Consider the following 72,089-nt stretch of genomic DNA (forward strand, 5'->3'; position numbering starts at 1 on the left):
TTGACTTACCACCAGCAAGGAGTCGCAGTTGGCTTCGATGATTTTTGCTCCCAAATTTCTAGCTAGCTCGAGGCCTGCAATCATGGCTTCGTACTCGGCTTCGTTGTTAGTCAACCTGATAGTTTTAATAGATTGTCTAATAATGCCACCCGTGGGTGGTTTCAAAACTATGCCCAGCCTGGACCCCTTTACGTTTGAAGCCCTATCCGTAAAAAGGATCCATACCCCCGATGATGTATCTGATTTCAACAGTTCTTTTTCGGCTTTGGGTACGAGGGCTGGTGTGAAATCGGCCACGAAGTCTACTAGGACTTGAGACTTGATGGCCGTGCGGGGTCGATATTCAATATCGTACCCACTGAGTTTGATGGCCCATTTGGCTAGTCGACCTGATAACTCGGGTTTGTGCAAAATATTACGAAGTGGGTAAGTAGACAATACGCATATGGGGTGACATTGGAAGTATGGCCTTAACTTCCTTGAGGCGCTTATCAGTGCGAGCGCCAACCTTTCTAGGAGGGGATATCTAGTTTCCGCCTCTCCCAGGGTTCGACTTGTATAATAAACTGGCAATTGCGTACCTTGCTCTTCTCGAACTAGGACACCGCTTACGGCGACTTCCGATACTGCCAAGTACAAACAAAGTTTCTCATCGATTTTTGGAGTGTGGAGCAGGGGTGCGCTTGATAGATATCGTTTTAGCTCTTCTAATGCTTGTTGGCACTCCGGGGTCCAAGAAAAATCGTTCTTCTTTTTGAGTAGAGAAAAAAATTTATGACTTCGATCAGATGATCTCGATATGAATCGGCTTAGGGCGGTAATCCGACCCGTTAGTCTTTGTACGGCCTTCACGTTGTCTACGATGGTGATGTCTTCGACGACCCTGATTTTATCGGGGTTAATCTCTATTCCCCGATGTGATACCATGAAGCCGAGGAACTTGCCCGAACTGACCCCGAAGGCATATTTTTCAGGGTTGAGCTTCATTTTGTATTTTCTCAGAATCTCGAACGTTTCCTGCAAATGAATTAAATGGTCCTCTGCGCGTAGGTATTTGACTAACATGTCATCAATATAAACCTCCATTGATTTTCCTATTTGTTCTTCGAACATTTTATTCACTAGGCGTTGGTAAGTGGCCCTTGCGTTTTTTAGCCCGAAGGGCATCACATTATAACAATACGTTCCATATTTGGTGACAAATGAGGTTTTTTCCCGATCCTCTAGGTTCATCTGTATTTGATTATACCCGGAGTAGGCATCGAGAAAAGTGAGGACCTCGTGGCCGACCGTGGCATCGATCATGCGATCGATGTTGGGCAACGAAAAAGAATCTTTGGGGCATGCTTTGTTCAAATCCTTATAGTCCACGCACATTCTAAGTTTGTCTCCTTTTTTAGGGACTACAACTACGTTGGCCAACCATTCAGGATATTTTACCTCCCGAATGGACCCTATTTTGAGAAGTTTGGTTACCTCGTCTTTTATGAAGGCGTTCTTTCTATCGGACTGGGGTCTTCTTTTTTGCTTCACTGGTCTGAACCTATGATCCAAACTTAGCTGATGCATCGTTATGTCCGGCGGGATCCCTGTTATATCTAAATGGGACCAGGAGAAACAATCGATGTTATTGATAAGAAATTGAATGAGTTTTTTCCTGAGTTCAGGGCTCAACCCCATTCCCAAGTATACCTTTTGCTCGGGCCGGCGCTCGATTAATATGACTTGCTCTAGCTCCTCGATCATCGATTTTGTGGCATCGGAATCATCGGGAATTATGAAAGATCGAGGGACCCTTTGGTCCCCACCCTCTTCGACTTTCTGGTTGTCGGTTGAAGTCGCTATCTGTGATTGCTATTTGGTGTCCCGTTCTCCTTTCGGGCCCGATCCTTTTATCGGCAAAAGTGAGGATATTGGTTTGGCTTCATCGACGGCGAACATTTCTTTTGCAGTTGGTTGCTCTCCGTATACCGTTTTGACATCTCCCGATGCCGAAAATTTGAGGACCTAGTGTAGGGTCGAAGGCACGGCTCTCATGTTGTGGATCCATGGTCTTCTGAAAAGAGCGTTATACCTCATATCGCCTTCGATCACGTGAAACTTTATTTCCTGGACAGTTCCGGCCACGTTTATTGGTAAGGCTATCTCCCTTTTGGTGATTTCGCATGCCATATTGAACCCGTTTAGGACCAGAGTTGCAAGTACGATCCGATCCTGCAGGCCGAGCTGCTCTACTACCTTCAATTGGATGATATTTGCCGAGCTACCTGGATCGATCAACACACGCTTAATTTTAGTTTTATTTACGAGTATGGATATTACCAGTGCGTCGTTCTGAGGTTGGATAACCCCCTCTGCGTCTTCATCACCGAAGGACAAAGTCCCCATGGGTGCGTAGTCTTGAGTCCGAGAACGCTTTTCCCTTACCATCGACGTTCTAGTGTGCTTAAGCATTGGTCCCCGGGGGGTATCGGTGCCGCCGATGATCATGTGGATAACGTGTTGTGGTTCTTCTTGCTCGTTCTGCTTGCTGAAATCCCTACTTCTAAAATGGCTTTTTGCCCTATCACTTAGAAACTCCCGAAGATGCCCTTTGTTAAATAGGCGAGCTATTTTCTCACTTAGTTGCTTGCAATCTTCCGTTCTGTGGCCATGGGTACCATGATATTCGCACGTTTGATTGGGATTTCTATGGGCAGGATTGGTTTGCATTGGTCGAGGCCATTTAGTGTCTTCGATGCGTCCGATGGCCGACACGAGAGCGGATGCGCCCATGCTGAAGTTATATTACGATAATCGAGGTGCTTCTATAGGCTCGGCATATTTGTCAAAGCCGCTCTTACTCATAAGCCCCCGAGAGTTTTGTCCCCTATCAATTCTTTGACTGTTCCGAACTGTGCTGCGTGTTGAACCATTGTTTACTCGATCGGTGACGTACAGTCGATATCGGTCTCTATTTGACCTTTGCTCTCTGTCGATATGCTTTTGATTAATTACTGTCTTGTTCTGATGAACAGGTCTGTACGGGGTCCCCAACTGATCATCCTCGACCCTAATTTTTGATTGATATCGGTTGTGCACATCTGCCCAAGTTACCGCCGGATACTCGATCAAATTTTGCTTCAGCCAATGTGATGCTATTAAACTTAGCTCGTTCAACCCTTGGTGAAAGCTTGTACGGCCCAGTCGTCGGTGACCGGGGGTAATTCCATGCGTTCCATTTGAAATCGAGATACGAATTCCCTCAGCATCTCTCCCTGCCTTTGCTTTACTTTGAAGAGGTCTGATTTTCTCGTTGCAACCTTTAAGGTTCCAGCATGCGCTTTTATGAACGAATCTGCTAACATGGCAAAAGAATCGATGGATTTGGTGGTAAATTGTGGTACCAAATCATAGCTCCTTTCGAGAGGGTCTCCCCGAACTTTTTCAATTGCACGGATTCGATCTCATCATCTTCCAAATCGTTACCTTTTATGGCACACGTGTAAGAGGTGACATGTTCGTTAGGACCGGTCGTACCATTATATTTGGGAATTTCGGGCATACTGAACTTTTTGGGGATTGGCTTCGGTGCCGCACTTGATGGAAAAGGCTTTTGTATGAATTTCTTTGAATCAAGCCCTTTTGCCATTGGTCAAGCCCCCGGGATTTGATCGACCCTGGCATTATACGTTTCCACCCTCTTGTCGTTTGCTTCGACTCGTTTTGTGAGTTCCTCGAGCAATTTAGTAATTCCGGGAGTAGTCCCCGATTCCTTGGCATACGGAACTTTTTGGGGATTGGCTTCGGTGCCGCACTTGATGGAAAAGGCTTTTGTATGAATTTCTTTGAATCAAGCCCTTTTACCATTGGTGGAGCCCCCGGGATTTGATCGACCCTGGCGTTATACGTTTCCACCCTCTTGTCTTTTGCTTTGACTCGTTTTGTGAGTTCCTCGAGCAATTTAGTAATTTCGGGAGTAGTCCCCAATTCCTGCTCGTTAGATTTTACTATGGCAGGCTCTGTTCTGGGGGTGACCTCTCAAAGTAACCCCTGCCAGACCTCTCGAAGTGGATTGGAAACCGGCCTGCTTTGTGCTTGAGTTTGGCTCTGTAACCGAGCTATCATTAATTGCTAGGCTTGCAACATCTCGAAGATCATGCGTAAGCTGGCCCCGATCTCCTCTGGGTTTTGGGTGTCTTGGGCTACGGATCGAGCACCGCCCTGATTGCTTCTTTCCGGTTCGGAACGCTGGTTTGCTTCCAAAGCAATTTATGAATTGACATCTAGTGGTATTTCGGCTCGAATCTCGGGTAGTGCCAAGTTGTTGGTTTCATCTTGAAGGCCAGCTTCGTAATCGGTCGGTGGCTATTCATAGCCGAACCTGAATTGAAGGTGTTTTCGGAAATAAGTGACCACTGTTATCCTCGGCCCCACGGTGGGCGCCAAACTATTTACCCGACAAATGGATATAGTTGAATTTATACGCAGTTCCGAAGATATGTGGTACAACTTAACACAGAATGCTAGGATAAATAAAGGGATGAATATGGGTTAGAGAAAACGTAATCTAGGCGAATCAATTATGAATAGTGAAATTAGGATTTAACAAAATAGAAATCAATCTAAGAAACTAGAAAGATCACTTTTCTTTCTAGAGGAAATAATACAGTTTTTGATAGATCTGAGTCTCCCAAAAGATCTCTGCTCAGAATGATAAACAAGCCCTTTTATAGTGAAGGGGTTTGGCTCCAAGTATAATAAAATAAACATTCAGTGGGAGACCCATGATAAATTAACTTTTTCATAATTTCTGCCAAGATTCCTAATAGTGGGTTCACAACGGCTTTTGTCTGCGAGCTCGATCTTGCTTAGAATCCTCGATTTTGGTTCGAGCTTGACTTCGGCTCGAACTCGCGATCTTGGCTTCGAACCCATGCCATGGTTCGATTCTTGTTCGAGTTTGATTATGATATCGATCTCAACACGGACCGGCCTCCCCGGGCCTTAGGTTAGTTCGTTCCCCCCTTCGGGATCTTACTTCGATACACCACCCTTCGAACCGTACCGGACATGCCAATGATGAGATTCATTTCGACTGTATATAAAAGTGAACCGAATTAGAGTATAATTAATGGCCAAAATATGTAATTATAGCGTACCATCGCAAAGCATTGAGCTGAAGTTGTTTGGAAATATCGTCACACATTCCCCATATTCGACGAAAGAAGGTAGGTGTTCTCTTCTTTTCAGTTCTGACCGGAAGTATTTTCGTGTTTTTCTAAATTTTCGTTGCTTTCCAGTACAGTAGAATATGTTTGCTGCTAAATTTTAGTCTCTTTTTTTTTTGGAAATCATGCTATAAGGTTTTCTTGTTCGTATGAAGAGGTCATGTCTTTTGGGTAATGGTTCAACAACTTGTATATAGTAATAGATATCATTTAAAAAGCATCAAATTAAAGTGTCGTTGATCTAGTACTTGAAATAAAAATTTTGCAATTGTAATAATTTGGGTTGATTATTCTATAAAACATAAAAACATTTTAAGGTTTATTATTACTAACATGTCAAGGAACCTAACAATAAACCGAAAAATATAAAATTTAAGATATTATGATCAACTATCTGGCTTATGGCCTTTTCGTTTTATATTTGTGTACGGTCAAAATCGAGTCCAAAATCGAGTCTGCCCTTTGTATGACTAATTGAGATTGGAACATGATGGTCCAAGGTTTGTTATTGTAATATCGATCCATGATACGAAGTTAGGTTATCAAGTTCGAGCCCCAGAGACCGATCAATATCGAGATCGAGTCAAGATCGAGCTCGAGACCCAAAGATCGATCAATACCGAGACCGGCTAAGATCGAGGTCGAGTCAAAGTCGAGCTCGAGACCCAAAGACCGGTCAAGATTGAGATCGGCCAAGATCGAGATCGAGCCAAGAAATAAAAAAGGCGTTATAGCCGTATTTGGAGAGAGAATCTCGGCGAAAATCACAGCTTGAATCAAGGAAAAACTAATTAATTAATCTATCATGGGATCCCCACTATATATTTTTAATTATATCTAAAATGGGATTCCCTCACTATCTTAAGAGTGGTTATTATTTGTAATAGGGGACATTTATTCATTCACACATTCATTCTCAGATATATAGAAAAGAGAGCAAATATTATCTTTTTTGGCTTTTGATATCTAGTCATATGGTTTTTTCTACCAATCGTTCTTCACTCAATTTAGAGGTGATAAAACTTTAAGGCTTAAGTTAACTAGTTCATTCGGTTTGCATTCATTTCTTTTATAACTAATTTCGATATTCATTTACATATTTTTTTTCCGATTTGTATCAATTTATATCACGTATCCTTAGAACTACGTGTAAATTCAACTCTATCCGTTTTTCGGGTAAACAGTTTGGCGCCCACTGTTGGGCTAAAGATAATAGTGGTTATTTGGTACGAATCTCTCTAAAATGCACTATTCTACACTTTCTCTTAGAAGTATATTTGATTTCAGGTTAAAAACGATAAATTCTCAATTAGTGGCCCTATCTATCGATAACGAAGTTGGCCTTCAAGATGAGAATAACAACCTGACGCCAGGGGATGAAAAGCCACTCGTTGACCCCGTTGGAACTCGGGTCGTAGATCCAATTGACGTTAATTCACATGTGGCCATTTAGGCGAACCAACATTCCGAACCCGAAAACAACATTCATGATGGAACTCGATCTGCAGTTCGACATACCCAAAATGTTGGAGAAGACGGGATCAGCCTGCGTATGATTTTTGAAATATTGCAAGCTCAACAGGTAGCGCTAGCTCAGTTGTAGAGCCAAACCCAGGCACCGAGCAGGCCCGAGCCCGGTCCACCCCGAGAAGTCACTCATAGAATGGGGCCAGCTATAGTAAGGTTAAATGAACAAGAGTCGGGGACTAACCCCGAAATTATAAAGATGCTCGAGGAATTGACAAAACGGATAGAGTCCATAGAAAAGAGGATTGAAGAAAACGACAAAAAAGTAGAAACTTATAACTCCAGGGTTGATCAGATCCCGGGGGCACCACCAATATTGAAGGGTTTGAATTCCAAAAGGTTCGTACAAAAGCCCTTCCCCCCCGAGCGCAGCTCCCAAACTGTTCCCCAAGAAGTTCTGCATGCCCGAAATTCCTAAATATAATGGAACGACCGACCCCAACGAACATGTGACCTCTTACACATGTTCCATTAAAGGGAATGATCTAGAGGACGACGAGATCGAATCTGTATTATTAAAGAAATTCGGGGAAACCCTGTCAAAGGGAGCAATGATATGGTATCATAATTTACCACCTATCTCTATCGATTTTTTCTCCATGCTTGCAGATTCTTTTGTAAAAGCACATGACGGAGCCATAAAGGTCGAGACAGGAAGTCAGACCTTTTCAAGGTAAGGCAAAAAGATAATGAGATGCTAAGAGAGTTCGTATCTCATTTTCAAATAGAACGAATGGATCTACCACCGGTTATGGACGATTGGGCCGTTCAATCTTTCACCCAATGACTGAACGAACGAAGCTCAATGGTTTCACGGCAATTGAAACAGAACTTGATTGAGTACCCGGCTGTTACCTGGGCCGATGTACACAATATATATCAATCAAAGATTAGAGTCGAAGACGACCAATTGGGTTATGGGTCCGTTATTAAAAGGGACATCGACCGAGAACCGAGGTCGAACAGGGACTGATACCAGCCGTATAACAGAGATCGTAGGGGTAGCGAACCAGAACGCAACTCCGTACGAGGCGAAAGGAGAAGTGATCGAGGCCAAGGTTCTCGAGGGCTGATGAACAAGAATGGTTTCGACAGGCATACCAGACCTAAGGAAGCACTGCGGTTATTAGAGTATAACTTCAACATTGATGCATCGACCATCGTGTCGGCTATCGGATGCATCAAAGATACTAAATGGCCTCGACCTCTGCAGTCCGATCCAGCCCAGAGAAATACCAATCAAATGTGCAAGTATCATGGCACCCGTGGCCATAGAACGGAAGATTACAGGCAATTGAGAGAGGAGGTAGCTCGGTTATTAAATAAAGGGCACCTTAGAGAGTTTTTAAGTGATCGGGCCAAGAATCATTTCAAAAACAGAGAGTTCAATAGACAAAACGAACAAGAAGATCCACAACACATTATCCACATGATCATCGAAGGGATCGATGTCCCCCAGGGGCCAGTGCTTAAACGCACTAAGATGTCGATTGTAAGAGAGATTCGATCTCGAGCTCAGGATTACATACCTAAAGGAACCTTGACGCAAAAGGAATCATGCAGCCTCATAATGATGCACTGGTAATATCTGTACTTATGAATAAAACTCAAGTTAAGCGTGTGGTAATTGATCCAGGTAGTTTGGACAACATCATTCGATCGAGGGTCGTAGAGCAACTCGGTCTACAGGATCAGGTCATGCCCGCAACCCTGGTACTAAACGGATTCAATATGGCATGTGAAACAACTAAGGGCGAGATAATTCTACCAGTAAACGTGGCCGGGACCATCCAAGAAACAAAGTTCCATGCGATCGAGGGCGACATGAGGTATAACGCCCTGTTCGGGAGGCCGTGGATCCACAACATGAGAGCAGTACCCTCGACCCTTCACCAGGTTCTAAAATTCCCAACACCAGAGGGAATCAAGACAATCTACGGAGAGCAACCAGCCGCAAAGGAAATGTTTGTCGATGATGAAGTAATTCCTATATCATCACTCTCATCGACAAAAGGATCAAATTTGAAGGAAAAATGGAATACCAAATTGCAATAATAAACGTCGGTTTCGACCCAACTAGAGAAGCAGAAGACTGACAAAGATGATGATTATGGGATCCCACGATCCTTCGAGGTCCCTGATGATTCCGACGCTACCAAATCAACGGTCGAAGAACTGGAGCAAATCACATTAATCAAACATCTTCCCGAATGAAAGGTACACCTGGGCATGGGGTTAAGTCTCGAGCTCAGGAAAAAGCTTATTCAATTTCTTATAGCTAACATGGAGTGTTTCGCCTGGTCCCATCTTGACATGACAGGGATCCCACCGGAAATCACCACTCATAGACTAAGCTTGGATCCGAAATTCAATCCCGTGAAGTAAAAAAGAAGTCCCCAATCCGAAGTCAAACATGCCTTCATCAAGGACGAGGTAACCAAACTTCTCAAAATAGGATCCATTCGAGGAGTAAAGTACCCCGAATGGTTAGCAAACGTGGTGGTAGTCCCTAAGAAGGGAAACAAACTTAGAATGTGTAGAGATTATAAAGACCTGAAAAAAGCATGCCCCAAAGACTCTTTTTCTTTGCTTAATATCGATCGTATGATCGATGCCACGGCCGGCCACTAGACTCTCAGTTTTCTCGATGCCTACTCCTGGTACAACCAGATACAGATGAACCGGAGAATCAGGAAAAGACCTCGTTTATCACTAAGTACGGTACCTACTGTTATAACATAATGCCATTCGATCTAAAAAATGCTGGTGCAACTTATCAACGCCTAGTAAACCGAATGTTCGAAGAAAAAATAGGAAAATTAATGGAAGTTTATATTGATGACATGTTAGTTAAGTCCCTGCGAGCAAAGGACCATTTAAAGCATTTGCAGGAAACTTTTGATATACTGAGGGAGTACAATATAAAGCTCAACCCCGAAAAGTGTGCATTCGGGGTTGGCTCAGGCAAGTTTCTTGGTTTCATGGTGTCCAATCGGGGAATCGAGATCAACCCTGATAAAATCAAAGCTATCAAAGATATCACGGTAGTGGATAATGTAAAGGCCGTGTAGAGGCTAACGGGATGAATAGCCGCCCTAGGACGATTCATTTCGAGATCCTCGGATAGGAGCCACCAATTTTTCTCACTACTTAAGAAGAAGAGCAACTTTGCATGGACTCCAGAATGCCAATAGACCTTGGAGGAACTAAAGCGGCATTTATCGAGCCCGCCGCTGCTTCATACCCCGAAAGTGGACGAACAACTTTACCTATACTTAGCTGTCTTGGAGATAGCGGTAAGTGGAGTCCTGGTTCGAGAAGAACAAGATACACAATTCCCTATTTATTATGTCAGTCGGACCTTAGGCGACGACGAAACTAGATATCCATACTTAGAAAAATTAGCGCTTGCTTTAATAAGCGCCTCTAGGAAACTAAAACCATATTTTCAATGTCATCCGATATGTGTTGTAACAACTTATCCTCGTCGAAATATTTTACAAAAACCCGAGCTTTCGGGTCGATTGTCTAAATGGTCCATAGAAATCAGTAGGTACGATATTGAGTATCGACCCCGAACCGCTATTAAATCTCAAATCTTGGCAAACTTCGTGGCTGACTTTACGCCGGCCTTCATACCCTACATTGAAAAAGAACTACTGATAAAATCGGGTACATCTTTGGGAGTCTGGACCCTCTTTACGGACGGCGCTTCAAACGCGAAGGGGTCCGGACTAGGCATCGTACTAAAATCACCCATAGGTAATGTAGTTAGACAGTCTATCAGAACTACAAAATTGACTAACAATGAGGCCGAGTATGAGTCCATGATTGCAGGTCTCGAACTAGCTAGAAGCTTGGGAGCGGAAGTCGTAGAGGCTAAGTGTAATTCCCTTCTCGTGGTAAACTAAGTTAACAGGACTTTTGAAGTCTGAGAAGATCGAATGCAGAGGTACTTGGATAAACTACAAGTGACTTAGACCTTGCAACATGTACCCCCAGAACAGAACAACGAGGCCGATGCTCTTGCAAACTTAGGTTCATCAGTCGAAGATGACGAACTCAACTCGGGGACTGTCGTACAACTCATGAGATCGGTAATCGAAGAAAGTCACGCCGAGATAAACTACACAAGTTTAACATGGTATTGGAGAAACAAATACATAGAGTACTTAAAGAACAGAAAGCTTCCATCAGATCCAAAGGAATTGAGAGCTCTGCGCATAAAGGCAGCACGGTTCACCTTGTCCGAAGATGGAACGCTGTTTAGAAGGACGTTCGATGGATCATTAGCAATATGTTTGGGACAGGGAGATACCGACTACATCCTACGGGAAATTCACGAGGGCACTTATGAAAATCATTCCGGTCCCAATTCGCTGGTCCACAAAGTAATCAGAGCAGGGTATTATTGGAACGATATGGGCAAAGATGCAAGGAAGTTCGTTCGAAAATGCGACAAATGCCAAAGGCATGCACCCATGATTCATCAACCCGGGGAACTACTCCACTCGGTCCTATCCCCATGGCTCTTCATGAAATGGGGAATGGACATCGTTAGCCCCCTCCCATCGTCCCCAGGTAAGGCTCAATTTATTTTTTTTATGACTGATTATATCTCTAAATGGGTTGAAGCACAGGCTTTCGAGAAAGTCAGAGAAAAAGAAGTCATAGACTTCATTTGGGACCACATCATATGTCGATTCGGGATGCCATCTGAGATTGTATGTGATAATGGAAAATAATTCATCGGCAATAAAGTAACTAAATTTCTCGAGGATTACAAGATCAAAAGGATCCTATCAACACCTTATCATCCCAGCAGGAACGGACAAGCCAAATCGACCAATAAAATCATCATCCAAAATCTTAAGAAGAGATTGACCGACGCCAAAGGAAAATGGAGAGAAATACTACCCGAGGACCTATGGGCATACCGCACAACATCAAAATCCAGTACCGGAGAAACACCATTTTCGTTGGTTTATGGCACCGAAGCTCTGATCCCGGTCGAGGTCGGAGAACCTAGCATCAGGTTTTGATATGAAACAGAGAAGTCGAATAAAGAGACCATGAATACGAGCCTAGAATTGTTGGACGAAAGACGAGAAGCCGCTCTCGTCCAATTGGCCGCCCAAAAATAGTAGATCGAAAGGTACTACAATCGTAGAACCAATCTTCAACATTTTAACATCGGGGACTTGGTGCTAAGAATAGTCACCCTCAACACCCGAAATCCGAATAAAGGAAAACTGGGTCCGAACTGGGAAGGATCGTATCAGGTTCTCGAAATCATCAAAAAAGGATCCTACAAGCTCGGCATGATAAACGGCAAACAACTACCGAGCAATTGAAATGTATCGCACCTAAAACGATACTACTGCTAAGGTACGACCCCTCCCATTTTTATTTATATTTCAAAACTAACCCTTGCAGGTGTTCGACCAGAAGCAGTGATGGATTCTTCAACACGAAGACTTTAGGTCTGAAAGCACGTGTTGCACTCTTTTTCCCTTGGACCGGTTTTGTCCCAAATGGGTTTTCCGGTGAGGTTTTTAATGAGGCAACCATTGATCGTGCTAACTTAGAACAATATCAACAGTATCTGAGGCCTCTTTACAATCAACCTCGAATACTGGGGGGCATTACCCTCGAATATCAAGTTTGATGCGAGGAAGTTACTTCATGGCAGCAGGGTCTCGATAGGAAAAATTTATAAGGGCCAAATGGTCAAACGAACCATGCCCGCGTAGTTTGCTTGAGCCCTGGCACAAAACATGTACGCGTGTATAATGAATTATAAAGAGAAGTATTCTTCTTTGCTGATATCTTGTACCTTAGAAAAGATTTTCTACTTCATATTCTCGATATATTATGTAAACAGGCCTAAGGGCCAACCATGACCGGAGTTCGGATGATTATCCCCACAATCGGGGACTTCCATCAAAAAAATAAATGAGATCGAATTATATAAACTCCAAAAATCATAAGACCTCTTAGGCAACCCTCGATTTTTATAGGCCACGGCCACCCCACTCGAGGACTCATACTTCGGGCAAGCTCGAAGTAAAACGGGAAAAAAAGCCCAAGAGGCAAATCCCGAACTAAAGAGGCTACGACCGAATTAACACGGATGAGAGACGTCCGAATTTTGTCACAAAACATGCCTTTGAAATCTTTCATAAACCAGTTAAAAAGGCTACCCCCGGTAAAATCATAAAAGGCTTCGATAATATCAAAGCCTCAAAAACTCTAATGAGTACAAAATTGTTCGAACTCTCGAACAATTCCTTATTTCATGCCAAGGCATTACAAGTTTCGCAAATACAAATGATAAGAAACTCTTTCAAGTCGAAAAGGGGACAAAACCATAAACAATCTTTTTATAAAAGCCTAAGGGCTGTTTTTTGTCTTGAGTTCGAGAGACCGTCCTCGGTCAAATAAAAAACCTAAGGATTACCTTACTTCGAGTTCGAGCAAGCACTCACTCGACCATAAAGTCTAAGGGCTATACTAATTCAGTTCCAATCAAATTGTTTAAACCTCGGATCTTAAAATACAACTTCATAATTTTATAAGGCGGAAAGGAAGAAAGTTTTATATATATGTGTCAAAAATCATTTACAAGGGCAGCATGGCCCGATCAAGTTTCTCTACAAAAGACCAAAACGGTCTTAAAAAAACACAAAAAATACTAAAGGACTTGGTCCTCTCCAGGAGCAGCATCTTCGCCTTCGAGGCCTCATTTGCTTTCAGATCCGCTCATACTCCCGATATCATCATCATCAGGAAAGGCCAACACTCTGCTTCGGTTTCAAGCTCCTTAGCATTCTCGATCTCGGCTGTAAGATAGAAGCCACGAGCATGGATCTCCTCGAGAGTCTCCCTCCGAGACTGGAATTTAGCATGCTCGGCAACCCAGTTTGCTCGAGCTTGAGCAGCCTCGGCAACCTCCTTTGCTCAAACCTGAGCAGCTTCAGCATTGGACCGGTAGACGGCCACCATTGCATCTGTCACGACCCGAAATTTTCCACCGACGGGACCGTGATGGCGCCTAACATTTCACTTGCCAGGCAAGCCAACGTTAGAGAATCAATAAACAAATTCCTTATTTTCATTTAGTAAATAACAATAATTAACTAAGATGGAATATAATAAGTGCGGAATATCATAAAACTGTATTAATTACTACATCCCGGATCTGGAGTCACAATTCACGAGCATTCTAAAATTTGCTACAAGTAATAGTCAGAAAGAAATACAACAGTCTGAATGAAAGAAACAGTAGAACAAAAAGATAGACGGGGACTTCAAGGTCTGTGAACGCCGACAGATCTACCTTGAGTCTCCGGACAACGGACCAATAGCAAAATCTCGATCAACCCGAGCAGGTATCAAAATCTGCACAGAAAGTACAGAGTGCAGTATCAGTACAACCGATCCCATGTACTAGTAAGTGTCGAGCCTAACCTCGACGAAGTAGAGACAAGGCTAAGGCAAGGCACCTACAATTCAACCTGTATAATTTAACAGTGTATATGCAAATAACAGAAATGAAGAACTAAACAGGAAATGTCGGGAGGGGAACATACTGAGGGGAATACAAGATAAAGAACTACAACAGAATGATCACCGAAGCAGTCAATATACCATGAATCAGCTGGAATAGTGAATACAGTAAGGAAAAATGCACGGCATCACCCTTCATACTTTTACTCTCAATCTCACCATAAAATTAATAGAAACGGCACGGCATCACCCTTCGTGCATTAACTCTCATATCATGGCACGACATCACCCTTCGTGCATTAACACTCACAATATGGCACGGCATCAACCTTCGTGCATTAACACTCTCCCTTACCATAATGCAATGCATAAATAACAACAGGGAGATAGAATAACAAGTACAAACCTTACTTCAACATTTGGTTTCATAATATCAATCTCAACTTTGAAATAAAAACTCAACTATCACCAGAAAATTCGTAAACATGATAAGAACGATAAATTGAACAACAGTAGTATAACACGTAGCAATTTGGCATAGGAATGAGACAATATAAGAAAAATAGAGAAACATGGAAAACAGGTAAATTGGCGGCGCATAAGTACTCATCACCTCACATATACGTCGCTCACATGAATTTCACTTAGCAAGTAATCTAAGGTTCCTAATTCCCTCAAGTCAGGGTTAGACACAACACTTACCTCGCTCCGAAGGCCACTTAATTCTCAATCACAACTTTTTCTTTGGAATTCACCTCCAAACCACTCGTATCTATTCAAAAATGACTCGATAATATCAAATATTGCTAAAGGAATCAATTATATTGCATAAATTAAATTTCCCAAAATTTCCTCCAAAAAGTCAAAAACATGACCCCGGGCCCGCTTGGTCAAAACCCAAGGTTCGGACCAAAATCCTTTTACCCATTCACCCCCGAGCCGGAATATGTAATTAGTTTTGGAATCCGACCTCAAATTGAGGTCTAAATCCCGAAATTCCTAATTTCTACCTTAACCCCTAATTCTACCACGAAAACTCTAGATTTTAGGTTGAAAATTTAAGAAATGTAATGGGTAATTGAAATAAAATTGTTTAGAATCACTTACCAGCAATTTGGGGAAGTAATGACTCTTAAAAAATTGCCCCTCACCGTTTGGTTTTTAAGAAAAATGAGTTTTTTGGCAAAAATCCCGTTTTGGATTCTGTTAAGTGCTGGGCGACAGTGTTCATCGCATTCGCGAGAGCACTGTCGCGTTCGCGAAGGGTACTGGCTGCCAATCCTTCGCGTTTGCGGGGCCCAGCTCGCGTTCACGATGATCACTACCCTCTGGACTTCGCGTTCGCGAGGAATGTCTCGCGTTCGCACTGAAGGAACGACCAACCCTCCCCCCCAGGTCCCCACATGCTTCGCGTTCGCATTGAGCCGGTCGCGTTCGCGAAGGGTAAATCCCCCATCACTTCGCGTTTGCGACCAGGCCTTCGCGTTCGCGAAGAAGAAGTCTCAGCCTCATTAGATTACTCTTCGTGTTCACGAGAGGACCTTCGCGAACGCGAAGAAGGATATGACAGACACCAGAATCTGCAAAAACTAGATTTTTTCCAAGTCCAAAACATCCCGTGGCCTATCCGAAACTCACCCGAGCCCTCGGGGCTCCAAACCAAACATGCACACAAGTCTAAAAATATTATACGAACTTGCTCGCGTGATCAAATCGCCAAAATAAAACCTAAAACTCTAAATTTAGCACCAAATCAAATGAAATTCTCAAGAACACTTTAAAACTTCTAATTTCTCAACTGGACATCCGAATCACGCCAAATCAACTCCATTTCTCACCAAATTTCACAGACATGTCTTAAATGTCATAATGAACCTATACCGGGCTCTGTAACCGAAATATGGATCCGGTACTAACAATGCCAAACATCAATCAATTCATAAAAATAATTAATTTTCAGACTTTTAATTTTCATCAAAAATTCATAACTTGAGCTAGGGACCTCCGAATTCGATTCCGGGCATATGCCTAGGTCCCATAATTTGATACGGACCTACCGGGACTGTTAAACCACAGATCCGGGCTCTTTACCAAAAATGTTGACTGAAGTCAACTAAAATCAAATTTTAAGGCAAAAATTCTTATTTTCATCAGTTTTCAACATAAAAGCTTTCCGGAAACCTGCACGGACTACGCACGCAAATCGAGGAGGGTAAAAATGAGATTTTTAAGGCTTAAGAGCGCATATTCGAGTTCTAAAACATAAGATGGGTCATCACATTCTCCACCTCTAAAATAACCGTTCGTCCTCGAACAGACATAGAAAAATACCTGGGCTGGTGAAAAGGTGGGGATATCTACTCCGCATATGGGACTCGGACTCCCAAGTAGCTGCCTCAATAGGCTGACCTCTCCACTGTACTCGAACTGAAGGGTAACTCTTTGACCTCAACTGACGAACCTGCCGATCTAGAATAGCCACCGGCTCCTCCTCGTAAGTCAAATCCTTGTCCAACTGGACAGAGCTGAAATCTAACACGTGGGACGGGTCACCATGATATTTCCGGAGCATAGACACATGGAATACCGGATGAACTAAGGATAACCCTGGAGGCAACGCAAGTCTATAAGCTACCTCCCCCACTCTCTCGAGGATCTCAAATGGCCCGATATACCTAGGGCTCAACTTGCCCTTCTTCCCAAATTTCATAACACCCTTCATGGGCGATACTCGAAGCAATATTCTTTCTCCAACCATGAATGCAATATCATGAACTTTACGGTCAGCATAACTCTTTTGCCTGGACTGAGCTGTGCGAAGTCGATCCTGAATAATCTTGACCTTATCCAAGGCATCTTGTACCAAATCGGTACCCAATAACTGAGCCTCTCCCGGTTCGAACAAGCTAACTGGCTAACGGCATCGCCTTCCGTATAATGCCTCATATGGAGCCATCTGAATGCTTGACCGGTAGCTGTTATTGTAGGCAAACTCCGCTAACGGAAAGAACGGATCTCAAGAACCTCCAAAGTCAATAACACAGGAGCGGAGCATATACTCCAAGATATGAATAGTACGCTCGAACTGCCCGTCCGGCTGAGGATGGAATGTTGTGCTCAACTCAATCTGCGTACCCAACTCACGCTGTATTGCCCTCTAAAAGTGTGAGGTAAACTGCATACCTCGATCTGAAATAATAGACACGGGCATCCCGTGAAGGCGGACAATCTCATGAATGAAAATTTCAGCTAACCTTTCTGAAGAATAGGTAGCTGCCACTGGTATAAAATGTGCTGACTTGGTCAACTTGTCCACAATAACCCCAAACTGCATCAAATTTTCTCTGAGTCCGTGGGAGTCCAACAACAAAATCCATAGTGATACACTCCCATTTCCATTTAGGAATTTCTAACTTCTGAAGCAACCTACCAGGTCTCTGATGCTCGTACTTAACTTGCTGACAATTCAGACACAGAGCTACATATGCAACTATATCCTTTTTCATTCTCCTCCACCAATAATGTTGCCGCAAATCTTGATACATTTTGGCGATACCTGGATGAATAGATTACCTGGAACTGTGTGCCTCTTCAAGAATTAATTCACGAAGCCCATCCACATTAGGCACAGAAATACGACCCTGCATTCACAGAACTCCATCTTCTCCCACAACAACCTCTTTGGCATCACCGTGCCGCACCGTGTCCTTAAGGACAAGTAAACGAGGATCATCATACTGCCTCTCTCTAATGCGCTCATATAAAGAAGACCGAGTCACTGTGCAAGCTAGATCTCGACTGGGTTCTGAAACATCTAACCTCACGAATTGGTTAGCCAAAGTCTGAACATATGCAGCTAATGGCCTCTCACCAACCGGAATATACGCAAGACTGCTCATACTCACAGCCTTTCTACTTAAAGCATCGGCCACCACATTGGCCTTTCCGGGGTGATACAAAATGGTGATATCATAGTCTTTCAATAACTCCAACCATCTTCTCTGCCTCAAATTAATATCTTTTTGTTTGAACAGGTACTGAAGGCAACGATGATCAATAAATACCTCACACGAGACACCGTAGAGGTAATGCCTCCAAATCTTCAGCGCATGAACAATGGCTACCAGTTCTAAGTCATGAACAAGATAATTCTTCTCGTGAACTTTCAATTGCCGCGACGCATATGAAATTACCTTACCATCTTGCATTAATACTGCACCAAGCCCAATGTGAGAGGCGTCACAATATACTGTATACGATCCTGAACCTGTGGGTAATACCAACACTAGCGTTGTAGTCAAAGCGGTCTTGAGCTTCTGAAAGCTCAACTCACACTCGTCTGGCCATCTAAATGGGGCACCCTTCTGGGTCAATCTGGTCTTAATAGTTGTCCATAATCAATTACAGAATCATCAATTAACTTCATGTTAACAAAAATCTCATTTCAAACCTTCACAATACTAATAACAAGATGCGAGACATGAAGACCTCATAATTATTTACCCGAATTAACGAGTCGCATTTAACGCCACCTGGGTGGGCACCTACCTCGTAGGTTACAACTCAATATTACAACACGAATTTGGCAAGTATGCATAGAGAATTTCATACAAATATTTTTAAATAAGCCTAGCAGGCATGACTCCCAATTAGTACTATCGTACAAATTAAATTTCACAAGGGAGAATTTAAACACAAGAATTGTTTTTTTCACAAGGATCTCATCCTTATATAACTTCCACCGCAGCTCATAGCCCGGTTTAAACATATCAATTTATTTTAAAATATGAGGACCTCGGCCTCCATTCTGAATCACAAGTAATATGCACATCTTGCCAATCGAAACTTTCCATTTTCTCCTTTTAAATAACTTTCGTTAAACAAAATCACAACACACAATGACCCCCACACCGGTAGGGCATATAATTCATAATTTATAAATAAATTATCCGGAAATACATCAAAACATACCGAAATAAGTACTAGAAAGGCACCTTTAGCCTCACAGATCTTATTAGAGTCCATCATGGAATGATAGGTGTAGTTATCTCCATAAAACCTCCCAATAGAAGTAAACACATAAGTAGATTATAGAATTACGAAGCTCACTCGTAAGTGGAGCACAATAGGAGGACTCGTCTTGATTCTCAGTACCGAATCAAGTTAAGGAAATTATTCCTTTATTTTAAATCGAGGTCGTACCTATAACGACACCATCTGATGTAACGACCTCCACCATACCATAAAACAAATATAACAACGGCTAGGTCTCCACTTCTAGGACGCCTTCTACCCGCTTGTCCTCCACCCTTAACTGATCGTGTGGGTGGTGTAGTAACTGCAATGGGGCACGTAGCCTGAGTGCTTTGATGAAATATGCCTCTCCTAAGTTTGGGACAATTTTCTTATGATGTGCCTGGTATCGTCGTATTCATAACAACCCATCTGCAGGTTTGGCTGCTCATACTGAGTCTGTACCAGATAACTAGAATAACCATTGTAGGACACTTATGTCAGTGGTGCATTAAAAGAACTTACTGGAGCACCTCGATTAATCCGATGTGCGAACTGGGCTGGCCGACTACCCGATCCCCCGCCATAATGATTTATACTCGCAGAGTAGAATCCATTGAATCCCCTAGAACCTCGAGACGTCTTGGTCTCCTTAGTTTCCTTTTTCCTCACCCCGAACACGTTCTAATATCTTGGCAATTTCTACCACTAGTGGAAATGAAGTATCAACCTGTAGCTCCCGAGTTATACAAAATTTTACGATCATAATAAGTCCTTTAATGAGTCCGTGGACTCGCTCTCTGGCTGTAGGAAGCAAAGTAGGAATATGACAAGCTAACTTATTAAACCTGATGGCATATTATGACACCGTCATGGTGACCTGACGTAATCGTTCAAACCCTATGCACCATACATTACGGAGAGTCCGGAAAACAAACTCTTTCAAAAGCATTTTTGAGAACCGAGCCAAGTGGGTGGTGTTGTATTGCCTGGTCTGCCCTCTTCATAAGCTTGCTTCAGACACCTGTGGAGAATTATCTCTCCCAAGGCCAATTTATTCTTTTATTATGCTGTCTCGACACTGTTGAGCTGGCCCATTTCTTAACATACTCTTCGATTCTTCTCAGAGGTAACCCTACCCCTATTTATACAAAACGATCACAAAAATAGAGCTCCATACAGATAAATCTTGGCACAAACCACATAGTCCAGAATCTCGTCAACCACTGTACTTCCTCTGAAGCATCCCAAAATCCGCAACCATGACGTCTACGCTGAGCAGATCTTTTGTAAATTTAAAGTTGTTTCTCTAACTCCTTTGGTATTGAAGTATAGGATTATTATGGAGGTGGACATACCGCAAGTCCCAACCTTATCCTCTACAAAATCTCAGGCCTTAAACACATATAAATTTTTGGGAGAACCTTTCAGTACCACATATATACATTCTAGGCCAAAACTGATATAACACATGACTCGCAATCCATTCATTGATAGTGGACTCCCCCACTCGGCACGAAGTCATAGTTCACCACATCCGATGGTCCACAATATTAACCTTCACAACTCATATAAATCAACCAGATGCCAAGGTACGTTGCACCCCCTCCCACACATACACATTATTTACTGGGTGATCTCTTTATACGTCTGCATCTTCAGTCGGAATCACATGTTGAGGCAATGTTTGCGCATCTCTTGCTCCCTCGTAGTTCATCTACGGCATCACGAACTGTCGACGCATAACTGATACCGAGTGCGCAATGTCATACACGAGTAGATACAAAGGAATGTGAGATATAGGTTTCAAGCAAAATCAATGCCACGATAAGGAATGAAAGATGTGATATTGTTCCTAAACTTCATAACCTCTAAGATATAAGTACAGACATCTCTGCACCGATCCTTCAGACTCTACTAAGTTTGCTCGTGACTCGTGAGACCTATGTAACCTAGTGCTCTGATACCAACTTTCACGACCCGAAATTTCCCACTGACGGGACCGTGATGGCGTCTAACATTTCACTTGCCAGGCAAGCCAACGTTAGAGAATCATTAAACCAATTCCTTATTTTCATTCAGTAAATAACAATAATTAACTAAGATGAAATATAATAAGCGCGAAATATCATAAAACTGTATTAATTACTACCATCCGGATCTAGAGTCACAATTCACGAGCATTCTAGAATTTGCTACAAGTAATAGTCAGAAAGAAATACAACTGTCTAAATGAAGAAACAGTAGAACAAAAAAGATAGTCGGGGACTTCAAGGTCTGTGAACGCCGACAGATCTACCTTGAGTCTCCGGATAACAGACTAATAGCAAAATCTCGATCAACCCGAGCAGGTATCAAAATCTGCACAGAAAGTGCAGAGTGCAGTATCAGTACAACTGACCCCATGTACTGGTAAGTGTCGAGCCTAACCTCGACGAAGTAGTGACGAGGCTAAGGCAAGGTACCTACAATTCAACCTGTATAATTTAACAGTGTATATGCAAATAACATAAATGAAGAACTAAACAGGAAATGTCGGGAGGGGAACATACTGAGGGGAATACAAGATAAAGAACTACAACAGAATGATCATCGGAGCAGTCAATATACCATGAATCAACAGGAATAGTGAATACAGTAAGGAAAAATACACGACATCACCCTTCGTGCATTAACTCTCATATCATGGCACGGCATCACCCTTCGTGCATTAACACTCACAATATGGCACGGCATCACCCTTCATGCATTAACACTTACAATATGGCACGGCATCACCCTTCGTGCATTAACACTCTCCCTTACCATAATGCAATGCATAAATAATAACATGGAGATAGAATAACAAGTACAAACCTTACTTCAACATTTGGTTTCATAATATCAATATCAACTTTGAAATAAAAACTCAACTATCACCAAAAAATTCGTAAACATGATAAGAACGATAAATTGAACAACAATAGTATAACACGTAGCAATTTGGCATAGGAGTGAGACAATATAAGAAAAACAGAGAAACATGGAAAATAGGTAAATTGGCGGTGCATAAGTACTCGTCACCTCACATATACGCCGCTCACATGAATTTCACTTAGCAAGTAATCTAAGGTTCCTAATTCCCTCAAGTCAGGGTTAGACACAACACTTACCTCGCTCCGAAGGCCACTTAATTCTCAATCACAGCTTTTTCTTTGGAATTCACCTCCAAACCACTTGTATCTATTCAAAAATGACTCAATAATATCAAATATTGCTAAAGAAATCAATTATATTGCATAAATTAAATTTCCCAAATTTTCCTCCAAAAAGTCAAAAAAATCGACCCCGGGCCCGCTTGGTCAAAACCCGAGGTTTGAATCAAAATTCTTTTATCCATTCACCCCCGAGCCCAAATATGTAATTAGTTTTAGAATATGACCTCAAATTGAGGTCTAAATCCCCAAATTCTCGAAATCCCTATTTTCTACCCTAACCCCTAATTCTACCACGAAAATTCTAAATTTTAGGTTGAAAATTCAAGAAATGTAATGGGTAATTGAAAGAAAAAGGTTTAGAATCACTTACCAACAATTTGGGGAAGGAATGACTCTTGAAAAATCGCCCCTCACCGTTTGGTTTTATAGAAAAATGAGTTTTTTTGGCAAAAATCCCGTTTTGGATTCTGTTAAGTGCTGGGCGACAGTGTTCATCGCGTTCGCGAGAGCACTGTCGCGTTCGCGAAGGGTACTGGCTTCCAAGCCTTCACGTTCATGAGGCCCAGCTCTCGTTCGCGATGATCACTCCCCTCTGGTCTTCGCGTTCACGAGAAATGTCTCGCGTTCCCGCTGAAGGAACGACCAACCCCCCCTCCAGGTCCCCACATGCTTCGCGTTCGCGTTCGCGAAGGGTAAATCCCCCATCACTTCGCGTTCGCGACCAGGCCTTCGCGTTCGCGAAAAAGAAGTCTCAGCCTCATCAGATTACTCTTCGCGTTCGCGAAGCCAGAATCTGCAGAAACTAGATTTTTCCCAAGTGCAAAACATCCCGTGGCCTATCCGAAACTCACCCGAGCCCTCGGGGGTCCAAACCAAACATGCACACAAGTCCAAAAATATCATACAAACTTGCTCGCGCGATCAAATCGCCAAAATAACACCTAGAACTCTAAATTTAGTACCAAATCAAATGAAATTCTCAAGAACACTTTAAAACTTTTAATTTCTCAACTGGACGTCCGAATCACGTCAAATCAACTCCATTTCTCACCAAATTTCACAGACATGTCTTAAATATCATAATGAACCTGTACCGGGCTCCGGAACCAAAATACGGATCCGGTACTAACAATACCAAACATCAATCAATTCTTAAAAATAATTAATTTTCAGACTTTTAATTTTCATCAAAAATTCATAACTTGAGCTAAGGACCTCTGAATTCGATTTCGGGCAGATGCCCAGGTCCTATAATTCGATACGGACCTACCGAGACTGTCAAAGCACAGATCCGGGTCCGTTTACCAAAACTATTGATCGAAAGAAACTAAAATCAACTTTTAAGGCAAAAATTCTTATTTTCATTAGTTTTCAACATAAAAGCTTTTCCGAAAACCTGCCCGGATTGCGCACGCAAATTGAGAAGTGTAAAAATGAGATTTTTAAGGCTTAAGAGCGCAGATTCGAGTTCTAAAACATAAGATGTCCTTTTGGGTCATCACGAAGCATTAGCTATGACTATTTTGACCATTGATTTGACCGCTGCAAGTTCTGTGGCCAGTCTCTCTCGATCAGAAGTTGTTGAGCCCAACCAAGATTGGAACTCCTCGATTTCCATGGCTTGCACCAAGGCCTTCTCTTTCAAGCTTTGGAGTTGGGTCTCAGCCGAGGCCAGTTGAGCTCGAGCAACCTCCTTTTCTGAGGCAAGGCGGTCCATGTTCTTTTTCCACTCCTCGACCTCCGCTTTCACTGCGTCTACTTCAACACGAAGCTGCCTGATCACATCAAGCTTTTGCTGGACCTGTGGGATCGAACTATTAGCCATCATGCCCGAGTCAGTGTCGTTAACTTCAAAGATTCTTTTTACCTGCTCGGACAAATCGTCTTGTTATTTCCGAGCTGCTTCTAGCTCATCCCGAAGTCCTTTTGCTTCTCCTTCTCTCTGCTCACTGAGAAGCTTGGAGGCATCTCTCTCCTCGGTAAGCCCTCGGATTTCGGCTTCGTACCGGATCAGCTCCCCTCGGGATCGGATAAACACCTCGCGATGAAGCACAAAGGCCTACAAAAATAGAAAAAAGGAATTATAGAAGGAAAGAAAAATACAAGTATGAAAATTGAAAAAGAGAAAATGAACTTACCCGATTTAGGGCCTGTTGAGCTTCGTTGAAATGACAAGAAACTCCCATCTCGCTCGAGCTCTTCTTCGGAGCCTCCAAGTCACTCAGACCGGTTACATCTTCTACCCCAATAAAATAACCACGGAAAGGATCTTACTCTCCATGGGCTCCCTCCCCGTGACAAGTCTCCACAGCCTGAGCATCACATATCATCGACTGGAAAAATGAAGGAAACGAGGGGGAATCCCCGATCTCTATTGCCCCAAGTAGGTTTTTTTGGGCGCCGCCTCCGTCTTGACGAGCCTCAAGCCCAATTTCTGCATCGGCATCCACCGCATCTTCAACGGCCCTTTCATCCCGAGGTAAAGCATCTTCAATTCTCCTCCGGCCCGGGAACTCTCCTCCTCGACCTCATCGAGCCTAGACGGAGCAGTATCATCCCCCACCGGTCCCGAAGTTTTCTGAATATCGGTGCCAGCTCGTGTACGGGCTACCAACCCAAAACCACCTTCTTCTTCTTCTTCTTCTTCTTCTTCTTCTTCTTCGTCTTCTTCTTTTTCTTCTTCATCCCTTAGTCTTTGGTTTGACTCCATAGTCAGTAGGATTGTGTTCCCCTTCGGTTTAACGGCGCTCTTTTCTTGGGTTTTTGACCCTCGGAGTTCGAGGCCCTTTTTCTCTTAATCACCATCGCCGATTTTGAGATAGGCGGTAAAGCTTCTTCATCACCGGACAAGGGTCTCATAGCCGCATCCTTTCCGAGACCTACAAAAGAAGAAAGTAAATAAACTCATAATTGAGAAAAAATACTTGAACGATAGGCAAATCGGTAAGCCAAGAAGAAGGCTTACCATGAGTACGAGCCTCCCACCGGCCATTTGACAAATTGCGCCACACGCGCTTGGCGTATGTTGACGTTGAAACCAGGCTCCTGACCCAGTTCTCGAGGTGGGGGAACCGCACCCGGCATCCAAGAAATGGCTGCGTCGAGAAAAACACTGATAAGAAAAGATGAAGAAGTAAAAATAACAAAAACTAAAAACGGGATCATACTTACGTTTCATATTTCATTTCTCAGGAAATGGCATACTCTCAGCCGGGATTAGGTCCGAGGTCTTCACCCGAACAAACCGGCCCATCCAGCCCCGATCTTTGTCTTCATCTATACTTGAGGTGAATGCCTTGGTGGCCCGACATTGAAGCTTTATCATCCCACCTCGGTAGAGTCGAGGGCTATATAATCTTACGAGGTGGTCGAGAGTGAAGGGAAGCCCGTCGATTTTGCTCACAAAGAAACGGAGCAGTATCACGATCCTCCAGAAAGAAGGGTGAATTTGGCCGAGGGTCACCTGGTATTTCTTGCAAAAATTGATGATGACCGGATCGAGGGGACCCAGCATGAAAGGATAAGTGTAAACACTCAGGTATCCTTCCACGTGGTTAGTGATCACTTCCTCTGATGTCGGTATCACGACCTCTTTGTTTTCCCAATTGCAATCTTTTTTTACCAAATCAAGAAGACTTTTGGGTATCGAGCATATATATCTTGATGGCGGCTCGCATCGACCAGCAACCGATATGGTTTCTCGACCTTAAAGTCAAAATCAGTAACACATACCCCGGGAATAAGTTCTTCAAGGCGTGGCTCCACCACTGGTTTCTCGTCGGCCGGCCGAGATGAGGAAGCAGCCTCTTTCTGCGGAATGATTTTAGATGTTTTTGCCATTTAGTTCTTGTAAACAAATGAGAATGGAGATTGAAGTATTTGGTATTTTAAGAAAAACAAGCAAAGAAATTTGAAAACCTGGAAATAGAGAGCTTTGGAGAAGGCAAAAAACTATGAAGACAGGAATGAAAATGATTTGAAAGTAAAAGTTTGGAATGATGAAGAAAGGAGCTATTTATTGGTTTCACAACGACAATTCAAAATTGATAGTGGCCGACCATTGACTGACGCGCATTTAATACCTTAGTAATTGGACCAACAGGACGTTTGTCGCATACGTCACAATCGGGCTCATCGCTGACATCATCATCCACCAAGTCGAAATTCGAAAATTCAAATCGTTTCTCGTCATCTTCTTTCCGAGAAACAAGGGGACTATCTGTATACGGTCAAAATCGAGTCTGCCCTTCGTATGACTAATCGAGATTGGAACATGATGGTCCAAGGTTCGTCATTGTAATATCGAGCCATGATACAAAGTTAAGTTGTCAAGCTCGAGCCCAGAGACCGATCAATATCGAGATCGAGTCAAGATCGAGCTCGAGACCCAGAGACCGATCAATACCGAGACCGGCCAAGATCGAGGTCGAGCTTGAGACCCAGAGACCGGTCAAGATTGAGATCGGCCAAGATAGAGATCGAGCCAAAAAACAAAAAAACCGTTATAGCCGCATTTGGGTAGAGAATCTCGGCAAAAATCACGGCTTGAATCAAGGAAAAGATAATTAATTAATCTATCATGTGATCCCCACTATGTATTTTTAATTATATCCAAAATGAGATTCCCCCACTATATTAAGAGTGATTATCATTTGTAATAGGGGACATTCATTCATTCACACATTCATTCTAAGATATATAGAAAAGAGAGCAAATATTATCTTCTTTGGCTTTTGATATCTAGTCATATTATTTTTTCTATCAATCGTTATTCATTTAATTTGAAGGTGATAAAACTTTAAGGCTTAAGCTAACTAGTTCATTCGGTTTGCATTCATTTCTTTTATAACTAATTTTGATATTCATTTACATATTTTTCTCGATTTGTAACAATTTATATCACGTATCCTTAGAACTACGTGTAAGTTCAGCTCTATCCGTTTTTTCGGGTAAACGATGTTTAAACTTCATCGAAATGTAGTTGTTGACTGCACAATCAACTTATTCTCCACCTTCTTGTTATGGATATCGTCAAATCCAAACAAATATTCAAAGTCTTATAATTTAACAACAACATGAATGATGAGTAGTCATTGAAAAAGGTCATGTGTTAACACATTACTTTTAAGGCTTTAGGCTGTAGTCAGCTGCCCTATGATTATTATTTATTCCTATAGGCATTCACTTGTTATTTGACTAATTAAACCTCTCTTCTCAATCCTTTCTCCAACAAAAAGCATGACATTATTAATTCACGTCTAAACCTTCGCTTTTATTACTCATTTACTTGGTTCTTGTTCATACTGTACTTTATAGAATAATGTTTGGCTAACAACGAATCTTAAAGTATTATATATATATAAATGCATAATATTGGTCTTAAGTGAATTCAAATGAAGAATCATGGCTTGTAAAAGTTTATAATTGAAAATTAGTTTGATAGAAACATTACACGATTCAAATGAAAATTTTAACGACGTAAAATTATTGAAAAGTTGTAAAATTATGTAAAATAAGATGATTAAAGAAAGAGTTACTATATAAATATTGTAGTATTTTTAAGGCAAAGCAAACGCTTTTTTACTCAAAATTCCAAAATAAGCCTCTTTCTGTTCACACGACAGCTATGGGAAAATAATTAGCAAAATATTTACTCGGCAGCCACTACAGCCAACCTGTCTTCCCACATTCCCCCACCCCACCCCCACCCCCACCACCACCACCACTACCCGCCAATCCTCCTCCTTTCTCCGCCACATCCCACGTCGGCGATCTGAAGCCATCGCCACCGCACAAACATCTCCGGTTTCCAGCTGAAATCTCGGCAATATCTCTCTCTTTCTCAATTTCTCTTCTAGGTGTATTTCTGTACGTATTCGGATATTTCCTCTGTATTTTTCTCGTATATGTTTCTATTTAGCTCAGTTTTGAACTTTCATTTACCGTAGCTCCAGAGTTTGTTCAAATTAGGTTCCTAGTACATTGATATTTGTTGTTTACCTCAATTGCCGTGTTTGTTCTATGTAATAGCTTAATTTTCTGTAGGTTATGTATAATGAGTTATAGTTGAACATTTGAGTGTGTTTAGAATCTTTAATTTTACTTAATTTGCCTTTTTATTTGTGTTTGTTAAAACTACGGTCCTAGTCAATTGATCTTTGCGTTTTTTTACCTCAATTAGCGGTGTTTGTTCGATGTAATAACCAAATTTTCTTTATGTTATGTATAATGAGTTAAATTTGAACATATTTGAGTGTGCTTGGAAGCTTTAGTTTTACTGAATTTGTCTTTTTTTGTTTGTGTTTATGAAATTTAGGTGCTTATTAATTGGCTGTCGGCTGTGTGGATATATATTGGGAAAGCGAGGGGGGTGGTGGAGGTGGCCAAGGTGGGTGGAGGCTACAATGAGATTGTTAAGGTCAAGCTCAAGTTCATCAAAGGAGCAGTACAATGGAGAGAAAACTCGGGCTTTGTTGTATCTTAATGTATATGATCTCACACCTGTAAACAACTATCTCTATTGGTTCGGCCTCGGAGTGTTTCATTCTGGTATAGAAGGTACTAAAGCTTTCTGATTCTCCTTTTACTGTGTATTGTTATCAATATTGCTGTTACATCTAATTTTTTGGATGAAAATAAAGCAGAGTCTAGGGTGTGTATAGTTTGATCTCAATCGGTAAAGGTAGTTATTTTGACATGGTATGTAATTCTTTGTTTTATTTTGGGTATTACTCACACAGAAAGAGATCTTTTCTCAATGAACGAAAAGAGATTATAATGTTGCAATTCTCCATGGCATTATCGGCCTAACTTGAAATGGTAAAACAATGAGAAGTAATTCAAGGTTTAGAGGGGGGCATCAGTCGTTTAGAAGTAGTTGCGCCGGTATCCAGAGATATAGTGACATTGGAATGTTTGTCGGACACACTAGCATTGCGGGACATCAACAGGAAGAAGAAAAGAAGAAAAATTGGCCGGACGGGGCCCCACATTGGCCAGCACTACCTGCTGATAGTGGAAGCTATTTGAGTCTCTACCAAGATTGTAGAGGCTCTGATACCATGTGTAGATGGAAAAAAGCTCTCATTGACTTGATTAAATAACAATCTAGACATGTATTGATCTTGACACATATTCACTTGATATTCTAACACTTTCTTCCGTCATAATTAGTTGTAGTTTCAAGCGCCTTCAATTCTTACCTCCTGCTATATTAACTCACATTCAGGTCCTTGTGATAAAGGTAACTTCCTTCTCAACTTTTTTTTAGTTTTCCGTTCCTTCTGAAATATTGTTAGGAGATCCCTTGTCACCTCAAACCCCTCATATGACACATCAAAAACTCTATCAAAGGCATTAGTTTTTTTCGCCACCATATTGAATCTTTCACTGAATCTTCCACCTTTTCATCAGGGCTATTATCGTCTGGTACAAAAGGTTCAATTGCCAGTATAGGGAGTTGGTGAAGAAGGTGTCAGCTTAAAAGTAGTTGACTTTCGGAACCTACTGGTCTTGTAGCCTATCGAGTAAATGTGCTTACCGGCATGGATAATGGAACTAGCTCATAGATGGTTAAGATAAATTATTTCTTAAAAAGAAGTTGACATGGTAATACACTGTCAGTTGATGAATTTAGAGATATGATTTCTGCAACTACTGCTGACCGAGCTGGTGGAAAAGAGGAAAGATGGTTTGCAAAGACTATGAAGAGTTCAATAGTCATATCTTAGAAACTGAAATTACTTATTAACTTTTCTTGTTTTCTTCTGGATATATATTGGATGATAGAATGAATACCACCGTGAAGCTTGTCATGTGAAGCATAATCAGAGCCCAACGTGTCTTCTAATTGCTTGTTCATCTACATTATCAAAATTCTTTTTGCTTCTTTACCTATAGTATCAAGAAATCACAAGGACAAGATGCTTTGTCAAATCATTTCTAATTCCTGTCACCTTTGTGTACGTTTAGTCTTGAGAGGATCATGTATGTGTTAAACCTGATAAAATTAGAAAAATGATAACCCAAAGAATGCCAGGGGAGGGGAAAAAGTGAAACAGTGGAATTATGGCCTTTGTCTAGATAAGTTACATCAACCTCTCTCCCCATAATCTACCCACCCTTGTTGGAGATTAGACAATTCCATTTATAGCAAATTGGTTATTTGATAGGACTATTAGTTTGCCTCTAAGATTGCAATTTAAGGCCTGAACTCATGCTTTATATGCAAAATAAATGACTCCTTAGGGTTCTGAATTCTTCTGATCAAGCTCCCCACATGTGATGTTATGTTGTTTTGAGAATTGGTGCTTGTGGTGAGATCGAGAACCTTGGCATGTAACCATCCATGATGTTTTATCTTTCTCAAAGCTGTCTGGTCTGCTCTAGTTATGAAGAACCAAAGCAGGATGTATGAATAAGGGCCCTTAGCTTTATTCTTCTAGTTTAATCGTTACGGTTTTATGAACAGTTTTTTTGGTTGCCTTCTTTGGTGCTTCCTGTCCTTTTTTCTCAGTGTATCTTCTTGTTGTGTGTGAGTATCTCTTGAATTTGCTTCTCAACTAGATGGCTACCATCAACATATCACCTGCAGCTACATTCTGGGCATGAACACTCTGCTATACCAATTTTATCCCGGAATGGGTGCTGCAGTTAACAGTTATAGTTTGTAAACCTTTTGAAGAAGCTGTGCGTTCTATTGTTAAAAGATTTTGGGTTTTAGCATAACTTGTGTTCCTTTCTTTTATTGTTATTCTTGTTTCGATGCAGTACATGGTCTAGAGTATGGGTATGGAGCCCACGACTATCCAACTAGTGGGGTTTTTGAGGTGGAGCCACGTAGTTGTCCTGGTTTTGTGTTTAGACGGGCAGTACTCCTGGGCAGCACAGACATGTCTCGATCAGAAATTCGGTCATTTATGGAACATATTTCAGAAAAATATCATGGGGACAGTTATCATTTGATTGCCAAGAACTGCAACCATTTTGCCGATGAAGTCTGTTCACGTCTCACGGGAAAGCCAATTCCTGGATGGGTGAATCGACTGGCCCGAGTAGGTAAGTATGAACCAATGTCCATCTGGATCTATTGTGGGGCAACTTTCAAGTGTGAACCAGTGTCCATCTGCATCTATTTGCTCTTGTTCCTATCTGCATTACTTTATAATATGGTTTTAAGTTGTGGCAAAAACAAATAGCTGTATAAATCCTGCTTTTCTGGGCTATTCTTGGTAAAACTTCTAGCTTGTTTCACACAATTATCTTTGAAGTTTCAGGCTCATTTTGCAATTGCATTTTACCAGAAGCTATTCAAGTTACAAGAATCAGTCATCTTCCTGATCATCAAGCATTTTCAGGTTGGCGTGGACACTGTCTCTCTTCACCTTTTCTTTTTCAATGGGTGGTAAAAAAGCAGGGTGAGAGTACTTCAGCTACCACATGCTTACTCCGATTAATGGAATATGAATTTTCGGGAATAAAGAGCAAATTAGGACTCGTCTGATTTCCTGCATGTGAAAAAATAATCTCGGCATGAAACTCTAGATTTCTATTACTCCCTTCGTCCTATTTATGTGAAGGTGTTTGTCTCGGTATGGAGTTTTAAGAAGTTAAGGACGGTTTTTGACATGCAAGCCAAACGTATGCAAAGTACCAAATGATCCTTTTTAATGGTAAAATAGGGACAGTTAGGGTAATAGTTTCTAAAAAGAGAAAGGTGTCATTCTTTTTGTGACAGACTAAAAAGAAAAGTTTCATGTGAAATGGGACAGAGGGAGTACAATGTTTATTTTTTAGCCTAAAAATCTGTATTACTAATACGACTATCGGTAGCAGAGCTGGTAAAATCTGCAGATATGCGTCTGAAATTGTTACTCGACAATTAATTATATATCTTTTGTTTCAGAACTTTTATATATCGGTTTATCTAGTTATTTGGGAACGTGAAGCTCCATTTTGATGGTAGTCACATCTGACATGACATATATTTGATGTATATGAGAAGACATGTAAACCATGTAATTGTCTTGAGTATATATTTACATAAAAATTGTTATGTATTTAGTTAAGAAAACTACTTTGGTGGACCACCCTTTGAATGCTCCTCTCTTTATAGAACTGCTCGTGATTACACATAATGATTAGCTAATGGTTCCAACTTATTAAGATGAGTGGATGTGGCTAAAGAAGCATCACACTGAGAAAGAAAAAGAAAAGAGAGAACTTTTGCGGCTGTGAATACCATAATCTTTCAACAATGTATTCTCTAGAGATTTAAGTATGTCATCAGGAATTCTTCTATTGATTGTAATAGTATCACGATAGGGTGGTCGTAGTTTTGGGCCCTTTAGTTGAACTTGATATCGTGTGTCCCATCTTTCAAAGGGAGTTTGAATGCTCATCTTTTGTTGATTGTGGGCTTAACTCAATCACAAAAATTTGCTTAAGTAGTGAGGATTGTCCACGACCAGTTAAGGAAACTATACCACCCTACGCAGTTAACTAATGAGGGATTCTAGCACACTCGCGCTCTCCCAGGGCGAGCCATTTGGAGCTTGCAGTAACATAACATGGCTGTCCCAACATCAGGGATGAGTCTGCCTGCCTCTGATATCATGTTGAGAAAATGGAGCAAGGCGCCTAACTGAACCCTGAAAGTTAGGTCCAGTGGTGAAGATTGTCCAGCAGTATAGAGAGGGCAACCTACACACTTAACAGATGTTAAGTGAGATTCTAACAGAGTGACCATACCTGAAAACCACCAAAGTTAAAGCCCTCGCAATGTACTTAAAAATTCAGGACTATTTATATGCTTACGACTGGATATGTTATTATGTCGAGCAAATTTCTCACTCAAATCTTTTAGTGCATTTTGTGTGTCTGTATGGATGCATGTAGCTGCACATATTAAGTACATTAGTCTTATTTTTAGCAGATGTACAATAACCTAAGGATGAAGGAATGATCATACATGTTATGTTGATGTAGGCTTTTGTTCTTAACTAACCGAAATGCATTGCAATTGTAGAAGATGGGACAGATTCTGGTGGGTCATCTGTATCTGCGGACAGCGAGGAGGAAGGCTCTGATCATCAGTTATTAACTGTAGCAAATAGTGATGTGGCGTTTCTGAATGAAAAACCAGTGAGATTAGCAAAAGAGCTTCTTTGATTGACACTCACTTTCTTTCTTTCTTTCTTTCTTTCTTCCTCACCTTTTTTTTAATAAAAAAAAAAACGTTCCTCTTACCACCAATTCATCTAAGCTCCTGGTTGGAGTCATGTTGTTTGTATTAGTGTATGTGTGTGTTCTCAAGTGTATCTAGTTAACCTGTCCTCGAAATACATTATTGTATTGTTCAATATATATTGAGCTGTGTATTCAGGTGTGTATTTACATATAACAGTCTGACTTAAGGATTCCATTGAATTGCTTTCCCCTGCTGATTTCCCCAATTTGTGTTTAGCTTGACATGGACGGTCCTGTGTAATTGATTCGAAACTCTGAAATGCAATGTTCAGACCTCGGCAATTAAAGAAAGCGTTTTCCAGATATATCGACTACTTTCTCTTTTTGAATTTGGAACTTTGTGTTTAGAATGGAAAAAAGAGCAACCAGTATTGAGTGTTCATATGTCAGAGGAGTGAAAGAGAAGATAATTGACATTTGTATTTCACTATTTCTCCTACCCATCTTGATTTGGAAGGATTAATCTATTTTGTCAATTGAACCTACAAATGAATGAGCCGGGCTAAAATCCACCCAACCACGCTTCAACAAGAAGAGAACCGTTTTGGATGTATTTGAGGAAAAATAATATAAGTACCTAGAAAGTTGAACAAGTCAAATTCGTCTTTACTTAATCACCCTCCAAAGACCAAAGTCTAATGCAGTAATAATGCATTGACTATTACGTGGAACAAACGTAAAGACTTAAAAGTCGCCCCATTCGCCATCAACACTTTATTGGCTGAAGGCCGCCATGCTTATAGTTTAATTTTTATGCACTAGTAACGTATACAATTTATAGCTTGGAAATAGTGTAATTAACATATTATTACACATAAAATTGCAAGGTTAGTGCAAAAATTATTTATACTATCAGTATATAAAATTTTTTTTGATAAAAGTGGGTTGCTCTGGTGGTAATCACCCTCCACTTCCAACTAGGTTGTGAGTTCGAGTCACTCCAAGAGCAAGGTGGGGAGATCTTGGAGAAAGGCAGCCGAGTGTCTATCGGATACAACCTCTCTACCTCAGGGTAGGGGTAAGGTGTTGTTGTTGTTGATGTTGTAGTATATAAAAATTAAATCCGTTTACTAATATTAAGGTGATAGTAGCTGGAAGGTCACCTTGATACTTTGCCCGTCTACCACTTCAGGTCTCCGGTCCACAGTCTTTACCCCTTTCCCTACTCTTCACAACCCTTTTCTTGAAAGAGAAGTTAAGAATCTGTAAAATCCTAGTATTTCATTTGGGTGTTTGTTTAGCCTCCTAATATATGGATACTCTGATCTTCATTTCCCTCTTCATTCTTATTCTACACGTAAAAGCACAGGCAAATACAAACACAAATAGTTGCTCACCAATTAACTGTGCAAATAACTCTGATCTCAACATTCAGTTTCCTTTCAGACTGCAGGAATTTCAGCCTCAACACTGTGGTCTCCCTGGTTTTGAGCTAAACTGTAAGCAAAACAGTACCATAGTCAATTTCCCACCTTATGGGGATTTAGTCATTAAATCCATTTCTTATGATCTAAAAAAGCTTGACTTGCTCGACCCCAAAAACTGTGTTCATGAAGTTTTCTTGAATCTGAATCTTTCTTACACCCCATTTAGTTATTACTATATCTTGAAGGAGTATCAGTATCTGAATTGTTCAGCTCAACTTTCAGCTTCTTTTTTACAAGTTCCCTGTCTAAGTAGCTTTGCACATCATGTTTATGTTGTGGAAACATCATTTGTCCTGCCAGATTTTTGTAGCCATGTTAAAACTGTAGGAATCCCATTTTCATATAGTCCTTTCCTTTCTGATAACACTTTTGGCCTTGGTTTAACATGGCACTTGCAAAATGCTCAAGACAGTATAGCAACAAAATTTACAACTTCAGTTCAACAAGAAGCAGGACAGTTTAAAGGACTCAGTGACATAGCAAATGATAAAGGTAAGTTATTAATCAACTCAGTGTCATAGCAATTATATTACTGTTGTTATTGCCTTTATTTTTACCATTCGTTACGTAGAGGGTCTATCGGAAACAGCCTTTTTGCCTTTATAGGGTAGGGTTTAAAGCTGCGGACACACTATACTCCTCAGACCCCACGTATTAGATTAAGCTAGGTTTATTGTTGTTGTTCTATTCTTGGGGTCGACTATACAGTCAAACTTATCTATAACAGCCTCTTTTATTTCGATTTTTTCTGGTTGTTATAGCGAAGTGTTGTTATATAGAATATATATTATAACATAAAATAGAAATTGGTTCCAGAAAGAGTTCACCTTTTATAGAAATATTGTTATAGAGAGGTCTGACCTTACCACCTTCCTCCTTTATCATTGGAACTTTGGACAAACTAAATTTTGGTGTTTGATTGACCAATTATATGAGTGTTGAAATTTAACAATATACTTTAATTAGGCTCTCTTCTTTCTAATTTGCAGCCTTGGCATGTATTATCCTGTTCATATTTATAGTGGTGATGTTGTTAAGCATAAAGAAGTTATCTCATTCTACAAAGAGAGTGGAGGTGGAGAAGGTGAGAGAGAATCAGAAGGAACTTCATGCTGCCATTTTAGGGGACTATGAAGCTTTGATGCCCAAAAGAGAATTCATGGCCAATGCTAAGGTGTTGATGTTGAACGATCTAATATAGGAACAAAATTGTGACAAAAACATTCAGAGTCAAAAATGCTTTCTAATTGTTTTAAAATGATTGAGAAAAGCTCATAAATGTCGAAATCTATGTGGAAACTTTTGGTGAGCTATTGAATACCAAAGTTCATGCAAACGAGTAATATGAAGAAATTGGATGTTCTTTCATATGTTATGCTTAAGTGGGTCATGTTGCTTTATTATAATAATAATAATAATAATAATAATAATAATAATAATAATAATTATTATTATTATTATTATTATTATTATTATTATTATTGATAAACTTGTACGCACTTCGATTAGTCCACGAGTATCTTTTATCTTCTACTAATATATAAGTATTGAGTAATTCTACCCGCTATAGTTTAGGCAAATTAGTAGAAATCATAGTCTTTTTCTGTTGGGATTTGAAATTTGATTTTTCGGGATCTTTTCTCATTTTATTGATCACTAGAATACACCATTGATGTGTTATACTTTTTTTTTAAAAATCTTTTACTAAAAATAGGGACACATTCAATATCTGCCACTACTTTTACTCTTCTATCTGCGTTTATCTATAAAAAAAAAAGATTTTGTGCATTCATGTATGTGAAGTTGGACCAGTAAAGAGACAAACTCATGTTGACTGTTGTTCTCTTTTTTTGGAGGGTTTCAAATTTATATTGGTTTTGGTTTTATTTTTGAAAAAAGTTTTAATAATATTTTTGAGAAAAAAGCGGCAGTGAACAAAATTGTCGAAAAGCAAGAAAGCATATAAGTCACATTATGAAGTAGGTAGTAAGAAAAATAACCACGATTTGGTTTCAGTGTCGTACCAATGTCAAGAGCAATTGAGAGAACAAAAAAGAAAATTAGAAATGAAAGAAAGTTTGATTGTATTAATGAAAGTTATTACAGAAAAGCAACACAATGTCGAGGGGGAGAGACACCAGTACAAAGGATTGTTTGCTTGCTAGAAAGTTTGATTGATTGATCCCCTAATAATACTTAAAAAAAATTAAACCAAAGTTACATGACTTGACCTAACTAAGCTAGAGAGACATAATGGAAATACATGAAATAAAACTACTCTATATTACAATGAAAAGGACTTAGATTCGTACGAAGTAGAAGCAGGTCCGTTGGCAGCAACCTTGTCTTTAGCGTCAGCGCGCGCGGCGCTGTTGGCATCTGCCTGCGGTTGGGCGCTGGCAAACGCTATCGGCGGGTTGACATAGACACAGGCACGCTTGTCGCTTGACGCGGCCAAGATCACGGGGTCGTCCATGGCGCTAGGCGTTTGGAGGCTTGCCAGGATGCCATAGAGCGCGTCCAAGGGGTCATGGGGCATGGATGGAAAGCCGCCCATGACATACTCGTGTAAGTTACTCCTACATGTTATGCGAGATTGAATGTCTATTAAGAATACGTGTATAATAATATATATGGATAAAATTATTTAATATAAAAATAACTAGTATTAGTACCCGCGCGATGCGCGGATACAAATCATGTAAAATTGTGATGTATTTTTTTTTGAATCATGTGCAAATAATCTTAAAATATAAACCTCTCAGATAAAAATTATATAAACATTAGATATTAATTAATAAGCATGATATGAATTTATTGTTTAAATTTCGTAGTGGACAACCTATTTTTTTCTATATCTGTAACAACCTAACCCCTTGATTTTAGTACTTGTAATTCGTTTCGCTATCAATATTAAAGAATACTACATGTCACATTGTGACCTGTCTTGTTTGAACACATTAGATTATATTATTTTAATAAAATTCTTACTATCACTTTGTTTTTATGTGAATATCAAATATGCCTTATTCATCACATCATTTTTACGCAAATTCTATTTTCTTTTTGCTCTTTACTTATAGTTATTGTATTATTTAATATTATTATACTATTATATAATCTTTTATTAGCTTAACAATTAACTTAATGTCATGCTTATTATTCTATTAATAGTTTTTAATAAATATAATTTTTTTATTCTTGAAATTTAATATATTTTTATGCTTATATTGTCACGACCCAATTTTTTCCTCTGTTTGGTATCGTGATGGCACCTAGTCTTAGGGACTAGATAAGCCTAACATTAATTGAAACAAAATTATTTAATTAACAACTAACAAAATAAATAGAAATCTCTTACAATTTTCAAAATCGGTAGTACAAGTCATAAGCTCTACAGAGTATTTGATAGAAAACTTCTAAATACAACTGTACAGAAATAAGAATAAACAGTGCAAAACGAAAACTTGAAGGTGACTCCGAAACCTGCGAATGCAGCTGTAATGACCCAACCGATCATTTTAACTTTTAGAACCCCGTTCCCTAAAATAAAACTTTCCGTAGGTGCTTGTAATGATTTATGACTTGCGGGGATGGTTGGTTCAGGATTTGGAAGTGTTTGGGGTGAAACCAGAACACTTGGTTCCTTAAGTTGGCCTTAAAGTGCTAAGTTTGACTTCGGTCAATATTTTGAGAAAATGACCCCGGAATAGAATTTTGATGATTCCAATAGCTCCGTATGGTGATTTTGGACTTAGGAGCGTGTTCGAAATTTTATTTGGAAGTCCGTAGTTAAATTAAGCTTGAAATGGCTAAAAATAAGAATTTAAGTTTGGAAGTTTGACCGATGAGTTGACTTTTTGATACCGGAGTCGGAATCCAGTTCCGAAAATTTTTATAGCTCCGTTATGTAATTTATGACTTGTGTGTAAAATTTGAGGTCAATCGGAGTTGATTTGATAGGTTCCGACATCGAATGTAGAAGTTGAAAACTCTTAGTTTCATTAAGCTTGAATTGGGGTATGATTCATGGTTTAAGCGTTGTTTGATGTGATTTAGAGGTTCGACTAAGTTCGTATGATGTTTTAGGACTTATTGGTATATTTGGTTGAGGTCTCGAAGGCCTCTGGTGAGTTTCAGATGGTTAACGGATCAAAAGTTGGACTTAAAAAGCTGCTGCAATTTTCCCTTCTGCTGTATATTCTGGGCTATGATCAAGCCCCAGATCGAACCCAGAAATCGAGCCCACGATCGAGGCCTAAGTCGAAGTCAGGGACGAGGCTCAGTATCGAAGCCACGATCGAAGGCAAGGCTCGAGGGCCATGATCGAAGGCAAGACTCGGGGGCCAGGATCAAGACCCAAGATCGAACTTGATCGAGGCCATGACCATGTCCCAGGCTCGAGGCCTGATCGAGGCCATGACCAACTCCCAAGATCGAGATCCTTGATCGAGCTCCCAAGATCGAGCTCCCTGAGATCGAGCTCCCGAGATCGAGCTCCCTGAGATCGAGCTCCCGAGATCGAGCTCCCTGAGAGTGAGCTCCCGAGATCAAGCTCCCCTGATCGAGCTCCTTGATCGAAATGGACAGAGCTGTAAGTTATAAAAACAGAGGACATTCGTCCCATTTGCCATTTTTGGCGAACTTGAGCTTGAGCAGAGGCGACTTTTGTCAGATTTTCAAGGGAAAAATATTGGGGTAAGTGATTCTAACTCGGATTTGGTTTACATATACAAGTATATCATTGTTTCACCATAAATTAGTGTTTTGAGATTTAAATTTGGGAAATATTTAGAAATCTCATAGAAACGAATTTTTGAGATTTCGGTATCGATGCGGAGTCGGATTTGAGTGAAACTGGTATGGTTGGAATCGTAATTGAATGGGTTATCGGATTTCATAACTTTTGCTGGATTCCGAGACGTGGACTCCACAGACAAAATTTTAATTAATTTCGGGATTTTTATTTAAAATGTAGTATTTTCTTATAGAATTGATTCCTATAATTTTTAGTGATTGTATCGAATTATTTTGGATAGATTCGAGCCAGACCGAATTGGATAATCGTGGAAAAGGCCTTATAGTGGATTAATTAGAGCAAGACGAGGTAAGCCTCTTGTCTAATCTTGTAAAGGGGAAATTACCCCATAGGGATTAAATTGAATAATTATTGCTAATTGCGGGGGCTACGTACGCACGAGGTGACGAGAGTCCGTGCGTAGCTACTATTAATGCTAAAGTCCGGGTAGTTTAAGACTCAAAGCATGAATTACTTGTGTGAATTGTATTCTTTATTAATTAAAATAATTGATGTATATATTGTGAATTGTTATGAAAAGTAGAAAAATATGAAATTTTCATATGCTTAATTTTTGTTTAAATCAATTAATTGTTAAAAGAAATTGTTCTCCTCCCAAATTTATCTTATAATAAATATACTCTCCTTCCGGAGGCACATAAGAAAATGTCCTCCTTTCTTGTGGAGCGGGCCGAACGCCTCGGCAGGATAGATGCATCTATGGATCGCGCCGCACGTCTCTCGGCAGTGTACACGACACTCTGGATCGGGTCGTACGTCCTCAGCAGAAATCGTGCTTAATAATAATAATTACACGATACTTTAATAATTTATTTCAGCTTGTGAAGCTAATTAATAAATTAAAAATCCTTGGAATTTAATGAATTATTATTCTTGCTTGTTAAGGAATTAATTGTTACTCCTGTAAATGAGGTTTAATTGATAAATTAGAAATTATTTGAATTGAAGGAATTTAATTAATATATTGAGAATTATTACATTTGAAGGAATTTGATTATTTCTGCTGATTAAATAAATTATTGTAAATTCTATAAATCATGCTGATTTAAATATCCTAGTTTTATTTCAGTTATTATTATTGACCCATATTGAGTGTCAAAGTCGGCCATCTCGTCTCTACCACTTCGAGATTAGGCTTGATACTTACTGGGTACACGTTGTTTACGTACTCATACTACACTTGCTGCACTTTTTGTGCAGGATCTGAGACAGGTACTAGTGGAGGACTTATCATCACATACCCACGTCATCCCGAGGCATAGTGGTGAGCTGCCTTTCTAAGCCGTTCTGCAGCTACCAGTGTCTCTTCTTATATTTATATTATGTCTATGACAGTATTTGGAGTTTTGTATAATCTACTAGATGCTCATGCACTTGTGACACCGGGTCTTGGCACACACATTGGTAGAAGTTGGTATTTTATTATTTTCTTGGAATAAAAGTTTAACCAATGTACGTTTGACTTATTAGTTGGCTTGCCTAGCTGTAGTGTTGGGCGCCATCACGACCTATAGTTGAAATTGGGTCGTGACGACATGGTATCAGAGCACTTGGTTCACGTAGGTCTCACAGTTATGAGCAGACCTAATAAAGTCTTGCGGATCGGTACAAAGACGTCTGTACTTATCTTCGATAGGCTATATGGTGTTAGAAAACTACCTTTCTTCATATTCCATCGTGCAATTGATGTAATACTAAATATCCTTCTCTTATTCTCTCATAGATGGTGAGAACACGCTCTAATGAGATTCCAGACCAGGGAAGAGCTACTCCCCCAGTTGCTAGAGGCCGAGGGAGGGCTCCAAGCCGTGGTAGAGAGCGAGGACATCCCAGGACTGTTTCAGTTATGCCGCCAGTGGATCCAGCAGAGAATCCCATTATTGAGGAGCAGGGTGAGGTGCCTGTGGCAGAGCCAGCTCCGGTGGACTTCACATCTGCACCGGGATTTCAGGATGTCATGGGTCGTATGCTGCGATTCATGGACAATATGACTCAGGCCGATTTATTTCTGGCAGACCCAGCCACATCTCAGGCGGGCGGGGGAGCACAGACCCCTACCGCGCACGCTCATGGATATGCAACTGCTGTATATCAGACCCAGGGTGCACTACTCGTGGGTGGAGTCCACCCAGTGAAAGCAGCTACACCTGAGCCCAAGCCAGTTGTAGCCGCCGATCCTTAGAAACTATTGGACAGGTGGACTAGACTACATCCTCCTGTCTTCGAGGGTGAGCGACATGAGGATCCACAGGATTTCATTGATCGTTGCAAGGATAAACTGTACAACATAAGGATATTGGAATCCCATGGGGTTGATTTCGCTACTTTTCAGCTAGAGGGTAGAGCCCGTAGATGGTGGCAGTCTTATGCTCTTGGCAGACCAGCAGATTCTCCTCCCATGACTTGGGACAGATTCACCCGTATCTTCTTGGACAGGTATATTCCAACCTCCTAGAGGGAAGAGTTGCAGTTTCAGTTTGAGCAGCTCCAGCAGGGTCAAATGTCAGTGACTGATTATGAGGCGAGGTTTTCTGAATTATCTCGCCATGCACTAATGATACTCCCTACTGAGGCGGAGAGAGTGCGAAGGTTTGTAGCCGGTTTACATACTGGTATTCAGGCCACTATGGCTAGAGAGGTTGAGATGGGTACTTCTTATGAGCGAGTTGTGGAGATAGCCCGGAGGATTGAAGGTGTACATCAGCGGAGCCGAGAGCAAATTATGAGAGATAAGCGGTTTAGGTACTCTGGAGAGTTCAGAGGTGCTCCGTCCGGGGGCAGAGGTCAGTTCGTGAGTGGGTAGTCCAACAGACCCCCATATCCAGCACCACCACCTCCTCGAGGTACTTCAGTACGACCTTATTTCAGTGCTATACCAGAGAGTTCTTATCGCCCACCAGCTATTCAGGGTTCTTTCCATGGGTATTCCGGTCCCCAGGGCTAGACACTTAGTCAAATGCCCATCGCATCGAAGAGTTGTTACGAGTGCGAGGATCCCAGTCACATGCGGAGGTTTTGCCCCAGGCTTTGAGGTAGACCAGTACAACAGGGTCAACAGCCTATGCTTACCGGACCAGTTGCTCCACCAGTAGTCCGACCACCGAGAGGCGGAGGATAGGTGGGTAGGGACCATCCTAGAGGTGGAGGTCAGCCAGGTGGAGGTCAGACAGTTGGCGCTCCAGCTCGGTTCTATGCTTTTCCGGCTAGACCAGATGTAGAGGCCTTAGATGCCGTGATTATAGGTATTATTTCTGTTTGTGGAAAAGATGCCTCAGTATTATTTGATCCAGGATCTACATATTCATATGTGTCATCTCTATTTGCTCCATTCCTGGGTGTTTCTTGTGAGTCCTTGAGTACTCTTGTTTATGTGTCCACTCCTGTGGGCGATTCTGTTGTTGTGAACCGGATCTACCGGTCCTGTATTATTACATTCTATGGTTATGAAACTAGAGCAGATCTCCTATTTCTTGAGATGACCGATTTTGAAATTATTCTGGGTATGGACTGGTTATCTCCATATCATGCTATTCTAGATTGTCATGCCAAGACTGTTACCTTGGCTATTCCAGCATTGCCTAAGCTGGAGTGGAAGGGTTCGCCTGTTAGTTCATTTAATTGAGTTATTTCTTTTATAAAGGCTCAACACATGGTTGAGAAGGGTTGTTTGGCTTATCTAGCCTGTGTTCGGGATACTATTGCAGAGACTCCGACTATTGATTTAGTGCCTGTAGTTCGGGAGTTCCCCGATGTATTTTCGTCAGATCTTCTAGGTACGCCACCTGATCGTGATATTGATTTCTGTATTGACTTGGCTTTAGATACCCTGCCTATATCTATCCCACCATATCACATGGCTCCGAAAGAATTGAAAGAACAGCTTGAAGAGTTACTAGCCAAAGGGTTTGTTAGACCGAGTGTATCACCTTGGGGTGCACCAGTATTATTTGTGAAAAAGAAGGATGGAACAATGCGGATGTGTATTGATTATCGCCAATTGAACAAAGTCACTATTAAGAACAAGTACCCATTGCCGTGTATTGATGATCTATTTGACCAGTTGTAGGGTGCTAGGGTATTCTCTAAGATCGACTTGAGGTCAGGTTACCATCAGTTGAAGATTCGGGATTCGAATGTTCCAAAGACTGCTTTTCAGACTAGATATGGTCATTATGAGTTTTTGGTGATGTCCTTCGGTTTAACTAATGCCCCGACATCGTTTATGGATCTAATGAACATGGTATTCATGCCATATATTGATTCGTTTGTCATTGTCTTCATTGATGACATATTAGTCTATTCGCGCAGTAAGGAGGAACATGAGCAGTATATGAGAGTAGTGCTTCAGACATTGCGGGAACAAAAGCTATATGCTAAGTTCTCTAAATGTGAGTTTTGGTTAGAGTCTGTTGCATTTTTGGGACATATTGTATCGGGCGAATGTATTAAAGTTGATACTAAAAAGATTGAGGCAGTTCAGAATTGGCATCATCCCACTTCGGCGACTGAGATCAGGAGTTTTCTGGGTTTAGCAGGTTATTATCGTCGGGTCGTGGAAGGTTTTTCATCTGTTGCAGCACCTTTGACCAAATTAACCCAGAAGGGTGTTCAATTCCGATGGTCCGATGATTGTGAGTCAAGCTTTCAGAAGCTCAAGACAGCACTGACTACAACACCCGTGTTAGTGTTACCATCTGGTTCGGGAATATATACAGTGTATTGCGACGCGTCACGCGTTGGCTTGGGTTGTGTATTGATGCAGGAAAGGCTAGTTATTGCATATGCTTCACGTCAGCTGAAGCCCCACGAGACGAATTATCCAGTACATGATTTGGAGTTAGCTGCGATTGTTCACGCTCTAAAGATTTGGAGGCATTATCTTTATGGGGTGTCTTGTGAAGTTTACACTGATCATCGTAGTTTCCAGCATTTGTTCAAGCAGAGGGATCTAAATTTGAGGCAGCACAGATGGCTGGAGTTACTAAAAGATTATGATATTACTATCTTGTATCATCCGGGCAAAGCAAATGTGTTTGCAGATGCCTTGAGCAGGAAGGCGGAGAGTATATGTAGTTTGGCTTTTATTTCAGCAGAGGAAAGGCCATTAGCCTCAGATATTCAATCCTTGGCTAACAAACTTGTGAGGCTGGATATTTCAGAGCCCAGCCGAGTTCTTGCATGTGTGGTGGCCCAATCTTCACTATTTGAGCAGATCAAGGCTCGCCAGTATGATGACCCATACTTGATGGTTCTTCGTGAAACAGTACTACGAGGTGGTGCCAAGGAAGTTACTATTCGAGCAAATGGTGTTCTGCGACTCTAGGATCGTCTATGTGTTCCTAATGTGGATGGACTGAGGAAAAAGATCGTGGAAGAGGCACACAGTTCTCGGTATTCTATTCATCCAGGTGCTACTAAGATGTATCGTGACTTGAGGCAACATTATTGGTGGCGACGAATGAAAAAGGACATAGTTGAGTATGTATCTAGGTGTCTAAATTGCCAGCAAGTTAAATATGAGCACTAGAGGCCAGGTGGCCTACTTCAGCAGATGACTATACCAGAGTGGAAATGGGAACGAATTATTATGGACTTTGTAATTGGGTTGCCGCGGACCTTGAGGAAGTTTGATGCAGTTTGGGTGATTGTTGACAAGTTGACTAAGTCGGCACATTTTATTCCTGTTGTGACTACGTATACTTTAGAGAGGTTGGCCCAGATTTATATTTAGGAGATAGTTCGGTTGCACGGTGTGCCAATTTCCATCATATCAGATAGAGGCCCTTAGTTTACTTCACATTTCTGGAGAGCAGTACAGAGTGAGTTGGGGACCCGTGTAGAGCTCAGCACAGCCTTTCATCCGCAGACCGATGGACAGTCAGAGAGGACAATTCAGATTTTGGAGGATATGCTCAGGGCATGTGTGATTGACTTTGGAGGTCTGTGGGATCGTTTCCTGCCTTTGGCCGAGTTTTCTTATAATAACAGTTACCAATCCAGCATCGAGATGGCTCCATTTGAGGCTTTATATGGTCGGCGATGTCGTTCACCTATCGGATGGTTTGAGCCAGGTGAGGCTAAGTTATATGGTACTGATTTGGTAAGGGATGCCTTGGAAAAGGTAAAGTTGATTCAGGAGTGACTTCGTACAGCACAGTCCAGACAAAAGAGTTACGCGGATCAGAAAGCGCGTGATATATCATTTATGGTAGGTGAAAAAGTTCCCTTGAAGGTTTCGCCGATGAAGGGAATTTTGAGATTTGGGAAGAAGGGCAAGTTGAGCCCAAGGTATATAGGCCCATTTGAGGTGTTGAAACGAGTTGGGGAGGTTGCTTATGAGCTTGCATTGCCTCCCAGCCTATCGGTAGTTCATCCGATTTTTCACGTATCTATGCTCCGGAAGTATCATGCCGACCTATCATATGTGTTAGACTTCAGCACAGTTCAACTAGATAATAGCTTGGGTTATGAAGAGGAGCCAATTGGCATTGTTGATAAACAGGTTCACCAGTTGAGGTCCAAGAGGATTTCTGCAGTAAAAGTTCAGTTGAGGGGCCAACCAGTCGAGGAAGCGACTTGGGAGGCCGAGGAAGACATGCAGAGCAGATATCCACACTTATTCAGCACTCCAGGTACAATTCTAAACCCGTTCAAGGACGAACGTTTGTTTAAGAGGTGGAGATTGTAATGACCCAACCGGTCATTTTAACTTTTAGAACCCAGTTCCCTAAAATAAAACTTCCCGTAGGTGCTTGTAATGATTTATGACTTGCGGGGATGGTTGGTTCGGGATTTGGAAGTGTTTAGGGTGAAACCGGAACACTTGGTTCCTTAAGTTGGCCTTAAAGTGCTAAGTTTGAGTTCGGTCAACATTTTGAGAAAACGACCCCAGAATAGAATTTTGATGATTCCAACAGCTCCGTATGGTGATTTTGGACTTAGGAGCGTGTTCGGAATTTTATTTGGAAGTCCGTAGTTAAATTAAGCTTGAAATGGCTAAAAATAAGAATTTATATCGGAGTCGGAATCCAGTTCCAAAAATTTTCATAGCTCCGTTATGTAATTTATGACTTGTGTGTAAAATTTGAGGTTAATCGGAGTTGATTTGATAGGTTCCGACATCGAATGTAGATGTTGAAAACTCTTAGTTTCATTAAGCTTGAATTGGGGTATGATTTATGGTTTTAGCGTTGTTTGATGTGATTTAGAGGTTCGACTAAGTTCGTATGATGTTTTAGGACTTGTTGGTATATTTGGTTGAGGTCCCGAGGGCCTCGGGTGAGTTTTAGATGGTTAACGGATCAAAAGTTGGACTTAAAAAGCTGCTGCAATTTTCCCTTCTGCTGTATATTCTAGGCTATGATCGAGCCCCAGATCGAACCCAGAAATCGAGCCCACGATCGAGGCCTAAGTCGAAGTCAGGGACGAGGCTCAGTATCGAATCCACGATCGAAGGCAAGGCTCGAGGGCCATGATCGAAGGCAAGGCTCGAGGGCCAGGATCAAGACCCAAGATCGAACTTGATCGAGGCCATGACCATGTCCCAGGCTTGAGGCCTGATCGAGGCCATGACCAGCTCCCAAGATCGAGCTCCCAAGATCGAGCTCCCTGAGATCGAGCTCCTTGATCGAACTAGACAGAGCTGTAAGTTATAAAAACAGAGGACATTCGTCCCATTTGCCATTTTTGACGAACTTGAGCTTGAGTAGAGGCGACTTTTGTCAGATTTTCAAGGGAAAAACATTTGGGGTAAGTGATTCTAACTCGGATTTCGTCTACATATACAAGTATATCATTGTTTTTACCCTAAATTAGTGTTTTGAGATTTAAATTTGGGAAAATTTAGAAATCTCATAGAAACGAATTTTTGAGATTTCGGTATCGATTCGGAGTCGGATTTGAGTGAAACCGGTATGGTTGGACTCGTAATTGAATGGGTTGTCGGATTTCGTAACTTTTGCCGGATTCCGAGACGTGGGCCCCACAGACGAATTTTTAATTAATTTCGGGATTTTAATTAAAAATGTAGTATTTTCTTATAGAATTGATTCCTATAATATTTAGTGATTGTATCGAATTATTTTGGATAGATTCGAGCCAGATAAAGTTGGATAATTGTGGAAAAGGCCTTATAGTGGATTAATTGGAGCAAGACGAGGTAAGTCTCTTGTCTAATCTTGTGAGGGGGAAATTACCCCATAGGGATTAAATTGAATAATTGTTGCTAATTGCGGGGGATACGTACGCACGAGGTGATGAGAGTCCTTGCGTAGCTACTATTAATGCTAAAGTCTGGGTAGTTTAAGACTCAAAGCATGAATTACTTGTGTGAATTGTGTTCTTTATTAATTAAAATAATTGATGTATATATTGTGAATTCTTATGAAAAGTAGAAAAATATGAAATTTTCATATGCTTAATTTTTGTTTAAATCAATTAATTGTTAAAAGAAATTGTTCTCCTCCCAAATCTATCTTATAATAAATATACTCTCCTTTCGGAGGCACATAAGAAAATGTCCTCCTTTCTTGTGGAGCGGGCCAAACGCCTCGGCAGGATAGATGCATCTATGGATCGCACCGCACGTCCCTCGGTAGTGTACACGACACTCTGAATCGGGTCGTACGTCCTCGGCAGAAATCGTGCTTAATAATAATAATTACACGATACTTTAATAATTTATTTCAGCTTGTGAAGCTAATTAATAAATTGAAAAATCCTTGGAATATAATGAATTATTATTCTTGCTTGTTAAGGAATTAATTGTTACTCATGTAGATAAGGTTTAATTGATAAATTGGAAATTATTTAAATTGAAGGAATTTAATTAATATATTGTGAATTGTTACATTTGAAGGAATTTGATTATTTCTGCTGATTAAATAAATTATTATAAATTCTGTAAATCATGCTGATTTAAATATCCTAGTTTTATTTCAATTATTATTATTGACCCATAGTGAGTGTCAAAGTCGGCCATCTCGTCTCTACCACTTCGAGATTAGGCTTGATACTTACTGGGTACACGTTGTTTACGTACTCATACTACACTTGCTGCACTTTTTGTGCAGGATCTGAGACAGGTACTAGTGGAGGACTTATCATCACATACCCACGTCATCCCGAGGCATAGTGGTGAGCTGCCTTTCTAAGCCGTTCTGCAGCTACCAATGTCTCTTCTTATATTTATATTATGTCTATGATAGTATTTGAAGTTTTGTATAATCTACTAGATGCTCATGCACTTGTGACACCGGGTCTTGGCACACACATTGGTAGAAGTTGGTATTTTATTATTTTCTTGGAATAAAAGTTTAACCAATGTACGTTTGACTTATTAGTTGGCTTGCCTAGCTGTAGTGTTGGGCGCCATCACGACCTATAGTTGAAATTGGGTCGTGACAGCAGCGGCAGGTTTACCTTGAGTCTCCATAGCGACAGTCCACACAGCTAGCTAACGAACAAATACCTGGGTCTGCACAAAAACAAAAATATTATGCAGAAGAGTAGCATGAGCACACCATAGCGGTGCTCAGTAAGTATTAAGACTAACTTCGGTGAAGTAGTGATGAGGACTAGTAAAGACACCCACTGGTCTAATGAACTGAACAAGCATAAGTATAGGGATGACAGAACTTGACATCTATCTAAGGATCCCGCGATTTAGCTAACGACATAGCAACTGCAAGAAGGAAGGAAAAACAGGAAGTAACAGCGGAACACCAGAATAAGACACAGAAGAATGAACGAAAACACAACCCAAATCCAAAAATCACAATACAGTAAAGGCAAGTAGTAACTCAGCAGCTGCAATAGTTTTCACATCAGGTCTCAAGTGTAAACTTTGGCCCGTAAGTTTTTAAATTGAGGTCTTTAGAATATAATCCTTTCCAATAAGAAATTATTTTTGAAATATACTTCCTTCAAATAAATATCTTTCAACATAGTCCCTTAAAGATAAAACCTTTCAAATATAAACTTTTCAAGTAATATCCTTCGAGTATAAGTCACCCTGTGACACCTAAGCATGGAAGATTAGCAACTCCGAACACAGATATAACCACAGGAGAATCTACCGGGATACCGTCCCGTAGTCCCGAAATAATTATGTAGTTTGGGGGGGGGGAGAACTCCCAAAATACGTTTGTAATCCCAAAGTAAATATGCAAGATAGGGGGATCTCCCGGAATACGCCCGTAGTCCCAATTTAAATATGCAGTGTTGGGGGATCTCCCGGAATACGTCCGTAGTCCCAAAGTAAATATGCAAGACAGGGGGATCTTCCGTAATACGTCTGTAGTCCCAATTTAAATATGCAGTGCTGAGGGATCTCCCGGAATACGTCTGTAGTTCCAAAGTAAATATGGAAGACAGGGGGATCTCCCGGAATACGTTCGTAGTCCCAATTTAAATATGCAGTGCTGGGGGATCTTCCGGAATACGTCCGTAGTCCAAAAGTCAATATGCAAGAAAGGGGGATCTCCCGGAATATGTCCGTAGTCCCAAAATAAATATGCAGTGCTGGGAGATCTCTTGGAATACGCCCGTAGTCCCAAAATAAATATATAGCGCAAACAATAGAGATAACAACTATAACACGACAGAAACTTCGTACATCATCACAATGAGTACAAAAGCAACAATGACAGAAATGCAAAGTACGACGAGCAAATCAAATCAAGAATTTAAATCACAAGAACGGTAGGACTCATCCGACCCCGATATAAAAAAGTTCACTCCCGGTCAAACTTCTCAAAAACCTTCAAATTTCTAACTTTAGCCAAATGACTCCAAAATGACCTACGAACCTCCAAATCCACTTCCGAACACGCTCCCAATACCGGAATCACCATACGGAGCTATTCCCAGACTCAGAATTTCAAACGAACAATGATAACATCGAAATGTACTTAAACCCAAATTTATAGAATTCTTCCAAAATGCTAACTTCCACAATAGGTGCCGAAATGCTCTCGGGGAATCCAAAACTCGATCCGAACATACGCCCAAGTCCAAAATCATCATACGAACCTACTCGAACCTTCAAATCCCGATTCCGAGTCCGTTTACTCTAAAATCCAATCTTAGTCAATTCTTTCAACTTAAGTCTTTCCCGAAATTAAATTCCGACCACGCGTATAAGTAATAATACTTGAAGTGAAGTTTCTCATGGCCTCAACTGCTAACCGACGCGCTAGAGCTCAAAATGACCGGTCAGGTCGTTACACCCTAAGACTAGTTATATTAAAATGAGAGTAGTTTGCATTGTAGTTAAGCCAAGTGGCAAGCAAAAATGAAGCCACTTGGCAATTTTTGGACAACATTAATAATTAGAAATTATAAATGGAAACATAATTAATAGAAATAGTTGAATGAATCTTATACATAATATAAATAGATCTTAGACAAATCTAATTTATATATCTATCTATCTATATTTGTTTTTGGTCCTCTCATAGATTTTCTTCTACATTAGTTAGAAATATGGAGGTGCAAAATTAATTAAAAAATTGTAATAGAAAAAGATAACAAAAATAATAATATCATATTAATATTGATAAATCAGACAAACAAATATTTTAATTTATACATAAATATTACAAAAATATTTAGATATAATGTTTTCAAACAATTAAGAAAATATTTTTCTATGTTTTATATTTGAATTGAGTGCAGTTAGTTTAAGTTTAAAAGCATAACATAATATTTTGAATATGGGGTCCAATTTAGAATATAGAATGATAAGAATTATCTTAATTTGAGATGAGTTTTTTTTTTTTTTTCGAAATATGATAAGAAAAATCATATTTTGGAATATGAACAATTGTGATGACCCAAAATATTATTTTTAAATTTAATAATTAATTATGTATTTTAAGATCTCGAAAATTACTATTTATTATTCCTCAATTTGCGTGCGCAGTCCGTAAAATTTTCCGGAAAGTTTTCAAGTGAAAAAATGGATTAAAATGTGAATTAGAGCTTTAAAACTCAACTGAGTTGACTTTGGTCAATATTTTGAGAAACCAGACTCAGATCAATATTTTAACAGCTCCGGTAGGTCCGTATCGTGAATTGGGACTTGGGCATATGCCCGGAATCAAAATCCGAGGTCCCTAGCCCGAGATATGAAATTTTAATAAAAAAAATAAAAGTTTAAGTTCAAATAGTGATCGGATGTCGAATTATATGCAAACGACCCCGCAATAGAATTTTGATGATTCCAACATCTCCGTATGGTGATTTTGGACTTAGGAGCCTGATCGGAATTTTATTTGGAAGTCCGTAGTGGAATTAGACTTGAAATGCCGAAAGTTAAATTTTTGGGAAGTTTGACCGGAGGGTTGACTTTTTGATATCGAGGTCGGAATCTGATTATGTAAATTGTAATAGCTTCGTTATGTCATTAATGACTTGTGTACAAAATTTGAAGTCATTCCGGATTGATTTGATGTATTTCGGCACAAGATATAGAATTTGAAAGTTCAAAGTTCATAGATTTTTATTTGAGGCGTGACTTGTCGTTTTGATGTTGTTTGATATGATTTGAGGCCTCGAGTAGGTCCGTGTTATATTAAGGAACTTGTTGGTATGTTCGGATCCAAGAGCCTCGGGTGAGTATCGGATGCTTAACGGATCGAATTTGGATTTGGAGGAGGAGCTGAAGCAGCTGGGCTGCTGGTGTGATCGCACCTGCGCGAAAAAGGACCGCAGGTGCGAGCTCGCGGATGCGAGGAATGATTCGCAGAAGCGAAAATGCATGGGATGTCCAGGTACCGCGGGTGCGAAGACCGCGGGTGCGAAAATAGTGATCGCGGGTGCGAAGACCGCGAGTGCGAAGAAATCACCGCGGATGCGAAAATCCTGGACAGAATGTTAAAAAAACAGAGGGGGTTCCGAGTTTTGCCATTTTTGGACCTTCAAGCACGGTTTTGGGGTGATTTTGAGAGAGAATTCAAGAAAAACTTAAGGTAAGTCACATGTAATCATTGTTAGTCAATTATATTGGATTATCATTGAATATTTCAAATAGATTACATGTTTTTGAGGTGAAATTAGATGATTTGGGCCTAGGGATTTCAAAATGAAAATTTGAGATTTGGAGGTCAAGTTGATGTCGGATTTTTGTAAAAATGGTATGGTTGGACTAGCAGTTGAATGGGAGTTCATATTTTGTAACTTTCGCCGGATTCCGAGACGTGGGCCCCACGAGCCATTTTTTATTTAATTTCGGATTTTTACTGAAAAAGGTAGTATTTTCTTACTGAATTAATTCTATAATTTTGTTGACTGTATCGAATTAATTATGACTAGATACGAGTCGACCTGAATCGGAAAATCGAGGAAAAAACATACTACTTGGCTAAATTGGAGCAAGTCGAGGTAAGTGACTTGTCTAACCTTGTGTGGGGGAAAATTCTCCTAGGATTGGTATTAATTGTAATGTGATGAAAGTCGTGTACACGAGGTGATGAGTGTGTACACGGACTAAATGTGAAGGATTATGTTTTTTTAAATTGTGAAGATCACTGTTGCATATTAATTAATTTATTAAATCTTGTTATATTCTCCATCATTGATTTGATTTGTATACTTTAAATTTGCTTGACCTTTTCCTGCTAATTGTTTTACCTGTTTGGTTGAAACTTGGTTTCTTTTATTCTGTACATTTTTTGAAATTGATTTTCTTTAAATTAAATATATTTAATATGAAGTATTTGACATTTTAAATTTGGTATTGAAGCAACGTATTAAAGATTTTGAAATATTGTTTTGCTAAATTATTTATTCCTGAATATTTTTGTACTCATTGTGATGGAGCCATGGGCTCTTTATTATGGAAAAATAGTATTGATGATTATGTTGGCATGAGCCGGGAGCTCTTTATTGTGGAAAATATCGTTGATTTATTTTGGCAAATTGAAATATTTGGGCACTTGAGGTACAAATTATGATATATTGTGATATTGATATGCATGTGGTGGTATAAGGTCCGGGTATTGAAACGCATGCGGTGAGATAAGGGTGGCTTGATATGCGTGGCTAGTAGGGGGAACTACTAGAAGTCATGCAGTGTGATAAGGATGGCTAAAACGCCGGATGCTATTTCGGGAAAAAATATTTTCTTTCAAATAAATTGTGAAGGCTCCCGCGGTAAGATAAGAAAATGAGATATTGTGAATTTATTTATGATTTGGGACTACGAGGCGGTACCTCGGGAGTGCCCTTGTTGATATTGTGATCTTTCTTAAAGTTGAAAAGAAATTCTGTTTTATTTTCACGAGGTATTTATTTGCCATTATTTTGTGTAATTAAATGTGACATACTACTTGATTCATTTTCATTGTCATTTTATCTTATTATATTGTTTAAACATTTTTACCATGCCATTATTTATTCTCTCGTAGGACCTGATATGACCTCGTCACTACTCTACCGAGGTTAGACTTGGCACTTACTGGGTACCGTTGTGGTGTACTCATACTATGCTTCTGCACATCTTTTTGTGCAAAACCAGGTACATCTTATCAGACCAGGCATCAGTAAACTAGCTGTACAAGGAGACTTCGAGGTATATCTGCCAGCGCCCGCAAACTCCGGAGTCCCCTTCTATTCTTGTTATGTTGCTTCCTTATTTTCTTTAGACTCTGTTATATAGAGATATTGAGAATAAATTCTTAGAAGCTTGTGACTTATTTCTACCGGGTTTTGGGAGTTGAAATTGTTTGAATTTTTGTTTATTTATTTCAGATATTTATTATTATTCCGCATTGACAGGCTTGCCTAGTCTTAGAGACTAGGTTCCATCACGACATCCTACGAAGGGAATTTGAGGTCGTGACAAGTTGGTATCAGAGCTCTAGGTTCATAGGTGTCGTGAGTCACAAGCAGGTTTAGTAGAGTCTTGCGGATCGGTACGGCAACGTCTTTACTTATCTTTGAGAGGTTATGGAATTGTTAGGAAATATTCACTTCTTTGATTCCTTATCATGCTGCATTGATTTAACTTGAAACATATATCTTATATTCCTTTGTATCCACTCATGTGTCACATTATGCACTCGGTATCAGTTGTGCATCGATGGTTCGTGATGCCGCAGATGGACTACGAGGGAGCCAGAGATGCTCAAACATTACCTCAATGTGTGGTTCCGACGGAAGATGCAGGCGTATTGAGAGATCACCTAGTGAATCATGTGGGGGTGCAACGTACGTTGGTGTCTACTTGAATTATACGAGCTGTGAAGGTTATTATTGTGGATCATCGGACGTTGTGACCTATGACTTCACGCCGAGTGGGGGGAGTCCACTACCAATAGGTGGATTGCAGGGTCATGTGTTATATCAGTTTTGACCTGAAATGTATATATGTGGTACTGAAAGGTTCCCTAAAATTAACACATGTTTAAGGCCTGAGATTTTGTAGAGGATAAGGTTGGGACTTGCGGTATGTCCGCCTCCTTAATAATCCTTTACTTCAGTACCAAAGGAATTATAGAAACAACTCTAATTTTACAAAAGGTCTACTCAGTGTGGACGTCACGGTTACGGATTTTGGGGTGCTTTGGAGGAAGTACATTTGTTGACGAGATTTTGGATTATGTGGTTCGTGCCAAGATTTGTATGTATGGAGCTCTATGTTTGTGATCGTTGTGTATAAATAGGGGTAAGGGTTACCCCAAAGAAGAATCAAAGAGTATGCTAAGAAATGGGTCAGCTCAACAGTGTTGAGTCAGCATGACAAAAGAAGAAATTTATCTTGAGAGAGATAATTCTCCACCGGTGTTCGTGGCAAGCCTATGAAGAGGGCAGATCAGCCAATGCAACACCGCCCACTTGGCTCAGTTCTCAGAAATGCTTTTGAAAGAGTTTGTTTCCCGGGCTCTCCATAATGCATGGCGGATTGGGTTTGAAGGGTTGTGTCAGGTCACCATTGACGGTGTCAGAATATGCCATCAAGTTCAATATGTTAGCCCGTCATACTCCTACTTTGCTTCCTACAGCAGAGGGCGAGTCCACAGACTCATTAAATGACTCAATTATGATCGTAAAATTTTGTACGACTCAGGAGCTACAAGCTCATACTTTATTTCTGCTAGTTATACAAATTGCCAAGATATTAGAACGTGTTCGGGGTGAGGAAAAAGGAAACTAAGGAGACCAAGACGTCTGGAGGTTCTAGGGGATTCAGTGGATTCTACTCTGCAAGTATAAATCATTATGGCGGGGGCTCAGGCAGTCGGCCAGCCCAGTCCGCACATCGGATTACTCGAGGTACTCCAGTAAGTTCTTTTAATACACCACCGACATGAGTTCCTACAATGGTTATTCCAGTTATCTGGCACAGACTCAATATGAGCAGCCTAACCTGCAAAGGGGTTGTTATGAATAAGGTGATACTAGGCACATCATGAGAAAATTGTCCCAAACTTGGGAGAGACTTATTTCATCAAAGCACTCAGGCTACGTGCCCCATTACAGTTATTACACCACCCACACGACCAGTTAGGGGTGGAGGACAGACGGTTAGAAGGCGTCCTAGAGGTGGAGACCCAACCATTGATATATTTGTTTTATGGTATGGCGGAGGTCGCTACATCAGTTGATGTTGTTATAGGTATGACCTTAATATAATATAAAGGAATAATTTCCTTAACTTGATTCGGTTCTGAGTATCGAGACGAGTCCTCCTATTGTGCTCCACTTATGAGTGAACTTTATAATTCTATAATCTACTTATGTGTTTACCCATGTTGGGAGATTTTATGGAGATAACTACGCATATCATTTCGTGTTGGTCACTAATAAGAGCTGCGAGGCTAAATATGGCTCTTTGTTACTCATTTCGGTTAATTTTGATGTAAATTCCAAATAATTAATTGCAAATTGTGAATTATATGCCCTACCAGTGTGGGGTTCATTATGTGTTGTGATTTGGTGTAACCGAAATTATTTAAAAAGAGAAAATGGAAATTTTCGATTGGCACGATGTGCATATTACTTGTGATTCAGAACTAAGGAGGAGATCCTCACATTTTTATATAAATCAATATGTTTAAACCGAGCTACGAGCTGCGGTGGAAGTTATATAAGGACGAGATCTTTGTGAGGAAAATTCTTGTGTTTAAGTTCTCCCTTGTGAAATTAAATTTGTACTATAGTACTAATAGGGAGTCATGCCTGTTAGGCTTATTTGAAAATTCTTATATGAAATTCTCTGTGCATAGTTGTCAAATTCGTGTTGTAATTATTAATTTTTAACCTACGAGGTAGGTGCCCGCCCAAGTGGCATTAAATATGACTCGTTAATTTGGATAAATAATTATGAGCTCTTCATGCCTCGCATCTAGTTATCAGTATTGTGAAGGTTTGCAATGAGATTGTTGTTAACATGAGGTTAAATGACGATTCTGTAATTGATTATGAACAACTATTAAGACCAAATTGACCCAAGAGCGTGCCCCATTTACTGGGTCAGACGATTGTGAGTTGAGCTTTCAGAAGCTCAAGATCACTTTGACTCCGACACAAGCGTTGGTATTACTTACATGTTCAAGGTCTTATACTGTGTATTGTAACGCGTCGCGTATTGGTCTCGGCGCGGTGTTGATGCAAGACGGTAGGGTGATTGCCAATGCGTCCAGACAGTTAAAGGTATATGAGAAGGATTTTTCGGTCCACGGCCTTGAGTTAGCAGCTTTTGTTCGTGCCTTAAAGATTTTGGCGGCATTATTTGTACGGTGTCCATTGCGAGGTCTACACCGATCACCGGAGTCTACAACATCTCTTTAAATAGAAGGATCTTAATTGTGGCAGCAGAGATGGTTGGAGTTGCTTAAGGATTATGATATCACCATTCTCTATCATCCTGGGAAGGCCAATGTAGTGGACGATACCTTGAGTCATAAGGCGGAGAGTTTGGGTAGCTTAGCATATTTACCGGTAGCAGAGAGGCCTTTGGCCTTGGATGTTCAGGCCTTGGCCAACTAGTTTGTCAGATTGGATGTTTCTGAGCCGAGTCGAGTTTTGGCTTATGTGGTTTCTCAATCTTCTCTTTATGATCGTATTAGGGAGCGTCAGTATGATGACCCCCATTTGCTTGTCCTTATGGATACAGTTCAGCACGGTGATGCCAAGGAAGTCACAATTGGAGATGATGGTGTATTACAGATGCAGGGCAGGCTATGTGTGCCTAATGTAGATGGTTTGCGTGAATTGATTCTCCAGGAGGCTCACAGTTTGCGGTACGCCATACATCCGGGTGCTGCGAAGATGTAGCAGGACTTGAGGTAACATTACTGGTGGAGGAGGATGAAGAAAGACATAGTGGAGTATGTAGCTCGGTGCCTAAATTGTCAGCAGGTGAAATATGAGCATCAACGACTGGGTGGATTGCTTTAGAAGTTGGAAATTCCATAATGGAAATGGGAGCGGATCACTATTAGATTTCGTTGTTGGGCTCCCACGGACTCGGAGGAAGTTCGATGCAGTTTGGGTGATTGTGGATAGATAGACCAAGTCAGCTCATTTCATTCCTGTGATTACTACTTACTCTTCAGAGCAACAGGCTCAGGTATATATTCGCGAGATTGTCAGAGTTCACGGTGTACCGGTATCTATCATCTCTAACCGGGGTACATAGTTTACTTCACAATTTTGGAGGGTTGTACATCGAGAGTTGGGTACTCGTGTGGAGTTGAGTACAACATTTCACCCTTAGACGGACGGGCAGTCCGAACACACTATTCAGATACTGGAGGATATGCTTCGTGCGTGTGTGATAGATTTTGGGGGCACTTTGGATCAGTTCTTACCACTTATGGAGTTTGCTTACAACAACAATTGCCAGTCAACCATCAGATGGTTCAGTGTGAGGCCTTGTATGGTAGGAGGTGCCGGTCTTCAGTGGGTTGGTTCGAACCGGGCGAGGCTAGACTATTGGGTACAAACTTGGTTCAGGATGCCTTGGAAAAGGTTAAGTTGATTCAGGATCGACTTCGTACAGCCCAATCTAGACAGAAAAGTTATGCAGATCGGAATGTTCGTGATGTTGCATTCATGGTTGGTGAGCGGGTATTGCTCCGGGTTTCGCCTATGAAGGGTGTGATGAGGTTCGGGAAGAAGGGCAAGTTGAGCCCTAGGTATATTGGGCCTTTTGAGATTCTTGAGAGAGCTGGAGAGGTGGCTTACAGACTTGCGCTACCACCTAGTCTCTCTGCAGTTCATCCTGTATTCCATGTTTCTATGCTTCAGAAATATCACGGTGATCCGTCTCATGTGTTAGACTTCAGTTCGGTTCAGTTGGACAAGGATCTATCTTATGTTGAGGAACCAGTGGCTATTTTAGATAGGCAGGTTCGAAAGCTGAGGTCAAAGAACGTTGCTTTCGTGAAGGTTCAGTGGAGGGGTCATTCGGTCGAGGAGGCGACTTGGGAGACCGAGCATGATATGCGCAGCCGTTATCCACACTTATTCACCAGCTCAGATACTTTTTCTAACTCCGTTCGAGGATGAATGTTTGTTTTAGAGGTGGAAAATATGATATCCCAAAATGTTATCTTTAAATTTAATAATTAATTCTGTGTTCTAAAACCTCGAAAAACACTATTTATCATTCCTCGACTTGTGTGTGCAGTCCGTAAAATTTTCCGAAAAGTTTGCAGGTGAAAAAATGGATGAAAATGTGAATTAGAACTTTAAAACTCAACTGAGTTGACTTTGGTCAACATTTTGCGCAAACGAACTCAGATATGTATTTTGACAGTTCTAGTAGGTTCGTATCGTGAATTGGGACTTGGGCGTATGCCCGGAATCAAAATCCGAGGTCCCTAGCCCGAGATATGGAATTTTAATGAAAAATTAAAAGTTTAAGTTCAAATAGTGACCGGATGTCGAATTATATGCAAACGACCCCGGAATAGAATTTTGATGATTCCAACAGCTCCGTATGGTGATTTTGTACTTAGGAGTGTGATCGAAATTTTATTTGGAAGTCCGTAGTGGAATTAAACTTGAAATGCCGAAAGTTGAATTTTTGGGAAGTTTGACCGGAGGGTTGACTTTTTGATATCGAGGTTGGAATCTGATTTTGTAAATTGTAATAGCTTCATTATTTCATTTATGACTTGTGTGCAAAATTTGAAGTCATTCCGGATTGATTTGATGTATTTCGGCACAAGATATAGAATTTGAAAGTTCAAAGTTCATAGATTTTTATTTGAGGTGCGACTCGTCGTTTTGATGTTGTTTGATATGATTTGAGGCCTTGAGTAGGTCTGTGTTATGTTATGAAACTTGTTGGTATGTTCGGACGGGGTTCCGAGGGCCTCGGGTGAGTGTCAGATGCTTAACAAATCGAATTTGAATTTGCAGGAGGAGCTGAAGCAGCTGAGCTGCTGGTGTGATCGCACCTGCGTGAAAAAGGATCGCTGGTGCGAGCTCGTAGATGCGAGGAATGATTCGCAGAAGCGAAAATGCATGGGCTGTCCAGGCACCGCGGGTGCGAAGACCGCGAGTGCAAAAATAGTCATTGCTGGTGCGAAGACCGCGAGTGCGAAGAAATCATTGCGGGTGCGAAGACTGCGGGTGCGAAGAAATCACTGCGGATGCGAAGACCGCAGGTGCGAAGAAATCACCGCGAATGTGAAGACCTTAGGTGCGAAGAAATCACTGCGGATGCGAAAATCCTGGACAGAATGTTAAAAAAACAGAAAAGGTTCCGAGTTTTGTCATTTTTGGACCTTCAAGCACGGATATTCGGGCGATTTTGAGAGAGAATTCAAGGGAAACTTGAGGTAAGTCACATGTGATCATTGTTAGTCAATTATATTGGATTATCATTGAATATTTCGAATAGATTACATGTTTTTGAGGTGAAATTTGATGATTTGGGCCTAGAGATTTCAAAATGAGAATTTGAGATTTGGAGGTCAAGTTGATGTAGGATTTTTGTAAAAATGATATGGTTGGACTAGTAGTTAAATGGGAGTTCATATTTCGTAACTTTCGCCGGATTCCGAGATGTGGGCCCCACGGGCCATTTTTGAGTTAATTTCGGAATTTTATTGAAAAATATAGTATTTTCTTATAGAATTAATTCTATAATTTTGTTGATTGTATCGAATTAATTATGACTAGATACGAGTCGACCGGAATCGGAAAATCGAGGAAAAAGCATACTACTTGGTTAAATTGGAGCAAGTCGAGGTAAGTGACTTGTCTAACCTTGTGTGGGGGAAATTTCTCCTAGGATTGGTATTAATTGTAATGTGATGAAAGTCGTTACACGAGGTGACGAGTGTGTACACGGACTAAATGTGAAGCCTTATATTTTTTAAAATTGTGAAGATCACTGTTGCATATTAATTAATTTATTAAATCTTGTTATACTCTTCATCATTGATTTGATTTGTATACTTTAAATTTGTTTGACCTTTTCCTGCTAATTGTTTTACCTGTTTGGTTGAAACTTGATTTCTTTTATTCTGTGCATTATTTGAAATTAATTTTCTTTAAATTAAATATATTTAATATGAAATATTTGACATTTTAAATTTGGTATTGAAGCAACGTATTAAAGATTTTAAAATATTGTTTTGCTAAATTATTTATTCCTGAATATTTTTGTAAGATTTTTGTACTCATTATGATGGAGCCATGGGCTCTTTATTATGAAAAAATATTATTGATGATTATGTTGGTATGAGCCGGGAGCTCTTTATTGTGAAAAATATCGTTGATTTATTTTGGCAAATTGAAATATTTGGGCACTTGAGGTGCAAATTGTGATATATTGTGATATTGATAGGCATGCGGTGGTATAAGGTTCGGGTATTGAAACGCATGCAGTGAGATAAGGGTGGCTTGATACGCGTGGCTAGTAGGGGGAACTACTAGAAGTCATGCAGTGTGATAAGGATGGCTAAAACAAAGGATGCTATTTCGGAAAAAAATATTTTCTTAGAAATAAATTGTGAAGGCTCCCGCGGTGAGATAAGGAAATGAGATATTGTGAATTTATTTATGATTTGGGACTACGAGGTGGTACTTCGGGAATGCCCTTGTTGATATTGTGATCTTTCTTAAAGTTGAAAAGAAATTCTTTTTTGTTTTCACGAGGTATTTATTTGCCATTTTTTGTGTAATTAAATATGACATACTACTTGATTCATTTTCATTGTCATTTTATCTTATTATATTGTTTAAACATTTTTACCATGTCATTATTTATTCTCCAGTAGGACCTGACCTGACCTCGTCACTATTCTACCGAGGTTAGGCTTGGCACTTACTGGGTACCGCTGTGGTCTACTCATACTATGCTTCTGCATATCGTTTTGTGCAAATCCAGGTACATCTTATCAGACCATGCATCAGTAAACTAGCCGTACGAGGAGACTTCGAGGTATATCTGCCAGCGCCCGCAAACTCCGGAGTCCCCTTCTATTCTTGTTATGTTGCTTTCTTATTTTCTTTAGACTCTGTTATATAGAGATATTGAGGATAAATTCTTAGAAGCTTGTGACTTATTTCTACCGAATTTTGGGAGTTGAAATTGTTTGAATTGTTATTTATTTATTTCAGATATTTATTATTATTCTGCATTGATAGGCTTACCTAGTCTTAGAGACTAGGTGCCATCACGACATCCTACGGAGGGAATTTGGGGTCGTGATAACAATAAAGTCAAATTTAATATTAAAATAATTTTTAATTTTTATCTATATTGTATTAGAATGAGTATAGTAGAAGTAGATATTAAATTCAAACAAGCTAATGAAAAGTAACATGACAATGTAATAATATTAGGTATTGAATAATATAATAGCAAAAATAAAGAATAAATAGCGAAAAATAACAATTCAAATTTTTTATCATAGAAAAAAAGGGTAAAACCTAAAATAAATTTTAGATGAGAAAGTTTTTTATATTATGATAAGAAAGGTCATAATATGGATAAGTCCACGTAACTCAAGTCTAATAGATAAAATCAAAAACTAGAAATATTGAATAATAAAAATAAATTAGAGATAGTTTGAGGATATTTATAAATCATAAGTTTAGAAAATAAAATAAAGTAAATATACAATACTTAAAAATATTATTAACAAATTTAAACAATTTAAAATTTTTGAGCAATAATTCAAAATACAAATAAATATTTAATTTATGATTAAATAAATTCTATATTTATCTATATTATAGTAAACCATCGTAGTTGATAATGATATTAAATAAAATTTTAAGTTAATTAAAACCCACATAAAACGTAATAAAACTATATATTAGATTAAAAAATAGCAAAATTAAAAACAATTATTAAAATCTTACCATTAGAAATGAAAGGGAAAGACTGTTTGAATTTGTGATTAGAAAGATTTTAAAATTATGATGAGAATACTCAAACTATGGATAATACCACAAAATTGTAGTCTTATTTATGAAAAATAAAATATTGATAAAAAATAAAATTTTAAAAATACAAAATAAATTTCTAATATAGGTAACTTTACTAATGAAAATTAAAAATTAAATTTGTATCTTAAAACTAAAAAATAAAGAAAATTTACGTAAAAAAATAAAATGACAGTGAAAATATTACTATAACATTTATATATGATGTGTTCAAACAATTAAGAAATTATTTTTTTATGATTAAAATAAAATTTTAAAAATACATAATAAATTTCTAATATAGATAATTTTACTAATGAAAATTAAGAATTAAATTTGTATTTTAAAACTAAAAAAGAAAGAAAATTTAACTGCATCTAATACTATTATAAGAAAACTCAATACATTTGGAACATAATAATCAAATAACTTATGTATTACTTGTCACGACCCAAAATCCAACTAGTCATGATGGAACCTAACCCAACCCGTTAGCTAAGCCAATTATCCACTATCCAATTCCAATGTAATTTCACAAGACAATTAAGCAAAAGAAAATATCTAAATCTTATTCATTCCCCAAGGACTGGCAGTACAAATCATGAGTTTCTAAGAATAGAGTTTATAAAGCTCGTATGAAGTAAATACATCATCTGTTTGAAAAGTACATAAACAAAGTTTTATGAATCTAAGGCTACCATGAACAGGAGGCAGCTACAACCAGAACGCAGATACGTCTTCAGATCCAACTCCCAACGAACACAGCAACATCAACAGCCAACATCTGCACGCAAGGTGCAGAAGTGTAGTATGAGTACAACCGACCCCATGTACTCAATAAGTAACAAACCTAACCTTAGGTTGAAAGTAGTGACGAGCTTTTACCCAGGTCAGGTCCAAAACCAATAGTCCACAACAGTCCATAACAACGTAAAGAAATAATATAAGAAGTAACTCCGAGCTAAAATACTCAGCTAAATCATGATTTCTAAAAATAGTTCTTCCTTTCAAGTACATCAGTGAAAACCCAAATCGTTTACCGAAGTTGCCAAAAATATGCATAAGTTTGAAGCCAATAATTTTCTCAAAAATCCTTTCAATAATAAATGAGATGTTTCATTTTCTTTCCAGATAACCTATGTAAAACAAATGCATCACTATGCCCATTTGTCAATATGTGTGAGAAATCATGAATGATGTGACATTATACAGCATGAGAAAAATACATCTCTATGCCTATATGTCATGTGTGCATGTCAATGCGATGCAACTCAGTGATAAAATCATATGCATACTCTCAGAGTATCATTTCACTCAGTCCTCCCAGTCACTCAGTCCTCACAGTCACTCAGTCCTCACAATCACTTAATCCTCCCAATCGCTCGGCACTCGCACTACACTCGGCATCGGCACTCGCACTCAGTAGGTACCTGTGCTCACTGGGGGTGTGTACATACTCCGGAGGGACTCCTTCATCCCAAGCGCTATAATCTGCACGGACAACTCACATGCTGCACAGACAACTCACGTGCTATGGTATCAATTTTTGTATCCGCACGGACAACTCACGTGCTATAATAAGCCAATATGGCCTGCTCCGGCATACAGCCCAATCCCATAATCATCCTCATAATCAGACACTCGACCTCACTCAGTCATCAATCTCTCTAGTCTCTCGGGCTCACAATGTCATGAAAATCAGCCCAAAAATGATGATATGATGAATCAATAAATAGCAACAGAGACTAAGAGATGATATGAAATGAATGAATATGACTGGGTATGAAATTGCAATGTAAGCAAATAACTCAACAACAGTAACGACCTCAATGGGTCCCAACAGTATAAGCGTGTAGCCTAGAAATAGTTTCTAACATAGATCACAACTCAATAGCTCTAGTACGTAGAGATTTTCATGATTTCAGATAAGTTCAGGTAATTACACAGTACCACAGAATTAACGGAGTCACGGTTCACACGGTGCGTGCCTACACGCCTCACAAATTTGCCTCCGAAAGCCTCTATCTAGTCACAATTAATTTGATTCAGTCCACACAATTATAGGAATTAATTCCATATCAAAATACCAATATTTTCCAACAAAATCTAAAATTGCACTCAAAAATCTCCCGTGGGGTCCACATCTCGGAATCCGATGGAACTCACAAAATCCAACAACTCATTCAATTACGACTCCAACCATACTAGTTTCACTCAAATCCGACTTCGAATCGACATTCAAATCCCAAAAATTCATTTTATGAAATTTCTACAATTTTTCCCTCAAATCTGAGTTAGAATCACTTACCCCGATAAATTTCTTGAAAATTTCACGAAATATCGCCACAAACCGAGCTCCCAAAGTCCAAATGTGAAATAATACCCAAACCCTCGATTTTATAATACACAATCTGACCCCTCATTGTGTTGACCGCATAATTTTTGTGCGGTCCGCACATTCTAGGTTCTGCGGTCGCACTCCAAATTGTGCGGCCGTACTTCAACACTCTACACTACCAGGCTTCAGTAAAATACCCATAACTTTCTATACAAATATCCAAATGATTAATGATATACCTTTCTAGAAGATATACCTTTCTGGAAACTAGATTCAAAGAGCTACAACTTTCATTTTTGAATCATCACCAAATTCGTTGTAGATTAAAAGATAAAAGCCTCCGAAGTCAGACCATCGAACCTGTAGAACCCCCTGAAGTACAGCCGCAGACAAAATTGTACGGTCCACACATTTTCATCTGCTGCAGTACTTTATCATCTGCTACAACACTCAAAAATGTGCCTCGGCACATGAAATTGTGTGGTCCGCACTTTCAACATTTCAGAACAACATCAAAGTGCCGAAATGCCCGGACATCGCTCAAAACTCACCCCGAAACTCACCGAGCCATTCGGGATCCCGTTCAAATATACCAACAAGTTTCATAACATAACACGGACCTACTCGAGGCCTCAAATCATATCAAGACGTCGAATCGCACCTCAAATCAAAATCTATAAATTTTAAACTTTCAAATTCTATATCTTGTGCCGAAACATATCAAATCAATCCGGAATGACTTCAAATTTTGAACATAAGTCATAAATGACATAACAGAGCTATAAAAATTTTCAGAACTGGATTCTGACCCCGATACCAAAAAGTCAACTCCCCGGTCAAACTTCCCGAAAATTCAATTTTTCGCCATTTCAAGCCAAATTCCGCTACAGACTTTCAAATAATTTTCCGGACAAGCTCCCAAGCCCAAAATCACTATACGTAGCTATTGGAATCATCAAAACTCCATTCTGGAGTCGTTTACACATAAGTCGACATCTGATCACTAGTTTAACTTAAGCTTTAAACCTTGGAACTAAGTGTTCCAATTCATTCCAAAACCTCACCGGACCCAATTAACCCGGTAAGTTGTAAAATAATTGTAAATCATAAATTGAGCAGTAAATAGGGAAACGGGGTTGTGATACTCAAAACGACCGGACGGGTCATTACATTACTATTTTAGACTAATTCAAAGTTACAATTTAAAATAAAATGTTATATTATTTTTTTTGTAGGTAAAACATTAATATAAAAACTAATTAAAATTTGTAGTATGGAAGAGAATGTATAAAAAAAATAGAGGTAGTGTGAGGGTACTTATACTTTAAATAAATTTATAAATAAATAAATTATATTTAAAAATATTGCTGATAGATTTAAATGATTAAAAATTCTAAATAAGAGGATATATGTAACGACACGGCCGGTCGTTTTGAGAATTTAAATCTCGTCCGGCGGCATAAGGCCCTGAGAAGCTTCGTATTATGTGCCTTGACTTGCGTGCGTGGTTGAATTCAATTATCGGGTGATTCGAAGTGATTTGGGACACTTAGTTCCTAAATGAGAGCTTAAGTCTTAGAATTTGGACCGTTGTCAAAACTGTGTGAATACGGACCCGGAATGGAATTCTGTCAACTCCGTTAGCTCCATTGAGTGATTTTGAGTTTAGGAGCGCGTCCAGAATGTGTTTTGGAGGTCTGTAGTAGATTTAGGCTTGAATTGGCGAAAGTTAGATTTTTGGCGATTTCGGCCGACAATGGAAATTTTGATATCGAGCTTAGAATGGATTTTCGAAAGTGGCTGTAGGTTCGTAGTGTCATTTGTGACCTGTGTGCAAATTGTAAGGTCATTGGGACGTGGTTTGATAGGTTTCGGCATCGGTTGTAGGAATTTAAAGTTTCAAATTCTTTAAGTTTGAATTGGAAGGTGATTCATGTTTTTAGCGTTAGCTGATGTGATTTGAGGGCTTGACTAAGTTTGTATGGTATTTTAGGATTGGTTGATATGTTTGATTGAGGTCCGGGGGGGCTCGGGTGAGTTTCGAGTGCTTAACAGATCAAAAGTTGGATTTGTGTTGCTGCTGAAGTCTTCAGGCATCTGTCATTTTCGCACCTGCGGTGGAGAGACCGCAGGTGCGTAATCGCACATGCGGAGAGGCAAGCGCAGAAGAGGATCTGGGATGTGTGGTCAGGGGTTGCAGGTGCGAAGGGAAAAGCCGCATCTGCGATGCCCGCAGATGCGCTAAAGGACATGCAAGCGCAGAGGAGATCGCAGAAGCAGACAATAGTCCGTAGGCGCGCACTCGCAGGTGCGGCCCTTTTTCCGCAGTAGCGGACCCAGCCCTCTTAAGTCGTTTCTGCACCTGCGAAGGAAATTCCGCAGTTGCGGCGTCGCAGGTGCGACCCAAGGTCCGCAGATGCGAAATAACTGGGTAGAAAAGAGGCAGATTCGAGGGTTTGAAGTTCACTTCATAAATTTGATTGAGAGCTCGGTAGAAAGAGGAATTTGGAGAGATTTTCGGAGGAAGTTTTTGGGTAATGATTCTTAACTCCCTTATGGTTATATTCCACTAATCTATGCTCGAATTCATCGTTTAAATTCGGATTTGGTGTCGGATTTTAGCAAATTTGATATGGTTAGACTCGTGAGTGAATGAGCTTTCGTATTTTATGACTTTGAATCGATTCCGAGAAGTGGGCCCACGGGCAATTTTGAGTTAATTTCGGAATTTTCGTTAAAATGTTGATTTCGTTAATTAGGTGAGTCTATTATTGTTGTAATTATGATATGTAATTGCTTTTGGTTAGATTTGGGCCATTCAGAGCCGGATATTCGTGGAAAGGGCATTCTTACGGATTGATTGAGCTTGACTCGAGGTAAGTATCTTGCCTAACCTTGTGGGGGGGAAACTACCCCTTAGGATTTGAGTCATCTATGTTGATTGTAGTCTGTGTACGCGAGGTGACGAGTGTGTGCTCGGACTTATTTGTGGAAAGTTGGCCTTTTAGGGTACTTATGTCCTTATATTCACCGTGTATGGTGTTGTTTTTTGATACGTTTGAATTCCTGTTTGCTAGTTTCACCTCTACATGCTTTGATTAGAGATAATTGCTTTAGGATTCACTCTTACTGTCTATTTGACCCTAATTCGACTTAACCAAAGATTTTACCTCTTCTATCGTCGTGCTATATTTTTCATAACTGCTTATCTTTAATTGAAACCATTATTTTCTCATCCTATAATTGTTTAGTCTTAATTGGAGTTATGATTATCTTTCGCTGCTTATCCTTACTTGAATTTGTTGAATATTTCTCGAAATTGCTCAACCTCAAAAGGAGTTTAGATAACCTATATCTTAGTTGACTTGCCATTATTTGGAACTATTTGACTCGTGTTGGCTTCTTATTGTTCACTTGAATATTGTGGAATCATTGCTACATTTTTGTTTTGTTTTCCCTTGTTAAGATGTTCTCCTTGTGCCTAGTATTCTTTACTGTGGTTATTCCTTGTGAATTTTGATTCCGGAGGTTGGAGTAAATCCGTAATATCAATTATGACTTGAGTGCAAAATTTGAGGTCAATCGGACGTGATTTGATAGGTTTCGGCATCGAATGTAGAAGTTGAAATTCTAAATTTCATTAAGCTTGGAATGGGGTGTGATTCATAAATTCAACATTGTTTGATGTGATTTGAAGACTCGACTAAGTTCGTAACGTGTTTTGGGATGTGTTGGTATATTTGGTTGAGGTCCCGAGGACCTCGGGTGGATTCCGAAAGGTTAACGGATCGAAATTGGAATTTGAAGAAGGGTTGAAGCAGCTGAGCATCTGGTGTAACCGCACCTGCGTGAAGAGGGCCGCAGGTGCGGGAAAATGGCTCGCAGAAGCAGAAGGGGGCAGGCTGCTGAGAACCGCAGGAGCGGAAAGATATGCGCACCTGCGAAGGCGCAGGTGTGAAGAGAGCAGCGCATGAACGGACGGGCAGTTGCGACGCATGGAGCGCAGGTGCAAAAAATGTTGGGCTGAGCTGGAGTCGCACCTGCGATGGGATTTTCGCATGTGTGGGACTGCAAATGCAGCCAAGGCATCGCAGGTGCGAAGGTCGGGCTGGGCAGAATGCTTTTAAGCGAGGTTTTGGCCATTTTTCTCCCATTTTCATTTGGTTTGGGCGATTTTGAAGAGCTTCAAGGGAAGAGTTTCAGCAAGCAACTCAAGGTAAGTGATCCCCCTTATTATAAGTTAAATACATGGTTTGTATAAGGATTTAAACATGGAAATTAATATAAATTTTGGGGATTTTGGTAGAAAACCTAGAATTTGGTAGTTTGGATTTTGACCCCGAATTTGGGCATGAAATTGAGAATAAACTATATATTTGAGTTCGTGAGGTTATAGGTAAAGTTTATCTTCGGAAATATTTGGAATCCGGGCACGTGGGCCCAAGGGTGATTTTTATCGACTTTTCGATCGGGGTTAGAAATTGTTATAAATTGGATTATATTGAATATTTGAGTATATATTAATGGGTTTGCATAATCATTGGCTAGTTTTTCAGCGTTATGCATCGATTCAAGTTGTTTGAAGGGCTCGGAAACCGGTTATGAAACTTCGGAGTGAGGTAAGTCTCCTTTCTAACCTTGTAAGAGGGAATTAACCCCATAGGTGAATTAAATAAATATTTGTACCTAATTGTGGGGGCTACGTACGTACGAGGTGACGAGAGTCCGTACGTAGTTATTATTATTATGCTATTGTCCGGGTAGTTTAGGACTCATATCATGCTATACTTGGAATGTTTGTGCCCTTACTTGATAACATACTCACTTAGACATGATAGAAATTGATAAAAGAATTGTATGAGGTTAAATTCAGTTACTTGAAGGTTTGTATGAGATACTTGACTGTAAACGAGAACTTGTATTTTCTTGAAAATAATTATTATTTGTGAATCGTTCCGAGCGCCTCGGTAGTAAATAGATGCATCTATGGTTCGCACCATTCGACCCTCTAGCAGTGCACAATTTAAATAATTATTGGATCGGGCCGTACAACCTCGGCATAATTTGCGCATGCTTGTATTGCTTGCCTTCAAATTTATAAATAACGATATTGTCTCCCTGGTCTGAGATAAACTGATAATTTGGTAAGTGTCGAAGTCGACCCCTCGTCACTACTTTTTCGGGGTTAGGCGGAATAATTATTGGGTACGCGTTGATTTACGTACTCATACTACACTTGCTGCACATTTTTGTGCAGGTACACATATGTTTAGCGGCTTTGTGGGCACAAAGGCGCGTTTATGGCGGAGACTCAGGTGAGCTGCATTCTATACGATGCACCGCAGCCAACAAAGTCACCTTCAGAGTATTGTATTTTCTTTCCTATCCAATTTGTATTCCGGACAATTATTGTATTTTATTTTAAATTTCTAGAAAAGGCTCACGCACTTATGGCACCGGGTTCTGGGATGATTATGGGATGTTCACTATTGGAATTCGAAAACATTGTTATTTATTCTGTAAATTCATCTTTTACTAGATAAATTGAAGTAAATTACGATTTCAAAAATATTAAAATGAGAATTTAATTAACTATTTAGTATTGACTTTTCTGACAGCGGAGTCCGGCACCATCATGACCTTCATGGATTTTGGATCGTGACATAGGGTACGTGCGTTGCACGTGTGTGTATATATATATAACCTTTTTATAATCACATTAATATATTTAATTAAAAAATATTTGAGTTATAAATAAAAAATAAAATAATAATTCAAGTTCATGACATTAATAAATATTAATCTTATTAACTTATGTATTAAAGGAAGAAATCATACCCAAGAAAAGTCCTTAAAACATAAGCAGCATAGTTGGTCCATCATGTATTATATTATTATTTATTGTTGGTACAATTTTGGTAAGTTAGTTTGTGCACAAATTTCTCTCATCTCTTCGTTGCCATAATCGTGCATGTGCCAATTGGCTTGAAATATTATAAAACGAAAGACCTTTGTTCTCTGCATATTAGATAACATAAAAATAAAAAAGTTTAACTTATATGCATTCACAGTGTAAGTAATATTTTATATTATCAGATCATGCAAAAAATATTTATAAATAATTTGATTGATAATCTTGAAAATAAAGTAGGTAAAAATGAACTAATAATGTAAAATTCTTTGACCATTACCGAATATTAGTAAAACAAGATAAAAATGCACACATGCGTAATAAAAAAATGACATAAAGTTCAGCGAGTACAAAAGTACAAAAGTACATAGTCCTGTTGACATTAACAAATTTCAACAAATAAAGACTTCAATTAACTACTATTTCTATCATAATTGAAACTATAGTACTATATATTTGTAGAAAAAACTTGTAGAAATACTTGCCTAATTAATCAA

General features: G+C 39.9%; 2 protein-coding genes across 9 annotated transcripts; both read left to right on the plus strand.

Annotated features, from left to right (window-relative positions):
- Window positions 1–28,053: 28,053 nt before the first annotated feature.
- On the plus strand, window positions 28,054–33,892 carry LOC104106822 (deSI-like protein At4g17486). 8 transcript variants are annotated; one of them, XM_070182712.1, is made up of 5 exons: window positions 28,054–28,324; window positions 28,773–29,014; window positions 31,226–31,513; window positions 31,726–31,872; window positions 33,483–33,892. In XM_070182712.1, exons 2-5 carry the CDS (start codon window positions 28,861–28,863, stop codon window positions 33,623–33,625), a joined length of 732 nt encoding a protein of 243 aa, XP_070038813.1. In that variant the 5' UTR covers window positions 28,054–28,324; window positions 28,773–28,860; the 3' UTR covers window positions 33,626–33,892. The 8 variants fall into 8 exon arrangements, with proteins under 8 accessions (XP_070038813.1, XP_070038814.1, XP_070038817.1 ...); XM_070182713.1 differs by having other exon boundaries at window positions 28,054–28,314; XM_070182716.1 differs by having other exon boundaries at window positions 28,057–28,324; window positions 31,726–31,812; window positions 33,486–33,892.
- A 930-nt stretch (window positions 33,893–34,822) lies between these two features.
- On the plus strand, window positions 34,823–36,492 carry LOC104106816 (putative RING-H2 finger protein ATL21A). Its single transcript, XM_009615451.4, has 2 exons — window positions 34,823–35,622; window positions 36,120–36,492. The coding sequence occupies exons 1-2, from the start codon at window positions 34,956–34,958 to the stop codon at window positions 36,329–36,331; spliced, it is 879 nt and encodes a 292-aa protein (XP_009613746.1). The 5' UTR covers window positions 34,823–34,955; the 3' UTR covers window positions 36,332–36,492.
- The last annotated feature ends 35,597 nt before the right edge of the window (window positions 36,493–72,089 follow it).

Source organism: Nicotiana tomentosiformis, chromosome 8 (assembly GCF_000390325.3).
Source record: "Nicotiana tomentosiformis chromosome 8, ASM39032v3, whole genome shotgun sequence".
NCBI lineage: Eukaryota > Viridiplantae > Streptophyta > Magnoliopsida > Solanales > Solanaceae > Nicotiana > Nicotiana tomentosiformis.

Coding starts and splice junctions, on each gene's coding strand:
- LOC104106816 (XM_009615451.4), top strand. CDS start 34,956: ATGGATACTCTGATCTTCATTTCCCTCTTCATTCTTATTCTACACGTA. Junction 35,623..36,119: donor TGACATAGCAAATGATAAAG/GTAAGTTATTAA, acceptor TCTAATTTGCAG/CCTTGGCATGTATTATCCTG.
- LOC104106822 (XM_070182712.1), top strand. CDS start 28,861: ATGAGATTGTTAAGGTCAAGCTCAAGTTCATCAAAGGAGCAGTACAAT. Junction 29,015..31,225: donor GTTTCATTCTGGTATAGAAG/GTACTAAAGCTT, acceptor GTTTCGATGCAG/TACATGGTCTAGAGTATGGG. Junction 31,514..31,725: donor GAATCGACTGGCCCGAGTAG/GTAAGTATGAAC, acceptor TTATCTTTGAAG/TTTCAGGCTCATTTTGCAAT.